The sequence below is a fragment of the Schistocerca americana genome, chromosome 2 (assembly GCF_021461395.2).
Source record: "Schistocerca americana isolate TAMUIC-IGC-003095 chromosome 2, iqSchAmer2.1, whole genome shotgun sequence".
Classification (NCBI taxonomy): Eukaryota; Metazoa; Arthropoda; class Insecta; order Orthoptera; family Acrididae; genus Schistocerca; species Schistocerca americana.
The window spans coordinates 1,128,394,383-1,128,466,471 of NC_060120.1; positions in this window are offsets into that span (position 1 = coordinate 1,128,394,383).

Consider the following 72,089-nt stretch of genomic DNA (forward strand, 5'->3'; position numbering starts at 1 on the left):
TGGTCAGTAGGAAGAGTCAGTCTTCTTGTCCTTAAGTCGGCATTGTGCCTTTTGTATTTAATTCCCATGCAACTTCTGTGTTTCATCGTCAATAAGAAGGTCCAAGGGATACAGTAAACCTGAAGTGAAGCATCGGAATCTACAACTAGTGTTACAGGTATCATTCAAAACATAGTCAGTAAGAAGTGTCGGTCTTCATGTACTTAGGTCGGCATTGTGCCTTTTGTATTTAATTCCGATGCAATTTCCGTGTTTCATCGGCAATAAGAAGGTCCAAGGGACACAGTAAACCTGGAGTGAAACATCGGAATCTATAACTAGTGACACAGGAATGTATCAAAACATAGTCAGTAAGAAGTGTCGTTCTTCATGTACTTAAGTCGACATTGCTCCTTTTGTATTTAATTCCGATGCAATTTCTGTGTTTCATCGTCAATAAGAAGGTCCAAGGGATACAGTAAACCCGAAGTGAAGCATCGGAATCTATAACTAGTGTCACAGGAATGATCAGTAGGAAGAGTCAGTCTTCTTGCCCTTAAGTCGGCATTGTGCCTTTTGTATTTAATTCCGATGCAGTTTCTGTGCTTCATCGTCAATAAGAAGGTCCAAGGGATACAGTAAACCTGGAGTGAAGCATGGAAATCTATAACTAGTGTCACAGGAGTGGGTCAAACATAGTCAGTTAGAAGTGTCAGTGTTCATGTACTTAAGTCGTCATTGAGCCTTTTGTATTCAATTCCGATTCAATTTCTGTGTTTCATCGTCAATAAGAAGGTCCAAGGGTTACAGTAAACCTGAAGTGAATCATCGGAATCTATAACTAGTGTCAGAGGAATGGTTCAAAACTGAGACAGTAGGAAGAGTCAGTCTTCTTGTCCTTAAGTCGGTATTGTGCGTTTCGTATTTAATTCCGATGCAATTTCTGTGTTTCATCGTCAAAAAGATGGTCCAAGGGATACAGTAAACCTGGAGTGAAGCATGGGAATCCATAACTAGTGTCACAGGAATGGTTCAAAACTTAGATAGTAGGAAGAGTCAGTCTTCTTGTACTTAACTCGGCATTGCGCGTTTTGTATTTAATTCCGATGCAATTTCTGTGTTTCATCGTCAATAGGAAGGTCCAAGGGATACAGCAAACCTGAAGTGAAGCATAGGAATCTATAACTAGTGGCACAGGAATGGTCAGTAGAAACAGTCAGTCTTCTTGTCCTTAAGTCGGCATTGTGCCTTTTGTATTTAATTCCGATGCAATTTCTGTGTTTCATCGTCAATAAGAACGTCCAAGGGATACAGTAACCCTGAAGTGAAGCATCGGAATCTATAACTAGTGTCTCAGGAACTGTTCTAAACATAGTCAGTAAGAAGTGTCGGTCTTCATGTACTTAAGTGGGCATTGTGCCTTTTGTATTTAATTCCGATGCAATTTCTGTGTTTCATCGTCAATAAGAAGGTCCAAGGGGTACAGTAAACCTGGAGTGAAGCATCGGAATCTATAACTAGTGTCTCAGGAATGGTCAGTAGGAAGAGTCAGTGTTCTTGTACTTTAATCGGCATTGTGCCTTTTGTATTTAATTCCGATGCAATTTCTGTGTTTCATCGTCAATAAGAAGGTCCAAGGGATACAGTTAACCTGAAGTGAAGCGTCGGAATCTATAACTAGTGTCACAGGAATGGTCAGTACGAAGAGTCAGTCTTCTTGTCCTTAAGTCGGCATTGTGCCTTTCGTATTTAATTCCGATGCAATTTCTGTGTTTCATCGTCAATAAGAAAGTCCAAGGGATACAGTAATCCTGAAGTGAAGCATCGGAATCTATAACTAGTGTTGCAGGAATGGTTCAAAACTTAGTCAGTAAGAAGTGTCGGTCTTCATGTACTTAAGTCGGCATTGTGCCATTGGTATGTAATTCCGATGCAATTTCTGTGTTTCATCGTCAACAAGAAGGTCCAAGGGATACAGTAAACCTGAAGTGAAGCATCGGAATCTGTAACTAGTGTCACAGGAATGGTTCAAAACATAGTCAGTAGGAAGTGTCGGTCTTCATGTACTTAAGTCGGCATTGTGCCTTTTGTATTTAATTCCGAAGCAATTTCAGTGTTTCATCGTCAATAAGAAGGTCCAAGTTATACAGTAAACCTTGCGTGAAGCATCGGAATCTATAACTAGTGTCACAGAAATGGTTCAAAACATAGTCAGTAAGAAGTGTCGGTCTTCATGTACTTAAGTCAGCATTGTGCCTTTTGTATTTAATTCCGATGCAATTTCTGTGTTTCATCGTCAATAAGAAGGTCCAAGGGATACAGTGAACCTGGAGTGAAGCATCGGAATCTATAACTAGAGTCACAGGAATGGTTCAAAACATAGTCAGTTTGAAGTGTTGGTCTTCATGTACTTAAGTCGGCATTGTGCCTTTTGTATTTAATTCCCATGCAACTTCTGTGTTTCATCGTCAAAAAGAAGGTCCAAGGGATACAGTAAGCCCGAAGTGAAGCATCGGAATCTATAACTAGTGTTACAGGAATGGTTCAAAACATAGTCAGTAAGAAGTGTCGGTCTTCATGTACTTAAGTCGGCATTGTGATTTTTGTATTTAATTTCGATGCAATTTCTGTGTTTCATCGTCAATAAGAAGGTCCAAGGGATACAGTAAACCTGAAGTGAATCATCGGGATCTATAACTAGTGTTGCAGGAATGGTTCAAAACTTAGTCAGTAGGAAGTGTCGGTCTTCATGTACTTAAGTCGGCATTGTGCCTTTTGTATTTAATTCCGATGCAATTTCTGTGTTTCATCGTCAATAAGAAGGTCCAAGGGATACAGTGAACCTGAAGTGAAGCATCGGAATCTATAACTAGTGTCACAGGAATGGTTCAAAACATAGTCAGTAAGAAGTGTCGGTCTCCATGTACTTAAGTCGGCATGGTGCCTTTTGTATTTAATTCCGATGCAATTTCTGTGTTTCATCGTCAATAAGAAGGTCCAAGGGATATAGTAAACCTGAAGTGAAGCATCGGAATCCAAAAATAGTGTCACAGGAATGGTCAGTAGGAAGAGTCAGTCTTCTTTTCCTTAAGTCGGCATTGTGCCTTTTGTATTTAATTCCCATGCAACTTCTGTGTTTCATCGTCAATAAGAAGGTCCAAGGGATACAGTAAACCTGAAGTGAAGCATCGGAATCTATAACTAGTGTTACAGGAATGTTTCAAATCATAGTAAGAAGTTTCGGTCTTCATGTACTTAAGTCGGCATTGTGCCTTTTGTATTTACTTCCTATGCAATTTCCGTGTTTCATCGGCAATAAGAAGGTCCAAGGGACACAGTAAACCTGGAGTGAAACATCGGAATCTATAACTAGTGTCACAGGAATGTATCAAAACATATTAAGTAAGAAGTGTCGTTCTTCATGTTCTTAAGTCGGCATTGCGCCTTTCGTATTTAATTCCGATGCAATTTCTGTGTTTCACCGCCAATAAGAAGGTCCAAGGGATACAGTAAACCTGAAGTGAAGCATTTGAATCTATAACGAGTGTTACAGGAATGGTTCGTAACATAGTCAGTAAGATGTGTCGGTCTACATGTACTTAAGTCGGCATTGTGCCTTTTGTATTTCATTCCGATGCCATTTCTGTGTTTCATCGTCAATAGGTAGGTCCAAGGCATACAGTAAACCTGGACTGAAACATGGAAATCAATAACTAGTGTCACAGGAATGGATCAAAACATAGTCAGTAAGAAGTGTCGGTCTTCATGTACTTAAGTCGGCATTGTGCATTTTGTATTTAATTACGATGCAATTTCTGTGTTTCATCGTCAATAAGATGGTCCAAGGGATACAGTAAACCTGAAGTGATGCATCGGAATCTATAACTAGTGTCACAGGAATGGACAGTAGGAAGAGTCAGTCTTCTTGTCCTTAAGTCGGCATTGTGCCCTTTGTATATATTTCCGATGCAATTTCAGTGTTTCATCGTCAATAAGAAGGTCCAAGGGATACAGTGAACCTGAAGTGAAGCATCGGAATCTATAACTAGTGTCACAGGAATGGTTCAAAACATAGTCAGTAAGAAGTGTCGGTCATCATGTACTTAAGTGGGCATGGTGCTTTTGTATTTAATACCGATGCAATTTCTGTGTTTCATCGTCAATAAGAAGGTCCAAGGGATATAGTAAACCTGAAGTGAAGCATCGGAATCTATAAATAGTGTCACAGGAATGGTCAGTAGGAAGAATCAGTCTTCTTGTCCTTAAGCCGGCATTGTGCCTTTTGTATTTAATTCCCATGCAACTTCTGTGTTTCATCGTCAATAAGAAGGTCCAAGGGATACAGTAAGCCCGAAGTGAAGCATCGGAATCTATAACTAGTGTTACAGGAATGGTTCAAAACATAGTCAGTAAGAAGTGTCGGTCTTCATGTACTTTAGTCGGCATTGTGCATTTTGTATTTAATTACGATGCAATTTCTGTGTTTCATCGTCAATAAGATAGTCCAAGGGATACAGTGAACCTGAAGTGAAGCATCGGAATCTATAACTAGAGTCACAGGAATGGTCAGTAGGAAGAGTCAGTCTTCTTGTCCTTAAGTCGGCATTGTGCCCTTTGTATTTAATTCCGATGCAATTTCAGTGTTTCATCGTCAATAAGAAGGTCCAAGGGATACAGTGAACCTGAAGTGAAGCATCGGAATCTATAACTCGTGTCACAGGAATGGTTCAAAACATAGTCAGTAAGAAGTGTCGGTCTTCATGTACTTAAGGCGGCATGGTGCCTTTTGTATTTAATTCCGATGCTATTTCTGTGTTTCATCGTCAATAAGAGGGTCCAAGGGATATAGCAAACCTGAAGTGAAGCATCGGAATCTATAAATAGTGTCACAGGAATGATCAGTAGGAAGAGTCAGTCTTCTTGTCCTTAAGTCGGCATTGTGCCTTTTGTATTTAATTCCCATGCAACTTCTGTGTTTCATCGTCAATAAGAAGGTCCAAGGGATACAGTAAACCTGAAGTGAAGCATCGGAATCTATAACTAGTGTTACAGGAATGGTTCAAAACATAGTCAGTAAGAAGTGTCGGTCTTCATGTACTTAAGTCGGCATTGTGCCTTTTGTATTTAATTCCGATGCAATTTCCGTGTTTCATCGGCAATAAGAAGGTCCAAGGGACACAGTAAACCTGGAGTGAAACATCGGAATCTATAACTAGTGTCACAGGAATGTATCAAAACATAGTCAGTAAGAAGTGTCGATCTTCATGTACTAAAGTCGGCATTGCGCCTTTTGTATTTAATTCCGATGCAATTTCTGTGTTTCATCGTCAATAAGAAGGTTCAAGGGATACAGTAAACCTGAAGTGAAGCATCGGAATCTATAACTAGTGTCACTGGAATGATCAGTAGGAAGAGTCAGTCTTCTTGCCCTTAAGTCGGCATTGTGCCTTTTGTATTTAATTCCGATGCAGTTTCTTTGTCTCATCGTCAATAAGAAGGTCCAAGGGATACAGTAAACCTGGAGTGAAGCATGGAAATCTATAACTAGTGTCACAGGAGTGGGTCAAAACATAGACAGTAAGAAGTGTCAGTCTTCATGTACTTAAGTCGGCATTGAGCCTTTTGTATTTAATTCCGATTCAATTTCTGTGTTTCATCGTAAATAAGAAGGTCCAAGGGATACAGTAAACCTGAAGTGAATCATCGGAATCTATAACTAGTGTCAGAGGAATGGTTCAAAACTGAGACAGTAGGAAGAGTCAGTCTTCTTGTACTTAAGCCAGCATTGTGCCTTTTGTATTTAATTCCGATGCAATTTCTGTGTTTCATCGTCAATAAGTAGGTCCAAGGCATACAGTAAACCTGGAAGGAAACATGGAAATCAATAACTAGTGTCACAGGAATGGATCAAAACATAGTTAGTAAGAAGTGTCGGTCTTCATGTACTTAAGTCAGCATTGTGCCTTTAGTATTTAATTCCGATGCAGTTTCTGTGTTTCATCGTCAATAAGAACGTCCAAGGGATACAGTAAACCTGGAGTGAATCATGGAAATCTATAACTAGTGTCACAGGAGTGGGTCAAATCATAGTAAGTAAGAAGTGTCAGTCTTCAAGTACTTATGTCGTCATTGAGCCTATTGTATTTAATTCCGATTCAATTTCTGTGTTTCATCGTCAATAAGAAGGTCCAAGGGATACAGTAAACCTGAAGTGAATCATCGGAATCTATAACTAGTGTCAGAGGAATGGTTCAAAACTGAGACAGTAGGAAGAGAGTCGACATTGTGCTTTTTGTTCTTAATTCCGATGCAATTTCTGTGTTTCACCGTCAATAAGAAGGTCCAAGGGATACAGTAAACCTGGTGTGAAGAATCGGAATCTATAACTAGTGTCACAGGAATGGTCAGTAGGAAGAGCCAGTCTTCTTGTCCTTAAGTCGGCATTGTGCCTTTTGTATGTAATTCCGAAGCAATTTCAGTGTATCACCGTCAATAAGAAGGTCCAAGTTATACAGTAAACCTTACGTGAAGCATCGGAATCTATAACTAGTGTCATAGGAATGGTTCAAAACATAGTCAGTAAGAAGTGTCGGTCTTCATGTACTTAAGTCAGCATTGTGCCTTTTGTATTTAATTCCGATGCAATGTCTGTGTTTCATCGTCAATAAGAAGGTCCAAGGGATACAGTGAACCTGGAGTGAAGCATCGGAATCTATAACTAGAGTCACAGGAATGGTTCAAAACATAGTCAATAAGAAGTGTCGGTCTTCATGTACTTAAGTCGGCATTGTGCCTTTTGTATTTAATTCCGATGCAATTTCTGTGTTACATCGTCAATAAGAAGGTCCAAGGGGTACAGGAAACCAGGAGTGAAGCATCGGAATCTATAACTAGTGTCACAGGAATGGTCAGTAGGAAGAGTCAGTGTTCTTGTCCTTAAGTCGGCATTGTGATTTTTGTATTTAATTCCGATGCAATTTCTGTGTTTCATCGTCAATACGAAGGTCCAAGGGATACAGTAAACCTGAAGTGAAGCATCGGAATCTATAACTAGTGTCACAAAAATGGTCAGTATGAAGAGTCAGTCTTCTTGTCCTTAGGTCGGCATTGTGCCTTTTGTATTTAATTCCGATGCATTTTCTGTGTTTCATCGTCAATAAGAAGGTCCAAGGGATACAGTAAACCTGAAGTGAAGCATCGGAATCTGTAACTAATGTTGCAGGAATGGTTCAAAACATAGTCAGTTTGAAGTGTTGGTCTTCATGTACTTCAGTCGGCATTGTGCCTTTTGTATTTAATTCCGATGCAATTTCTGTGTTTCATCGTCAATAAGAAGGTCCAAGGGATAATGTAAACCTGAAGTGAAGCATCGGAATCTATAACTAGTGTTGCAGGAATGGTTCAAAACTTAGTCAGTAGGATGTGTCGGCTTCATGTACTTAAGTCGGCATTGTGCCTTTTGTATTTAATTCCGATGCAATTTCTGTGTTTCATCGTCAATAAGTAGGTCCAAGGGATACAGTGAACCTGACGTGAAGCATCGGAATCTATAACTAATGTCACAGGAATGGTTCAAAACATAGTCAGTAAGAAGTGTCGGTCTTCATGTACTTAAGTCAGCATGGTGCCTTTTGTATTTAATTCAGATGCGATTTCTGTGTTTCATCGTCAATAAGAAGGTCCAAGGGATATAGTAAACCTGAAGTGAAGCATCGGAATCCAAAAATTGTGTCACAGGAATGGTCAGTAGGAAGAGTCAGTCTTCTTGTCCCTAGGTCGGCATTGTGCCTTTTGTATTTAATTCCCATGCAACTTCTGTGTTTCATCGTCAATAAGAAGGTCCAAGGGATACAGTAAACCTGAAGTGAAGTATCGGAGTCTATAACTAGTGTTACAGGAATGTTTCAAATCATAGTAAGAAGTGTCGGTCTTCATGTACTTAAGTCGGGATTGTGCCTTTTGTATTTATTTCCGATGCAATTTCCGTGTTTCATCGGCAATAAAAAGGTCCAAGGGACACAGTAAACCTGGAGTGAAACATCGGAATCTATAACTAGTGTCATAGGAATGGTTCAAAACATAGTCAGTAAGAAGTGTCGGTCTTCATGTACTTAAGTCAGCATTGTGCCTTTTGTATTTAATTCCGATGCAATGTCTGTGTTTCATCGTCAATAAGAAGGTCCAAGGGATACAGTGAACCTGGAGTGAAGCATCGGAATCTATAACTAGAGTCACAGGAATGGTTCAAAACATAGTCAATAAGAAGTGTCGGTCTTCATGTACTTAAGTCGGCATTGTGCCTTTTGTATTTAATTCCGATGCAATTTCTGTGTTACATCGTCAATAAGAAGGTCCAAGGGGTACAGTAAACCAGGAGTGAAGCATCGGAATCTATAACTAGTGTCACAGGAATAATCAGTAGGAAGAGTCAGTGTTCTTGTCCTTAAGTCGGCATTGTGATTTTTGTATTTCATTCCGATGCAATTTCTGTGTTTCATCGTCAATACGAAGGTCCAAGGGATACAGTAAACCTGAAGTGAAGCATCGGAATCTATAACTAGTGTCACAAAAATGGTCAGTATGAAGAGTCAGTCTTCTTGTCCTTAAGTCGGCATTGTGCCTTTTGTATTTAATTCCGATGCATTTTCTGTGTTTCATCGTCAATAAGAAGGTCCAAGGGATACAGTAAACCTGAAGTGAAGCATCGGAATCTGTAACTAATGTTGCAGGAATGGTTCAAAACATAGTCAGTTTGAAGTGTTGGTCTTCATGTACTTAAGTCGGCATTGTGCCTTTTGTATTTAATTCCGATGCAATTTCTGTGTTTCATCGTCAATAAGAAGGTCCAAGGGATAATGTAAACCTGAAGTGAAGCATCGGAATCTATAACTAGTGTTGCAGGAATGGTTCAAAACTTAGTCAGTAGGATGTGTCGGCTTCATGTACTTAAGTCGGCATTGTGCCTTTTGTATTTAATTCCGATGCAATTTCTGTGTTTCATCGTCAATAAGTAGGTCCAAGGGATACAGTGAACCTGACGTGAAGCATCGGAATCTATAACTAATGTCACAGGAATGGTTCAAAACATAGTCAGTAAGAAGTGTCGGTCTTCATGTACTTAAGTCAGCATGGTGCCTTTTGTATTTAATTCCGATGCGATTTCTGTGTTTCATCGTCAATAAGAAGGTCCAAGGGATATAGTAAACCTGAAGTGAAGCATCGGAATCCAAAAATTGTGTCACAGGAATGGTCAGTAGGAAGAGTCAGTCTTCTTGTCCTTAGGTCGGCATTGTGCTTTTTGTATTTAATTCCCATGCAACTTCTGTGTTTCATCGTCAATAAGAAGGTCCAAGGGATACAGTAAACCTGAAGTGAAGTATCGGAATCTATAACTAGTGTTACAGGAAAGTTTCAAATCATAGTAAGAAGTGTCGGTCTTCATGTACTTAAGTCGGGATTGTGCCTTTTGTATTTATTTCCGATGCAATTTCCGTGTTTCATCGGCAATAAAAAGGTCCAAGGGACACAGTAAACCTGGAGTGAAACATCGGAATCTATAACTAGTGTCACAGGAATGTATCAAAACATAGTCAGTAAGAAGTGTCGTTCTTCATGTACTTAAGTCGGCATTGCGCCTTTCGTATTTAATTCCGATGCAATTTCTGTGTTTCATCGTCAATAAGAAGGTCCAAGGGATACAGTAAACCTGAAGTGAAGCATCGGAATCTATAACTAGTGTCACAGGAATGATCAGTAGGAAGAGTCAGTCTTCTTGCCCTTAAGTCGGCATTGTGCTTTTTGTATTTAATTTCGATGCAATTTCTGTGTTTCATCGTCAATAAGAAGGTCCATGGGATACAGTAAACCTGAAGTGAAGCATCGGAATCTATAACGAGTGTTACAGGAATGGTTCATAACATAGTCAGTAAGAAGTGTCGGTTTTCATGTACTTAAGTCGGCATTGTGAATTTTGTATTTCTTTCCGATGCCATTTCTGTGTTTCATCGTCAATAAGTAGGTCCAAGGCATACAGTAAACCTGGAATGAAACATGGAAATCAATAACTAGTGTCACAGGAATGGATCAAAACATAGTTAGTAAGAAGTGTCGGTCTTCATGTACTTAAGTCGGCATTGTGCCTTTTGTATTTAATTCCGATGCAGTTTCTGTGTTTCATCGTCAATAAGAAGGTCCAAGGGATACTGTAAACCTGGAGTGAAGCATGGAAATCTATAACTAGTGTCACAGGAGTGGGTCAAAACATAGTAAGTAAGAAGTGTCAGTCTTCATGTACTTATGTCGGCATTGAGCCTTTTGTATTTAATTCCGATTCAATTTCTGTGTTTCATCGTCAATAAGAAGGTCCAAGGGATACAGTAAACCTGAAGTGAATCATCGGAATCTATAACTAGTGTCAGAGGAATGGTTCAAAACTGAGACAGTAGGAAGAGAGTCGACATTGTGCTTTTTGTATTTAATTCCGATGCAATTTCTGTGTTTCACCGTGAATAAGAAGGTCCAAGGGATACAGTAAACCTGGCGTGAAGAATCGGAATCTATAACTAGTGTCACAGGAATGGTCAGTAGGAAGAGTCAGTCTTCTTGTCCTTAAGTCGGCATTGTGCCTATTGTATTTAATTCCGATGCAATTTCTGTGTTTCATCGTCAATAGGAAGGTCCAAGGGATACAGTAAACCTGGAGTGAAGCATGGGAATCCATAACTAGTGTCACAGGAATGGTTCAAAACTTAGATAGTAGGAAGAGTCAGTCTTCTTGTACTTAACTCGGCATTGCGCATTTTGTATTTAATTCCGATGCAATCTCTGTGTTTCATCGTCAATAAGAAGGTCCAAGGGATACAGTAAACCTGAAGTGAAGCATCGGAATCTATAACTAGTGTCACAGGAATGGTCAGTATGAAGAGTCAGTCTTCTTCTCCTTAAGTCGGCATTATGCCTTTTGTATTTAATTCCGGTGCACTTTCTTTGTTTCATCGTCAATACGAAGGTCCAACGGATACAGTAAACCCGAAGTGAAGCATCGGAATCTATAACTAGTGTTGCAGGAATGGTTCAAAACATAGTCAGTATGAAGTGTTGGTCTTCATGTACTTAAGTCGGCATTGTGCCTTTTGTATTTAATTCCGATGCAATTTCTGTGTTTCATCGTCAATAAGAAGGTCCAAGGGATACAGTAAACCTGGAGGGAAGCATCGGAATCTATAACTAGTGCCACAGGAATGGTTCAAAACATAGTCAGTAAGAAGTGTCACTCTTCATGTACTTAAGTCGGCATTGTGCTTTTTGTATATAATTCCGATGCAATTTCTGTGTTTCATCGTCAATAAGAAGGTCCAAGGGATACAGTAAACCTGAAGTGATGCATCGGAATCTATAACTAGTGTCACAGGAATGGTCAGTAGGAAGAGTCTGACTTCTTGTCCTTAAGTTGGTATTGTGCCTTTTGTATTTCATTCCGATGCAATTTCTGTGTTTCATCGTCAATAAGAAGGACCAAGGGATACAGTAAACATGGAGTGAAGCATCGGAATCTATAACTATTGTTACAGGAATGGTTCAAAACATAGTCAGTAAGAAGTGTCGGTCTTCATGTACTTAAGTCGGCATTGTGCCTTTTGCATTTATTTCCGATGCAATTTCTGTGTTCCATCGTCAATAAGAAGGTCCAAGGGATACAGTAAACATGAAGTGAAGCATGGAAATCTATAACTAGTGTCACAGGAATGGTCAGTAGGAAGAGTCAGACTTTTTGTCCTTAAGTCGGCATTGTGCCTTTTGTATTTAATTCCGATGCAGGTTCTGTGTTTCATCGTCAAAAAGAAGGTCCAAGGTTTACAGTAAACCTGAAGTGAAGCATCGGAATCTATAACTATTGATACAGGAATGGTTCAAAACATAGTCAGTAAGAAGTGTCGGTCTTCATGTACTTAAGTCGGCATTGTGGCTTTTGTATTTAATTCCGATGCAATTTCTGTGTTTCATCGTCAATAAGAAGGACCAAGGGATACAGTAAACCTGAAGTGAAGCATCGGAATCTATAACTAGTGTCACAGGGATGGTCAGTAGGATGATTCAGTCTTCTTGTCCTTAAGTCGGCATTGTGCTTTTGTATTTAATTCCGATGCAATTTCTGTGTTTCATCGTCAATAAGAAGGTCCAAGGGATACAGTAAAAATGAAGTGAAGCATCGGAACCAATAACTAGTGTCACTGGAATGGTCAGTAGGAATAGTCAGTCTTCTTGACCTTAGGTCGACATAGTGCCTTTTGTATTTAATTCCGATGCAATTTCTGAGTTTCATCGTCAATAAGAAGGTCCAAGGGATACAGTAAACCTGAAGTGAAGCATCGGAATCTATAACTAGTGTCACAGGAATGGTTCAAAACATAGTCAGTAGGAAGTGTCGGTGGTTATGTACTTAAGTCGGCATTGTGCCTTTTGTATTTAATTCCGATGCAATTTCTGTGTTTCATCGTCAATAAGAAGGTCCAAGGGATACAGTAGACCTGGAGGGAAGCATCGGAATCTATAACTAGTGTCACAGGAATGGTTCAAAACATAGTCAGTAAGAAGTGTCGGTCATCATGTACTTAAGTCGGCATTGTGCCTTTTGTATTTATTTCCGATGCAATTTCTGTGTTTCATCGTCAAGAAGAAGGTCCAAGGGATACAGTAAACATGGAGTGAAGCATGGGAATCTATAACTAGTGTCGCAGGAATGGTCAGTAGGAAGAGTCAGACTTCTTGCCCTTAAGTCGGCATTGTGCCTTTTGTATTTAATTCCGATGCAGTTTCTGTGTTTCATCGTCAAAAAGAAGGTCCAAGGTATACAGTAAACCTGAAGTGAAGCATCGGAATCTATAACTAGTGTCACAGGAATGGTTCAAAGCAAAGTCAGTAAGAAGTGTCGGTCTTCATGTACTTAAGTCGGCATTGTGCCTTTTGTATTTAATTCCGATGCAATTTCTCTGTTTCATCGTCAATACGAAGGTCCAAGGGATACAGTAAGCCTGAAGTGAAGCATCGGAATCTGTAACTAGTGTTACAGGAATGGTCAGTAGTAAGAGTCTTTCTTCTTGTCCTTAAGACGGCATTGTGCCTTTTGTATTTAATTCCGATGCAATTTCTGTGTTTCATCGTCAATAAGAAGGTCCAAGGGATACAGTATACCTGAAGTGAAGCATCGGAATCTATAACTAGTGTCACAGGAATGGTTCAAGACATAGTCAGTAAGAAGTGTCGGTCTTCATGTACTTAAGTCGGCATTGTGCCTTTTGTATTTAGTTCCGATGCAATTTCTGTGTTTCATCGTCAATAAGAACGTCCAAGGGATACAGTAAACCTGAAGTGAAGCCTCGGAATCTATAACTAGTGTCACAGGAATGGTCAGTAGGAGGAGTCAGTCTTCTTGTCCTTAAGTCGGCATTGTGCCTTTTGTATTTAATGCCGATGCAATTACTGTGTTTCATCGTCAATAAGAAGGTCCAAGGATACAGAAAACCTGATGCGAAGCATCGGAATCTATAAGTAGTGTCACAGGAATGGTTCAAAACATAGTCAGTAAGAAGTGTCGTTCTTCATGTACTTAAGACGGCATTGTGCTTTTTGTATTTAATTCCGATGCAATTTCTGTGTTTCTTCGTCAATAAGAAGGTCCAAGGGATACAGTAAACCAGATGTGAAGCCTCGGAATCTATAACTAGTGTCACAGGAATGGTCAGTAGGAATAGTCAGTCTTCTTGCCCTTAAGTCGACATTGTGCCTTTTGTATTTAATTCCGAGCAATTTCTGTGTTTCATCGTCAATAAGAAGGTCCAAGGGGTACAGCAAACCTGAAGTGTAGCATAGGAATCTATAACTAGTGGCACAGGAATGGTCAGTAGAAAGAGTCAGTCTTCTTGTCCTTAGGTCGGCATTGTGCCTTTTGTATTTAATTCCGATGCAATTCCTGTGTTTCATCGTCAATAAGAAAGTCCAAGGGATACAGGAAAACTGAATTGAAGCATCAGAATCTATTACTAGTGTCACAGGAATGGGAGCTAAACATAGTCAGTAAGAAGTGTCGGTCTTCATGTACTTAAGTCGGCATTGTGCCTTTTGTATTTAATTCCGATGCAATTTCTGTGTTTCATCGTCAATAAGAAGGTCCAAGGGATACAGTAAACCTGAAGTGAAGCATCGGAATCTATAACTAGTGTCACAGGAATGGTCAGTATGAAGAGTCAGTCTTCTTGTCCTTAAGTCGGCGTTGTGCCTTTTGTATTTAATTCCGATGCATTTTCTGTGTTTCATCGTCAATAAGAAGGTACAAAGGATACAGTAAACCTGAAGTGAAGCATGGGAATCTATAACTAGTGTTGCAGGAATGGTTCAAAACATAGTCAGTATGAAGTGTTGGTCTTCATGTACTTAAGTCGGCATTGTGCCTTTTGTATTTAATTCCGATGCAATTTCTGTGTTTCATCGTTAATAAGAAGGTCCAAGGGATACAGTAAACCTGGAAGGAAGCATCGGAATCTATAACTAGTGTCACAGGAATGGTTCAAAACATAATCAGTAAGAAGTGTCGCTCTTCAAGTACTTAAGTCGGCATTGTGCTATTTGTATATAATTCCGATGCAATTTCTGTGTTTCATCGTCAATAAGAAGGTCCAAGGGACACAGTAAACCTGAAGTAAAGCATCGGAATCTATAACTAGTGTCACAGGAATGGTCAGTAGGAAGAGTCAGACTTCTTGTCCTTAAGTCGGTATTGTGCCTTTTTATTTAATTCCGATGCAATTTCTGTGTTTCATCGTCAATAAGAAGGTCCAAGGGATACAGTAAACCTGAAGTGAAGCATCGGAATCTATAACTATTGTTACAGGAATGGTTATAAACATAGTCAGTAAGAAGTGTCGCTCTTCATGTACTTATGTCGGCATTGTGCCTGTTGTATTTAATTCCGATGCAATTTCTGTGTTTCATCGTCAATAAGAAGGTCCAAGGGATACAGTGAACCTGGAGTGAAGCATCGGAATCTATAACTAGAGTCACAGGAATGGTTCAAAACATAGTCAGTAAGAAGTGTCGGTCTTCATGTACTTAAGTCGGCATTGTGCCTTTTGTATTTATTTCCGATGCAATTTCTGTGTTCCATCGTCAATAAGAAGGTCTAAGGGATACAGTAAACATGAAGTGAAGCATGGAAATCTATAACTAGTGTCACAGGAATGGTCCGTAGGAAGAGTCAGACTTCTTGTCCTTAAGTCGGAATTGTGCCTTTTGTATTTAATTCCGATGCAGTTTCTGTGTTTCATCGTCAAAAAGAAGGTCCAAGGTATACAGTAAACCTGAAGTGAAACATCGGAATCTATAACTATTGTTACAGGAATGGTTCAAAACATAGTCAGTAAGAAGTGTCGGTCTTCATGTACTTAAGTCGGGATTGTGCCTTTTGTATTTAATTCCGATGCAATTTCTGTGTTTCATCGTCAATAAGAAGGTCCAAGGGATACAGTAATTCTGAAGTGAAGCATCGGAATCTGTAACTAGTGTCACAGGAATAGTCAGTAGGAAGAGTCAGTCTTCTTGTCCTTAAGTCGGCATTGTGCCTTTTGTATTTAATTCCGATGCAATTTCTATGTTTTATCGTCAATAAGAAGATCCAAGGGATACAGTAAACCTGAAGTGAAGCATCGGAATTTATAACTAGTGTCACAGGAATGGTTCAAGACATAGTCAGTAAGAAGTGTCGGTCTTCATGTAGTTAAGTCGGCATTGTGGCTTTTGTATTTAATTCCGATGCAATTTCTGTGTTTCATCGTCAATAAGAAGGACCAAGGGATACAGTAAACCTGAAGTGAAGCATCGGAATCTATAACTAGTGTCACAGGGATGGTCAGTAGGAAGAGTCAGTCTTCTTGTCCTTAAGTCGGCATTGTGCTTTTGTATTTAATTCCGATGCAATATCTGTGTTTCATCGTCAATAAGAAGGTCCAAATGATACAGTAAAAATGAAGTGAAGCATCGGAACCAATAACTAGTGACACTGGAATGGTCAGTAGGAATAGTCAGTCTTCTTGTCCTTTGGTCGGCATAGTGCCTTTTGTATTTAATTCCGATGCAATTTCTGAGTTTCATCGTCAATAAGAATGTCCAAGGGATACAGTAAACCTGAAGTGAAAAATCGGAATCTATAACTAGTGTCACAATAATGGTCAGTACGAAGAGTCATTCTTCTTGTCCTTAAGTCGGCATTGTGCCTTTAGTATTTAATTCCGATGCAATTTCTGTGTTTCATCGTCAATAAGAAGGTCCAAGGGATACAGTAAACCTGAAGTGAAGCATCGGAATCTATAACTAGTGTCACAGGAATGGTTCAAGACATAGTCAGTGAGAAGAGTCGGACTTCAAGTACTTAAGTCGGCATTGTGGCTTTTGTATTTAATTCCGATGCAATTTCTGTGTTTCATCGTCAATAAGAAGGACCAAGGGATACAGTAAACCTGAAGTGAAGCATCGGAATCTATAACTAGTGTCACAGGGATGGTCAGTAGGAAGAGTCAGTCTTCTTGACCTTAAGTCGGCATTGTGCTTTTGTATTTAATTCCGATGCAATTTCTGTGTTTCATCGTCAATAAGAAGGTCCAAGGGATACAGTAGACTTGGAGGGAAGCATCGGAATCTATAACTAGTGTCACAGGAATGGTTAAAACATAGTCAGTAAGAAGATTCGCTCTTCATGTACTTAGGTCGGAATTATGCCTTTTGTATATAATTCCGATGCAATTTCTGTGTCTCATCGTCAATAAGAAGGTCCAAGGGATACAGTAAGCCTGAAGTGAAGCATCGGAATCTCTAACTAGTGTCACAGGAATGGTCAGTAGGAAGAGTCAGTCTTCTTGTCCTTAAGTCGGCATTGTGCCTTTTGTATTTAATTCCGATGCAATTTCTGTGTTTCATCGTCAATAAGAAGGTCCAAGGTATACAGTAAACCTCAAGTGAAGCATCGGAATCTATAACTAGTGTCACAGGTATGGTTCAAAACAAAGTCAGTAAGAAGTGTCGGTCTTCATGTACTTAAGTCGGCATTGTGCCTTTTGTATTTAATTGCGATGCAATTTCTGTGTTTCATCGTCAATACGAAGGTCCAAGGGATACAGTAAGCCTGAAGTGAAGCATCGGAATCTGAAACTAGTGTTACAGGAATGGTCAGTAGGAAGAGTCTTTCTTCTTGTCCTTAAGACGGCATTGTGCCTTTTGTATTTAATTCCGATGCAATTTCTGTGTTTCATCGTCAATAATAAGGTCCAAGGGATACAGTAAACCTGAAGTGTAGCATCGGAATCTATAACTAGTGTCACAGGAATGGTTCAAGACATAGTCAGTAAGAAGTGTCGGTCTTCATGTACTTAAGTCGGCATTGTGCCTTTTGTATTTAGTTCCGATGCAATTTCTGTGTTTCATCGTCAATAAGAAGGTCCAAGGGATACAGTAAACCTGAAGTGAAGCCTCGGAATCTATAACTAGTGTCACAGGAATGGTCAGTAGGAAGAGTCAGTCTTCTTGTCCTTAAGTCGGCATTGTGCTTTTGTATTTAATTCCGTTGCAATTTCTGTGTTTCATCGTCAATAAGAAGGTCCAAGGGATACAGTGAAAATGAAGTGATGCATCGGAACCTAAAACTAGTGTCACTGGAATGGTCAGTAGGAAGAGTCAGTCTTCGTGTCCTTAGGTCGGCATAGTGCCTTTTGAATTTAATTCCCATGCAATTTCTGTGTTTCATCGTCAATAAGAAGGTCCAAGGGATACAGTAAACCTGAAGTGAAGCATCGGAATCTATAACTAGAGTTACAGGAATGGTTTAAAACATAGTCAGTAAGAAGTGTCGGTCTTCATGTACTTAAGTCGGCATTGTGCCTTTTGTATTTAGTTCCGATGCAATTTCTGTGTTTCATCGTCAATAAGAAGGTCCAAGGGATACAGTAAACCTGATGTGAAGCCTCGGAATCTATAACTAGTGTCACAGGAATGGTCAGTAGGAAGAGTCAGTCTTCTTGCCCTTAAGTCGGCATTGTGCCTTTTGTATTTAATTCCGAGCAATTTCTGTGTTTCAGCGTCAATAAGGTCCAAGGGATACAGTAAACCTGAAGTGAAGCATCGGAATCTATAACTAGTGTCACAGGAATGGTCAGTAGGGAACAGTCAGTCATCTTGTCCTTAAGTCGGCATTGTGCCTTTTGTATTTAATTCCGATGCAATTTCTGTGTTTCATCGTCAATAAGAAGGTCCAATGGATACAGTAAACCTGAAGTGAAGCATCGGAATCTATAACTATTGTTACAGTCATGGTTCAAAACATAGTCAGTAAGAAGTGTCGGTCTTCATGTACTTAAGTCGGCATTGTGCCTTTTGTATTTAATTCCGATGCAATTTCTGTGTTTCATCGTCAATAAGAAGGTCCAAGGGATACAGTGAACCTGGAGTGAAGCATCGGAATCTATAACTAGTGTCACAGGAATGGTTCAAAACATAGTCAGTACGAAGTGTCGGTCTTCATGTACTTAAGTCGGCATTGTGCCTTTTGTATTTATTTCCGATGCAATTTCTGTGTTTCATCGTCAATAAGAACGTCCAAGGGATACAGTAAACATGAAGTGAAGCATGGGAATCTATAACTAGTGTCACAGGAATGGTCAGTAGGAAGAGTCAGTCTTCTTGTCCTTAAGTCGGCATTGTGCCTTTTGTATTTAATTCCGATGCAATTTCTGTGTTTCATCGTCAATAAGAAGGTCCAATGGATACAGTAAACCTGAAGTGAAGCATCGGAATCTATAACTATTGTTACAGGAATGGTTCAAAACATAGTCAGTAAGAAGTGTCGGTCTTCATGTACTTAAGTCGGCATTGTGCCTTTTGTATTTAATTCCGATGCCATTTCTGTGTTTCATCGTCAATAAGAAGGTCCAAGGGATACAGTGAACCCTGGAGTGAAGCATCGGAATCTATAACTAGTGTCACAGGAATGGTTCAAAACATAGTCAGTACGAAGTGTCGGTCTTCATGTACTTAAGTCGGCATTGTGCCTTTTGTATTTAATTCCGATGCAGTTTCTGTGTTTCATCGTCAAAAAGAAGGTCCAAGGTATACAGTAAACCTGAAGTGAAGCATCGGAATCTATAACTAGTGTCACAGGTATGGTTCAAAACAAAGTCAGTAAGAAGTGTCGGTCTTCATGTACTGAAGTCGGCATTGTGCCTTTTGTATTTAATTCCGATGCAATTTCTGTGTTTCATCGTCAATACGAAGGTCCAAGGGATACAGTAAGCCTGAAGTGAAGCATCGGAATCTGCAACTAGTGTTACAGGAATGGTCAGTAGGAAGAGTCTTTCTTCTTGTCCTTAAGACGGCATTGTGCCTTTTGTATTTAATTCCGATGCAATTTCTGTGTTTCATCGTCAATAATAAGGTCCAAGGGATACAGTAAACCTGAAGTGTAGCATCGGAATCTATAACTAGTGTCACAGGAATGGTTCAAGACATAGTCAGTAAGAAGTGTCGGTCTTCATGTACTTAAGTCGGCATTGTGCCTTTTGTATTTAGTTCCGATGCAATTTCTATGTTTCATCGTCAATAAGAAGGTCCAAGGGATACAGTAAACCTGAAGTGAAGCCTCGGAATCTATAACTAGTGTCACAGGAATGGTCAGTAGGAAGAGTCAGTCTTCTTGTCCTTAAGTCGGCATTGTGCTTTTGTATTTAATTCCGTTGCAATTTCTGTGTTTCATCGTCAATAAGAAGGTCCAAGGGATACAGTAAACCTGATGTGAAGCCTCGGAATCTATAACTAGTGTCACAGGAATGGTCAGTAGGAAGAGTCAGTCTTCTTGCCCTTAAGTCGGCATTGTGCCTTTTGTATTTAATTCCGAGCAATTTCTGTGTTTCATCGTCAATAAGAAGGTCCAAGGGATACAGTAAACCTGAAGTGAAGCATCGGAATCTATAACTAGTGTCACAGGAATGGTCAGTAGGGAACAGTCAGTCTTTTTGTCCTTAAGTGCGCATTGTGCCTTTTGTATTTAATTCCGATGCAATTTCTGTGTTTCATCGTCAATAAGAAGGTCGAATGGATACAGTAAACCTGAAGTGAAGCATCGGAATCTATAACTATTGTTACAGTCATGGTTCAAAACATAGTCAGTAAGAAGTGTCGGTCTTCATGTACTTAAGTCGGCATTGTGCCTTTTGTATTTAATTCCGATGCAGTTTCTGTGTTTCATCGTCAATAAGAAGGTCCAAGGGATTCAGTGAACCTGGAGTGAAGCATCGGAATCTATAACTAGTGTCACAGGAATGGTTCAAAACATAGTCAGTACGAAGTGTCGGTCTTCATGTACTTAAGTCGGCATTGTGCCTTTTGTATTTATTTCCGATGCAATTTCTGTGTTTCATCGTCAATAAGAACGTCCAAGGGATACAGTAAACATGAAGTGAAGCATGGGAATCTATAACTAGTGTCACAGGAATGGTCAGTAGGAAGAGTCAGTCTTCTTGTCCTTAAGTCGGCATTGTGCCTTTTGTATTTAATTCCGATGCAATTTCTGTGTTTCATCGTCAATAAGAAGGTCCAATGGATACAGTAAACCTGAAGTGAAGCATCGGAATCTATAACTATTGTTACAGGAATGGTTCAAAACATAGTCAGTAAGAAGTGTCGGTCTTCATGTACTTAAGTCGGCATTGTGCCTTTTGTATTTAATTCCGATGCCATTTCTGTGTTTCATCGTCAATAAGAAGGTCCAAGGGATACAGTGAACCCTGGAGTGAAGCATCGGAATCTATAACTAGTGTCACAGGAATGGTTCAAAGCATAGTCAGTACGAAGTGTCGGTCTTCATGTACTTAAGTCGGCATTGTGCCTTTTGTATTTAATTCCGATGCAGTTTCTGTGTTTCATCGTCAAAAAGAAGGTCCAAGGTATACAGTAAACCTGAAGTGAAGCATCGGAATCTATAACTAGTGTCACAGGTATGGTTCAAAACAAAGTCAGTAAGAAGTGTCGGTCTTCATGTACTGAAGTCGGCATTGTGCCTTTTGTATTTAATTCCGATGCAATTTCTGTGTTTCATCGTCAATACGAAGGTCCAAGGGATACAGTAAGCCTGAAGTGAAGCATCGGAATCTGCAACTAGTGTTACAGGAATGGTCAGTAGGAAGAGTCTTTCTTCTTGTCCTTAAGACGGCATTGTGCCTTTTGTATTTAATTCCGATGCAATTTCTGTGTTTCATCGTCAATAATAAGGTCCAAGGGATACAGTAAACCTGAAGTGTAGCATCGGAATCTATAACTAGTGTCACAGGAATGGTTCAAGACATAGTCAGTAAGAAGTGTCGGTCTTCATGTACTTAAGTCGGCATTGTGCCTTTTGTATTTAGTTCCGATGCAATTTCTGTGTTTCATCGTCAATAAGAAGGTCCAAGGGATACAGTAAACCTGAAGTGAAGCCTCGGAATCTATAACTAGTGTCACAGGAATGGTCAGTAGGAAGAGTCAGTCTTCTTGTCCTTAAGTCGGCATTGTGCTTTTGTATTTAATTCCGTTGCAATTTCAGTGTTTCATCGTCAATAAGAAGGTCCAAGGGATACAGTAAAATTGAAGTGATGCATCGGAACCTAAAACTAGTGTCACTGGAATGGTCAGTAGGAAGAGTCAGTCTTCGTGTCCTTAGGTCGGCATAGTGCCTTTTGAATTTAATTCCCATGCAATTTCTGTGTTTCATCGTCAATACGAAGGTCCAAGGGATACAGTAAACCTGAAGTGAAGCATCGGAATCTATAACTAGAGTTACAGGAATGGTTTAAAACATAGTCAGTAAGAAGTGTCGGTCTTCATGTACTTAAGTCGGCATTGTGCCTTTTGTATTTAGTTCCGATGCAATTTCTGTGTTTCATCGTCAATAAGAAGGTCCAAGGGATACAGTAAACCTGATGTGAAGCCTCGGAATCTATAACTAGTGTCACAGGAATGGTCAGTAGGAAGAGTCAGTCTTCTTGCCCTTAAGTGGGCATTGTGCCTTTTGTATTTAATTCCGAGCAATTTCTGTGTTTCATCGTCAATAAGAAGGTCCAAGGGATACAGTAAACCTGAAGTGAAGCATCGGAATCTATAACTAGTGTCACAGGAATGGTCAGTAGGGAACAGTCAGTCTTCTTGTCCTTAAGTCGGCATTGTGCCTTTTGTATTTAATTCCGATGCAATTTCTGTGTTTCATTGTCAATAAGAAGGTCCAAGGGATACAGTAAACCTGAAGTGAAGCATCGGAATCTATAACTAGAGTTACAGGAATGGTTTAAAACATAGTCAGTAAGAAGTGTCGGTCTTCATGTACTTAAGTCGGCATTGTGCCTTTTGTATTTAATTCCCATACAAAAATCTGTGTTTCATCGTCTATAAGAAGGTCCAAGGGATACAGTAAACCTGAAGTGAAGCATCGGAATCTATAACTAGTGTTGCAGGAATGGTTCAAAACATAGTCAGTAAGAAGTGTGGGTCTTCATGTACTTAAGTCGGCATTGTGACTTTTGTATTTAATTCCGATGCAATTTCTGTGTTTCATCGTAAATAAGAAGGTCCAAGGGATACAGTAAACCTGAAGTGAAGCATCGGAATCTATAACTAGTGTCACAGGAATGGTCAGTAGGAAGAGTCAGTCATCTTGTCCTTAAGTCGGCATTGTGCCTTTTGTATTTAATTCCGATGCAATTTCTGTGTTTCATTGTCAATAAGAAGGTCCAAGGGATACAGTAAACCTGAAGTGAAGCATCGGAATCTATAACTAGTGTCACAGCAATGGTTCAAAACGTAGTCAGTAAGAAGTGTCGGTCTTCATGTACTTAAGTCGGCATTGTGCCTTCTGTATTTAATTCCGATGCAATTTCTGTGTTTCATCGTCAATAAGATGGTCCAAGAGATACAGTAAACCTGAAGTGAAGCATTGGAATCTATAACTAGAGTCATAGGAGTGGTCAGTATGAAGAGTCAGTCTTCTTGTCCTTAAGTCAGCATTGTGCTTTTTGTATTTAATTCCAATTCAATTTCTGTGTTTCATCGTCAATAAGAAGGTCGAAGGGATACAGTATACCTGAAGTGAAGCATCGGAATCTATAACTAGTGTCACAGGAATGGTTCAAAACATAGTCAGTACGAAGTGTCGGTCTTCATGTACTTAAGTCGGCATTGTGCCTTTTGTATTTATTTCCGATGCAATTTCTGTGTTTCATCGTCAATAAGAACGTCCAAGGGATACAGTAAACATGAAGTGAAGCATGGGAATCTATAACTAGTGTCACAGGAATGGTCAGTAGGAAGGGTCAGTCTTCTTGTCCTTAAGTCGGCATTGTGCCTTTTGTATTTAATTCCGATGCAATTTCTGTGTTTCATCGTCAATAAGAAGGTCCAATGGATACAGTAAACCTGAAGTGAAGCATCGGAATCTATAACTATTGTTACAGGAATGGTTCAAAACATAGTCAGTAAGAAGTGTCGGTCTTCATGTACTTAAGTCGGCATTGTGCCTTTTGTATTTAATTCCGATGCCATTTCTGTGTTTCATCGTCAATAAGAAGGTCCAAGGGATACAGTGAACCCTGGAGTGAAGCATCGGAATCTATAACTAGTGTCACAGGAATGGTTCAAAACATAGTCATTACGAAGTGTCGGTCTTCATGTACTTAAGTCGGCATTGTGCCTTTTGTATTTAATTCCGATGCAGTTTCTGTGTTTCATCGTCAAAAAGAAGGTCCAAGGTATACAGTAAACCTGAAGTGAAGCATCGGAATCTATAACTAGTGTCACAGGTATGGTTCAAAACAAAGTCAGTAAGAAGTGTCGGTCTTCATGTACTGAAGTCGGCATTGTGCCTTTTGTATTTAATTCCGATGCAATTTCTGTGTTTCACCGTCAATACGAAGGTCCAAGGGATACAGTAAGCCTGAAGTGAAGCATCGGAATCTGCAACTAGTGTTACAGGAATGGTCAGTAGGAAGAGTCTTTCTTCTTGTCCTTAAGACGGCATTGTGCCTTTTGTATTTAATTCCGATGCAATTTCTGTGTTTCATCGTCAATAATAAGGTCCAAGGGATACAGTAAACCTGAAGTGTAGCATCGGAATCTATAACTAGTGTCACAGGAATGGTTCAAGACATAGTCAGTAAGAAGTGTCGGTCTTCATGTACTTAAGTCGGCATTGTGCCTTTTGTATTTAGTTCCGATGCAATTTCTGTGTTTCATCGTCAATAAGAAGGTCCAAGCGATACAGTAAACCTGAAGTGAAGCCTCGGAATCTATAACTAGTGTCACAGGAATGGTCAGTAGGAAGAGTCAGTCTTCTTGTCCTTAAGTCGGCATTGTGCTTTTGTATTTAATTCCGTTGCAATTTCAGTGTTTCATCGTCAATAAGAAGGTCCAAGGGATACAGTAAAATTGAAGTGATGCATCGGAACCTAAAACTAGTGTCACTGGAATGGTCAGTAGGAAGAGTCAGTCTTCGTGTCCTTAGGTCGGCATAGTGCCTTTTGAATTTAATTCCCATGCAATTTCTGTGTTTCATCGTCAATACGAAGGTCCAAGGGATACAGTAAACCTGAAGTGAAGCATCGGAATCTATAACTAGAGTTACAGGAATGGTTTAAAACATAGTCAGTAAGAAGTGTCGGTCTTCATGTACTTAAGTCGGCATTGTGCCTTTTGTATTCAGTTCCGATGCAATTTCTGTGTTTCATCGTCAATAAGAAGGTCCAAGGGATACAGTAAACCTGATGTGAAGCCTCGGAATCTATAACTAGTGTCACAGGAATGGTCAGTAGGAAGAGTCAGTCTTCTTGCCCTTAAGTCGGCATTGTGCCTTTTGTATTTAATTCCGAGCAATTTCTGTGTTTCATCGTCAATAAGAAGGTCCAAGGGATACAGTAAACCTGAAGTGAAGCATCGGAATCTATAACTAGTGTCACAGGAATGGTCAGTAGGGAACAGTCAGTCTTCTTGTCCTTAAGTCGGCATTGTGCCTTTTGTATTTAATTCCGATGCAATTTCTGTGTTTCATTGTCAATAAGAAGGTCCAAGGGATACAGTAAACCTGAAGTGAAGCATCGGAATCTATAACTAGAGTTACAGGAATGGTTTAAAACATAGTCAGTAAGAAGTGTCGGTCTTCATGTACTTAAGTCGGCATTGTGCCTTTTGTATTTAATTCCCATACAAAAATCTGTGTTTCATCGTCTATAAGAAGGTCCAAGGGATACAGTAAACCTGAAGTGAAGCATCGGAATCTATAACTAGTGTTGCAGGAATGGTTCAAAACATAGTCAGTAAGAAGTGTGGGTCTTCATGTACTTAAGTCGGCATTGTGACTTTTGTATTTAATTCCGATGCAATTTCTGTGTTTCATCGTAAATAAGAAGGTCCAAGGGATACAGTAAACCTGAAGTGAAGCATCGGAATCTATAACTAGTGTCACAGGAATGGTCAGTAGGAAGAGTCAGTCATCTTGTCCTTAAGTCGGCATTGTGCCTTTTGTATTTAATTCCGATGCAATTTCTGTGTTTCATTGTCAATAAGAAGGTCCAAGGGATACAGTAAACCTGAAGTGAAGCATCGGAATCTATAACCAGTGTTGCAGGAATGGTTCAAACCATAGTCAGTAAGAAGTGTCGGTCTTCATGTACTTAAATCGGCATTGTGCCTTTTGTATTTAATTCCGATGCAATTTCTGTGTTTCATCGTCAATGAGAAGGTCCATGGGTTACAGTGAACCTGGAGTGAAGCATCGGAATCTATAACTAGTGTCACAGGAATAGTTCAAAACGTAGTCAGTAAGAAGTGTCGGTCTTTATGTACTTAAGTCGGCATTGTGCCTTTTGTATTTATTGCCGATACAATTTCTGTGTATCGTCGTCAATAAGAAGGTCCAAGGGATACAGTAAACATGAAGTGAAGCATGGCAATCTATAACTTGTGTCACAGGAATGGTCAGTAGGAAGAGTCAGACTTCTTGTCCTTAAGTCGGCATTGTGGCTTTTAAATTTAATTCCGATGCAATTTCTGTGTTTCATCGTCAAAAAGAAGGTCCAAGGTATACAGTATACCTGAAGTGAAGCATCGGAATCTATAACTAGTGTCACAGGAATGGTTCAAAACATAGTCGATAAGAAGTGTCGGTCTTCATGTACTTAAGTCGCATTGTGCCTTTTGTATTTAATTCCGATCATATTTCTGTGTTTCTTCGTCAATACGAAAGTCCAAGGTATACAGTAAAAATGAAGTGAAGCATCGGAACCTATAACTAGTGTCACTGAAATGGTCAGTAGGAAGAGTCAGTCTTCTTGTCCTTAGGTCGGCGTAGTGCCTTTTGTATTTAATTCCCATGCAATTTCTGTGTTTCATCGTCAATAAGAAGGTCCAAGGGATACAGTAAACCTGAAGTGAAGCATCGGAATCTATAACTAGTGTTACAGGAATGGTTCAAAACATAGTCAGTAAGAAGTGTCGGTCTTCATGTACTTAAGTCGGCATTGTGTCTTTTGTATTTAATTCCGATGCAATATCTGTGTTTCATCGTCAATAAGAAGGTCCAAGGGATACAGTAAACCTGGAGTGAAGCATCGGAATCTATAACTAGTGGCACGGGAATGGTTCAAAACATAGTCAGTAAGATGTTTCGGTCTTCATGTACTTAAGTCGGCATTGTGCCTTTTGCATTTAATTCCGATGCAATTTCAGTGTTTCATCGTCAATAAGAAGGTCCAAGGGATACAGTAAACCTGAAGTGAAGCATCGGAATCTATAACTAGAGTCATAGGAGTGGTCAGTATGAAGAGTCAGTCTTCTTGTCCTTAAGTCAGCATTGTGCTTTTTGTATTTAATTCCAATTCAATTTCTGTGTTTCATCGTCAATAAGAAGGTCGAAGGGATACAGTATACCTGAAGTGAAGCATCGGAATCTATAACTAGTGTCACAGCAATGGTTCAAAACGTAGTCAGTAAGAAGTGTCGGTCTTCATGTACTTAAGTCGGCATTGTGCCTTCTGTATTTAATTCCGATGCAATTTCTGTGTTTCATCGTCAATAAGATGGTCCAAGAGATACAGTAAACCTCGTGTGAAGAATCGGAATCTATAACTAGTGTCACAGGAATGGTCAGAAGGAAGAGTCAGTCTTCTTGTCCTTAAGTCGGCATTGTGCCTTTTTTTTTTAATTCCGATGCAATTTCTGTGTTTTATCGTCAATAAGAGGGTCCAAGGGATACAGTAAACCTGGAGTGAAGCATCGGAATCTATAACTAGTGTTACAGGGATGGTTCAAAACATAGTAAGACGTGTCGGTCTTCATGTACTTAAGTCGGCATTGAGCCTTTTGTATTTAATTCCGATGCAATTTCTGTGTTTCATCGTCAATAAGAAGGTCCAAGGGATACAGTAAACATGAAGTGAAGCATGGGAATCTATAACTAGTGTCACAGGAATGGTCAGTAGGAAGAGTCAGACTTCTTGTCCTTAAGTCGGCATTGTGCCTTTTGTATTTAATTCCGATGCAATTTCTGTGTTTCATCGTCAAAAAGAAGGTCCAAGGTATACAGTAAACCTGAAGTGAAGCATCGGAATCTATAACTAGTGTCACAGGAATGGTTCAAAACATAGTCGGTAAGATGTGTTGGTCTTCATGTACTTAAGTCGGCATTGTGCCTTTTGTATTTAATTCCGATGCAATTTCTGTGTTTCATCGTCAATACGAAGGTCCAAGGGATACAGTAAAAATTAAGTGAAGCATCGGAACCTATAACTAGTGTCACTGGAAAGGACAGTAGGAAGATTCAGTCTTCTTGTCCTTAGGTCGGCATAGTTCCTTTTGTATTTTTTTCCCATGCAATTTCTGTGTTTCATCGTCAATAAGAAGTTCCAAGGGATACAGTAAACCTGGAGTGAAGCAACGGAAACTATAACTAGTGTCACAGGAATGGTTCAAATCTTAGACATTAGGAAGAGTAGTCCCCTTGTACTTAAGTCGGAATTTTGCTTTTGTATTTAATTCCGATGCAATTCCTGCGTTTCATCGTCAATAATACGGTCCAAGGGATACAGTAAACCTGAAGTGAAGCATCGGAATCTATAACTAGTGTCACAGGAATTGTTCAAAACTTAGACAGTAGGAAGAGTCAGTCTTCTTGTACTGAAGTCGGCATTGTGCCTTTTGCATTTATTTCCGATGCAATTACTGTGTTTCATCGTCAATAAGAAGGTCCAAGGGATACAGTAAACCTGGAGTGAAGCATCGGAATCTATAACTAATGTCACAGGAATGGTTCAAAAATTAGACAGTAGGAAGAGTCAGTCTTCTTGTCCTTAAGTCGGCATTGTGCCTTTTGTATTTAATTCCGATGCAATTTCTGTGTTTCATCGTCAATAAGAAGGTCCAAGGGATACAGTAAACCTGGAGTGAAGCAACGGAAACTATAACTAGTGTCACAGGAATGGTTCAAATCTTAGACATTAGGAAGAGTCAGTCTTCTTGTCCTTAAGTCCTCATTGTGCCTTTTGTTTTTAATTCCGATGAAATTCCTGTGTTTCTTCGTCAATAAGATGGTCCAAGGGATACAGTAAACCTGAAGTGAAGCATCGGAATCTATAACTAGTGTAACAGGAATGGTTCAAAACATAGTCAGTAAGAAGTGTCGTTCTTCATGTACTCAAGTCGGCATTGTGCTTTTTGCAATTAGTTCCCATGCAATTTCTGTGTTTCTTCGTGAATAACAAGTTCCAAGGGATACAGTAAACCTGATGTGAAGCATCGGAATCTATAACTAGTGTCACAGGAATGGTCAGTAGGAAGAGTCAGTCTTCTTGCCCTTAAGTCGGCATTGTGCCTTTTGTATTTAATTCCGATGCAACTTCTGTGTTTCATCGTCAATAAGAAGGTCCAAGGGATACAGTAAAAATGAAGTGATGCATCGGAACCTAAATCTAGTGTCACTGGAATGGTCAGTAGGAAGAGTCAGTCTTCGAGTCCTTAGGTTGGCATAGTGCCTTTTGAATTTAATTCCCATGCAATTTCTGTGTTTCATCGTCAATAAGAAGGTCCAAGGGATACAGTAAACCTGAAGTGAAGCATCGGAATCTATAACTAGAGTTACAGGAATGGTTTAAAACATAGTCAGTAAGAAGTGTCGGTCTTCATGTACTTAAGTCGGCATTGTGCCTTTTGTATTTAATTCCAATGCAGTTTCTGTGTTTCATCGTCAAAAAGAAGGTCCAAGGTATACAGTAAACCTCAAGTGAAGCATCGGAATCTATAACTAGTGTCACAGGTATGGTTCAAAACAAAGTCAGTAAGAAGTGTCGGTCTTCATGTACTTAAGTCGGCATTGTGCCTCTTGTATTTAATTGCGATGCAATTTCTGTGTTTCATCGTCAATACGAAGGTCCAAGGGATACAGTAAGCCTGAAGTGAAGCATCGGAATCTGAAACTAGTGTTACAGGAATGGTCAGTAGGAACAGTCTTTCTTCTTGTCCTTAAGACGGCATTGTGCCTTTTGTATTTAATTCCGATGCAATTTCTGTGTTTCATCGTCAATAATAAGGTCCAAAGGATACAGTAAACCTGAAGTGTAGCATCGGAATCTATAACTAGTGTCACAGGAATGGTTCAAGACATAGTCAGTAAGAAGTGTCGGTCTTCATGTACTTAAGTCGGCATTGTGCCTTTTGTATTTAGTTCCGATGCAATTTCTGTGTTTCATCGTCAATAAGAAGGTCCAAGGGATACAGTGAACCTGGAGTGAAGCATCGGAATCTATAACTAGTGTCACAGGAATGGTCAGTAGGGAACAGTCAGTCTTCTTGTCCTTAAGTCGGCATGGTGCTTTTGTATTTAATTCCGTTGCAATTTCTGTGTTTCATCGTCAATAAGAAGGTCCAAGGGATACAGTAAAAATGAAGTGATGCATCGGAACCTAAAACTAGTGTCACTGGAATGGTCAGTAGGAAGAGTCAGTCTTCGTGTCCTTAGGTCGGCATAGTGCCTTTTGAATTTAATTCACATGCAATTTCTGTGTTTCATCGTCAATAAGAAGGTCCAAGGGATACAGTAAACCTGAAGTGAAGCATCGGAATCTATAACTAGAGTTACAGGAATGGTTTAAAACATAGTCAGTAAGAAGTGTCGGTCTTCATGTACTTAAGTCGGCATTGTGCCTTTTGTATTTAGTTCCGATGCAATTTCTGTGTTTCATCGTCAATAAGAAGGTCCAAGGGATACAGTAAACCTGATGTGAAGCCTCGGAATCTATAACTAGTGTCACAGGAATGGTCAGTAGGAAGAGTCAGTCTTCTTGCCCTTAAGTCGGCATTGTGCCTTTTGTATTTAATTCCGAGCAATTTCTGTGTTTCATCGTCAATAAGAAGGTCCAAGGGATACAGTAAACCTGAAGTGAAGCATCGGAATCTATAACTAGTGTCACAGGAATGGTCAGTAGGGAACAGTCAGTCTTCTTGTCCTTAAGTCGGCATTGTGCGTTTTGTATTTAATTCCGATGCAATTTCTGTGTTTCATTGTCAATAAGAAGGTCCAATGGATACAGTAAACCTGAAGTGAAGCATCGGAATCTATAACTATTGTTACAGTCATGGTTCAAAACATAGTCAGTAAGAAGTGTCGGTCTTCATGTACTTAAGTCGGCATTGTGCCTTTTGTATTTAATTCCGATGCAATTTCTGTGTTTCATCGTCAATAAGAAGGTCCAAGGGATACAGTGAACCTGGAGTGAAGCATCGGAATCTATAACTAGTGTCACAGGAATGGTTCAAATCATAGTCAGTACGAAGTGTCGGTCTTCATGTACTTAAGTCGGCATTGTGCCTTTTGTATTTATTTCCGATGCAATTTCTGTGTTTCATCGTCAATAAGAACGTCCAAGGGATACAGTAAACATGAAGTGAAGCATGGGAATATATAACTAGTGTCACAGGAATGGTCAGTAGGAAGAGTCAGTCTTCTTGTCCTTAAGTCGGCATTGTGCCTTTTGTATTTAATTCCGATGCAATTTCTGTGTTTCATCGTCAATAAGAGGGTCCAATGGATACAGTAAACCTGAAGTGAAGCATCGGAATCTATAACTATTGTTACAGGAATGGTTCAAAACATAGTCAGTAAGAAGTGTCGGTCTTCATGTACTTAAGTCGGCATTGTGCCTTTTGTATTTAATTCCGATGCCATTTCTGTGTTTCATCGTCAATAAGAAGGACCAAGGGATACAGTGAACCCTGGAGTGAAGCATCGGAATCTATAACTAGTGTCACAGGAATGGTTCAAAACATAGTCAGTACGAAGTGTCGGTCTTCATGTACTTAAGTCGGCATTGTGCCTTTTGTATTTAATTCCGATGCAGTTTCTGTGTTTCATCGTCAAAAAGAAGGTCCAAGGTATACAGTAAACCTGAAGTGAAGCATCGGAATCTATAACTAGTGTCATAGGTATGGTTCAAAACAAAGTCAGTAAGAAGTGTCGGTCTTCATGTACTGAAGTCGGCATTGTGCCTTTTGTATTTAATTCCGATGCAATTTCTGTGTTTCATCGTCAATACGAAGGTCCAAGGGATACAGTAAGCCTGAAGTGAAGCATCGGAATCTGCAACTAGTGTTACAGGAATGGTCAGTAGGAAGAGTCTTTCTTCTTGTCCTTAAGACGGCATTGTGCCTTTTGTATTTAATTCCGATGCAATTTCTGTGTTTCATCGTCAATAATAAGGTCCAAGGGATACAGTAAACCTGAAGTGTAGCATCGGAATCTATAACTAGTGTCACAGGAATGGTTCAAGACATAGTCAGTAAGAAGTGTCGGTCTTCATGTACTTAAGTCGGCATTGTGCCTTTTGTATTTAGTTCCGATGCAATTTCTGTGTTTCATCGTCAATAAGAAGGTCCAAGGGATACAGTAAACCTGAAGTGAAGCCTCGGAATCTATAACTAGTGACACAGGAATGGTCAGTAGGAAGAGTCAGTCTTCTTGTCCTTAAGTCGGCATTGTGCTTTTGTATTTAATTCCGTTGCAATTTCTGTGTTTCATCGTCAATAAGAAGGTCCAAGGGATACAGTAAACCTGATGTGAAGCCTCGGAATCTATAACTAGTGTCACAGGAATGGTCAGTAGGAAGAGTCAGTCTTCTTGCCCTTAAGTCGGCATTGTGCCTTTTGTATTTAATTCCGAGCAATTTCTGTGTTTCATCGTCAATAAGAAGGTCCAAGGGATACAGTAAACCTGAAGTGAAGCATCGGAATCTATAACTAGTGTCACAGGAATGGTCAGTAGGGAACAGTCAGTCTTCTTGTCCTTAAGTCGGCATTGTGCCTTTTGTATTTAATTCCGATGCAATTTCTGTGTTTCATCGTCAATAAGAAGGTCCAATGGATACAGTAAACCTGAAGTGAAGCATCGGAATCTATAACTATTGTTACAGTCATGGTTCAAAACATAGTCAGTAAGAAGTGTCGGTCTTCATGTACTTAAGTCGGCATTGTGCCTTTTGTATTTAATTCCGATGGAATTTCTGTGTTTCATCGTCAATAAGAAGGTCCAAGGGATACAGTGAACCTGGAGTGAAGCATCGGAATCTATAACTAGTGTCACAGGAATGGTTCAAAACATAGTCAGTACGAAGTGTCGGTCTTCATGTACTTAAGTCGGCATTGTGCCTTTTGTATTTATTTCCGATGCAATTTCTGTGTTTCATCGTCAATAAGAACGTCCAAGGGATACAGTAAACATGAAGTGAAGCATGGGAATCTATAACTAGTCTCACAGGAATGGTCAGTAGGAAGAGTCAGTCTTCTTGTCCTTAAGTCGGCATTGTGCCTTTTGTATTTAATTCCGATGCAATTTCTGTGTTTCATCGTCAATAAGAAGGTCCAATGGATACAGTAAACCTGAAGTGAAGCATCGGAATCTATAACTATTGTTACAGGAATGGTTCAAAACATAGTCAGTAAGAAGTGTCGGTCTTCATGTACTTAAGTCGGCATTGTGCCTTTTGTATTTAATTCCGATGCCATTTCTGTGTTTCATCGTCAATAAGAAGGTCCAAGGGATACAGTGAACCCTGGAGTGAAGCATCGGAATCTATAACTAGTGTCACAGGAATGGTTCAAAACATAGTCAGTACGAAGTGTCGGTCTTCATGTACTTAAGTCGGCATTGTGCCTTTTGTATTTAATTCCGATGCAGTTTCTGTGTGTCATCGTCAAAAAGAAGGTCCAAGGTATACAGTAAACCTGAAGTGAAGCATCGGAATCTATAACTAGTGTCACAGGTATGGTTCAAAACAAAGTCAGTAAGAAGTGTCGGTCTTCATGTACTGAAGTCGGCATTGTGCCTTTTGTATTTAATTCCGATGCAATTTCTGTGTTTCATCGTCAATACGAAGGTCCAAGGGATACAGTAAGCCTGAAGTGAAGCATCGGAATCTGCAACTAGTGTTACAGGAATGGTCAGTAGGAAGAGTCTTTCTTCTTGTCCTTAAGACGGCATTGTGCCTTTTGTATTTAATTCCGATGCAATTTCTGTGTTTCATCGTCAATAATAAGGTCCAAGGGATACAGTAAACCTGAAGTGTAGCATCGGAATCTATAACTAGTGTCACAGGAATGGTTCAAGACATAGTCAGTAAGAAGTGTCGGTCTTCATGTACTTAAGTCGGCATTGTGCCTTTTGTATTTAGTTCCGATGCAATTTCTGTGTTTCATCGTCAATAAGAAGGTCCAAGGGATACAGTAAACCTGAAGTGAAGCCTCGGAATCTATAACTAGTGTCACAGGAATGGTCAGTAGGAAGAGTCAGTCTTCTTGTCCTTAAGTCGGCATTGTGCTTTTGTATTTAATTCCGTTGCAATTTCTGTGTTTCATCGTCAATAAGAAGGTCCAAGGGATACAGTAAAATTGAAGTGATGCATCGGAACCTAAAACTAGTGTCACTGGAATGGTCAGTAGGAAGAGTCAGTCTTCGTGTCCTTAGGTCGGCATAGTGCCTTTTGAATTTAATTCCCATGCAATTTCTGTGTTTCATCGTCAATACGAAGGTCCAAGGGATACAGTAAACCTGAAGTGAAGCATCGGGATCTATAACTAGAGTTACAGGAATGGTTTAAAACATAGTCAGTAAGAAGTGTCGGTCTTCATGTACTTAAGTCGGCATTGTGCCTTTTGTATTTAGTTCCGATGCAATTTCTGTGTTTCATCGTCAATAAGAAGGTCCAAGGGATACAGTAAACCTGATGTGAAGCCTCGGAATCTATAACTAGTGTCACAGGAATGGTCAGTAGGAAGAGTCAGTCTTCTTGCCCTTAAGTCGGCATTGTGCCTTTTGTATTTAATTCCGAGCAATTTCTGTGTTTCATCGTCAATAAGAAGGTCCAAGGGATACAGTAAACCTGAAGTGAAGCATCGGAATCTATAACTAGTGTCACAGGAATGGTCAGTAGCGAACAGTCAGTCTTCTTGTCCTTAAGTCGGCATTGTGCCTTTTGTATTTAATTCCGATGCAATTTCTGTGTTTCATTGTCAATAAGAAGGTCCAAGGGATACAGTAAACCTGAAGTGAAGCATCGGAATCTATAACTAGAGTTACAGGAATGGTTTAAAACATAGTCAGTAAGAAGTGTCGGTCTTCATGTACTTAAGTCGGCATTGTGCCTTTTGTATTTAATTCCCATACAATTTCTGTGTTTCATCGTCTATAAGAAGGTCCAAGGGATACAGTAAACCTGAAGTGAAGCATCGGAATCTATAACTAGTGTTGCAGGAATGGTTCAAAACATAGTCAGTAAGAAGTGTGGGTCTTCATGTACTTAAGTCGGCATTGTGACTTTTGTATTTAATTCCGATGCAATTTCTTTGTTTCATCGTAAATAAGAAGGTCCAAGGGATACAGTAAACCTGAAGTGAAGCATCGGAATCTATAACTAGTGTCACAGGAATGGTCAGTAGGAAGAGTCAGTCATCTTGTCCTTAAGTCGGCATTGTGCCTTTTGTATTTAATTCCGATGCAATTTCTGTGTTTCATTGTCAATAAGAAGGTCCAAGGGATACAGTAAACCTGAAGTGAAGCATCGGAATCTATAACCAGTGTTGCAGGAATGGTTCAAACCACAGTCAGTAAGAAGTGTCGGTCTTCATGTACTTAAATCGGCATTGTGCCTTTTGTATTTAATTCCGATGCAATTTCTGTGTTTCATCGTCAATGAGAAGGTCCATGGGTTACAGTGAACCTGGAGTGAAGCATCGGAATCTATAACTAGTGTCACAGGAATAGTTCAAAACATAGTCAGTAAGAAGTGTCGGTCTTTATGTACTTAAGTCGGCATTGTGCCTTTTGTATTTATTGCCGATACAATTTCTGTGTATCATCGTCAATAAGAAGGTCCAAGGGATACAGTAAACATGAAGTGAAGCATGGCAATCTATAACTTGTGTCACAGGAATGGTCAGTAGGAAGAGTCAGACTTCTTGTCCTTAAGTCGGCATTGTGGCTTTTAAATGTAATTCCGATGCAATTTCTGTGTTTCATCGTCAAAAAGAGGGTCCAAGGTATACAGTAAACCTGAAGTGAAGCATCGGAATCTATAACTAGTGTCACAGGAATGGTTCAAAACATAGTCGGTAAGAAGTGTCGGTCTTCATGTACTTAAGTCGCATTGTGCCTTTTGTATTTAATTCCGATCCAATTTCTGTGTTTCTTCGTCAATACGAAAGTCCAAGGTATACAGTAAAAATGAAGTGAAGCATCGGAACCTATAACTAGTGTCACTGAAATGGTCAGTAGGAAGAGTCAGTCTTCTTGTCCTTAGGTCGGCGTAGTGCCTTTTGTATTTAATTCCCATGCAATTTCTGTGTTTCATCGTCAATAAGAAGGTCCAAGGGTTACAGTAAACCTGAAGTGAAGCATCGGAATCTATAACTAGTGTCACAGGAATGGTTCAAACATAGTCAGTAAGAAGTGTCGGTCTTCATGTACTTAAGTCGGCATTGTGTCTTTTGTATTTAATTCCGATGCAATATCTGTGTTTCATCGTCAATAAGAAGGTCCAAGGGATACAGTAAACCTGGAGTGAAGCATCGGAATCTATAACTAGTGGCACGGGAATGGTTCAAAACATAGTCAGTAAGATGTTTCGGTCTTCATGTACTTAAGTCGGCATTGTGCCTTTTGCATTTAATTCCGATGCAATTTCAGTGTTTCATCGTCAATAAGAAGGTCCAAGGGATACAGTAAACCTGAAGTGAAGCATCGGAATCTATAACTAGAGTCATAGGAGTGGTCAGTATGAAGAGTCAGTCTTCTTGTCCTTAAGTCAGCATTGTGCTTTTTGTATTTAATTCCAATTCAATTTCTGTGTTTCATCGTCAATAAGAAGGTCGAAGGGATACAGTATACCTGAAGTGAAGCATCGGAATCTATAACTAGTGTCACAGCAATGGTTCAAAACGTAGTCAGTAAGAAGTGTCGGTCTTCATGTACTTAAGTCGGCATTGTGCCTTCTGTATTTAATTCCGATGCAATTTCTGTGTTTCATCGTCAATAAGATGGTCCAAGAGATACAGTAAACCTCGTGTGAAGAATCGGAATCTATAACTAGTGTCACAGGAATGGTCAGAAGGAAGAGTCAGTCTTCTTGTCCTTAAGTCGGCATTGCGCCTTTTGTATTTAATTCCGATGCAATTTCTGTGTTTTATCGTCAATAAGAGGGTCCAAGGGATACAGTAAACCTGGAGTGAAGCATCGGAATCTATAACTAGTGTTACAGGGATGGTTCAAAACATAGTAAGACGTGTCGGTCTTCATGTACTTAAGTCGGCATTGAGCCTTTTGTATTTAATTCCGATGCAATTTCTGTGTTTCATCGTCAATAAGAAGGTCCAAGGGATACAGTAAACATGAAGTGAAGCATGGGAATCTATAACTAGTGTCACAGGAATGGTCAGTAGGAAGAGTCAGACTTCTTGTCCTTAAGTCGGCATTGTGCCTTTTGTATTTAATTCCGATGCAATTTCTGTGTTTCATCGTCAAAAAGAAGGTCCAAGGTATACAGTAAACCTGAAGTGAAGCATCGGAATCTATAACTAGTGTCACAGGAATGGTTCAAAACATAGTCGGTAAGATGTGTTGGTCTTCATGTACTTAAGTCGGCATTGTGCCTTTTGTATTTAATTCCGATGCAATTTCTGTGTTTCATCGTCAATACGAAGGTCCAAGGGATACAGTAAAAATTAAGTGAAGCATCGGAACCTATAACTAGTGTCACTGGAAAGGACAGTAGGAAGATTCAGTCTTCTTGTCCTTAGGTCGGCATAGTTCCTTTTGTATTTTTTTCCCATGCAATTTCTGTGTTTCATCGTCAATAAGAAGTTCCAAGGGATACAGTAAACCTGGAGTGAAGCATCGGAATCTATAACTAGTGTCACAGGAATGGTTCAAAACTTAGACATTAGGAAGAGTCAGTCCCCTTGTACTTAAGTCGGAATTTTGCTTTTGTATTTAATTCCGATGCAATTTCTGCGTTTCATCGTCAATAATACGGTCCAAGGGATACAGTAAACCTGAAGTGAAGCATCGGAATCTATAACTAGTGTCACAGGAATTGTTCAAAACTTAGACAGTAGGAAGAGTCAGTCTTCTTGTACTGAAGTCGGCATTGTGCCTTTTGCATTTATTTCCGATGCAATTACTGAGTTTCATCGTCAATAAGAAGGTCCAAGGGATACAGTAAACCTGGAGTGAAGCATCGGAATCTATAACTAATGTCACAGGAATGGTTCAAAAATTAGACAGTAGGAAGAGTCAGTCTTCTTGTCCTTAAGTCGGCATTGTGCCTTTTGTATTTAATTCCGATGCAATTTCTGTGTTTCATCGTCAATAAGAAGGTCCAAGGGATACAGTAAACCTGAAGTGAAGCATCGGAATCTATAACTAGTGTTACAGGAATGGTTCAAAACATAGTCAGTAAGAAGTGTCGGTCTTCATGTACATAAGTCGGCATTGCGACTTTTGTATTTAATTCCAATGCAATGTCTGTGTTTCATCGTCAATAAGAAGGTCCAAGGGATACAGTAACCTGAAGTGAAGCATCGGAATCTATAACTAGTGTCTCAGGAGTGGTTCAAGATTTAGACAGTAGGAAGAGTCAGTCATCTTGTACTTAAGTCGGCTTTGTGCCTTTTGTATTTAATTCCGATGCAATTTCTGTGTTTCATCGTCAATAAGAAGGTCCAAGGATACAGTAAACCTGAAGTGAAGCATCGGAATCTATAACTAGTGTAACAGGAATGGTTCAAAACATAGTCAGTAAGAAGTGTCGTTCTTCATGTACTCAAGTCGGCATTGTGCTTTTTGCAATTAATTCCCATGCAATTTCTGTGTTTCTTCGTGAATAACAAGTTCCAAGGGATACAGTAAACCTGATGTGAAGCATCGGAATCTATAACTAGTGTCACAGGAATGGTCAGTAGGAAGAGTCAGTCTTCTTGCCCTTAAGTCGGCATTGTGCCTTTTGTATTTAATTCCGATGCAACTTCTGTGTTTCATCGTCAATAAGAAGGTCCAAGGGATACAGTAAACTTGGAGTGAAGCATCGGAATCTATAACTAGTGTCACAGGAATGGTTCAAATCGTAGTCAGTGAGAAGTGTCGGTCTTCATGTACATAAGTCGGCATTGTGCCTATTGTATTTAATTCCGATGCAATTTCTGTGTTTCATCTTCAATAAGAAGGTCCAAGGGATACAGTAAACGTGAAGTGAGGCATCGGAATCTATAACTAGTGTCACAGGAATGGTCAGTAGGAAGAGTCAGTCTTCTTGTCCTTAAGTCGGCATTGTGCCTTTTGTATTTAATTCCGATTCAATTTCTGTGTTTCAACGTCAATAAGAAGGTCCAAGGGATACAGTAAACCTGAAGTGAAGCATCGGAATCTACAACTAGTGTCACAGGAATGGTTCAAAACATAGTCAGTAGGATGTGTCGGTCTTCATGTACTTATGTCGGCATTATGCCCGTTGTATTTAATTCCGATGCAATTTCTGTGTTTCATCGTCAATAAGATGGTCCAAGGGATACAGTAAACCTGGTGTGAAGAATCGGAATCTATAACTAGTGTCACAGGAATGGTCAGTAGGAAGAGTCAGTGTTCTTGTCCTTAAGTCGGCATTGTGCCTTTTGTATTTAATTCCGATGCAATTTCTGTGTTTCATCGTCAATAAGAAGGTCCAAGGGATACAGTAAACCTGAAGTGAAGCATCGGAATCTATAACTAGTGTTATAGGAATGGTTCAAAGCATAGTAAGAAGTGTCGGTGTTCATGTACTTATGTCGGCATTGATCCTTTTGTATTTAATTCCGATGCAATTTCTGTGTTTCATCGTCAATAAGAAGGTCCAAGGGATACAGTAAACCTGAAGTGAAGCATCGGAATCTATAACTAGTGTCACAGGAATGGTTCAAAACGTAGACATTAGGAAGAGTCAGTGTTCTTGTACTTAAGTCGGCATTGTGCCTTTGTATTTAATTCCGATGCAATTTCTGTGTTTCTTCGTCAATAAGAAGGTCCAAGGGATACAGTAAACCTGGAGTGAAGCGTCGGAATCTATAACTAGTGTCACAGGAATGGTTCAAAACTTAGACAGTAGGAAGAGTCAGTCTTCTTGTACTTAAGTCGGCTTTGTGCCTTTTGTATTTAATTCCGATGCAATTTCTGTGTTTCATCGTCAATAAGAAGGTCCAAGGGAAACAGTAAACCTGAAGTGAAGCATCGGAATCTATAACTAGTGTCACAGGAATTGTTCAAAACTTAGACAGTAGGAAGAGTCAGTCTTCTTGTACTGAAGTCGGCATTGTGCCTTTTGCATTTATTTCCGATGCAATTACTGTGTTTCATCGTCAATAAGAAGGTCCAAGGGATACAGTAAACCTGGATTGAAGCATCGGAATCTATAACTAATGTCACAGGAATGGTTCAAAAATTAGACAGTAGGAAGAGTCAGTCTTCTTGTCCTTAAGTCGGCATTGTGCCTTTTGTATTTAATTCCGATGCAATTTCTGTGTTTCATCGTCAATAAGAAGGTCCAAGGGATACAGTAAACCTGGAGTGAAACAACGGAAACTATAACTAGTGTCACAGGAGTGGTTCAAATCTTAGACATTAGGAAGAGTCAGTCTTCTTGTCCTTAAGTCCTCATTGTGCCTATTGTTTTTAATTCCGATGAAATTCCTGTGTTTCTTCGTCAATAAGATGGTCCAAGGGATACAGTAAACCTGAAGTGAAGCATCGGAATCTATAACTAGTGTTACAGGAATGGTTCAAAACATAGTCAGTAAGAAGTGTCGGTCTTCATGTACATAAGTCGGCATTGCGACTTTTGTATTTAATTCCAATGCAATGTCTGTGTTTCATCGTCAATAAGAAGGTCCAAGGGATACAGTAAACATGGAGTGAAGCATCGGAATCTATAACTAGTGTCTCTGGAATGGTTCAAAACAAAGTCAGTAAGAAGTGTCGGTCTTCATGTACTTAAGTCAGCATTGTGCCTTTTGTATTTAATTCCGATGCAATTTCTGTGTTTCATCGTCAATAAGAAGGCCCAAGGATACAGTAAACCTGAAGTGAAGCATCGGAATCTATAACTAGTGTAACAGGAATGGTTCAAAACATAGTCAGTAAGAAGTGTCGTTCTTCATGTACTCAAGTCGGCATTGTGCTTTTTGCAATTAATTCCCATGCAATTTCTGTGTTTCTTCGTGAATAACAAGTTCCAAGCGATACAGTAAACCTGATGTGAAGCATCGGAATCTATAACTAGTGTCACAGGAATGGTCAGTAGGAAGAGTCAGTCTTCTTGCCCTTAAGTCGGCATTGTGCCTTTTGTATTTAATTCCGATGCAACTTCTGTGTTTCATCGTCAATAAGAAGGTCCAAGGGATACAGTAAACTTGGAGTGAAGCATCGGAATCTATAACTAGTGTCACAGGAATGGTTCAAAACTTAGTCAGTAGGAAGAGTCAGTCTTCTTGTACTTAAGTCGGCATTGTGCCTTTTGTATTTAATTCCGATGCAATTTCTGTGTTTCATCGTCAATAAGATGGTCCAAGGGATACAGTAACCTGAAGTGAAGCATCGGAATCTATAACTAGTGTCTCAGGAATGGTTCAAGACTTAGACAGTAGGAAGAGTCAGTCATCTTGTACTTAAGTCGGCTTTGTGCCTTTTGTATTTAATTCCGATGCAATTTCTGTGTTTCATCGTCAATAAGAAGGTCCAAGGGAAACAGTAAACCTGAAGTGAAGCATCGGAATCTATAACTAGTGTCACAGGAATTGTTCAAAACTTAGACAGTAGGAAGAGTCAGTCTTCTTGTACTGAAGTCGGCATTGTGCCTTTTGCATTTATTTCCGATGCAATTACTGTGTTTCATCGTCAATAAGAAGGTCCAAGGGATACAGTAAACCTGGAGTGAAGCATCGGAATCTATAACTAATGTCACAGGAATGGTTCAAAACTTAGACAGTAGGAAGAGTCAGTCTTCTTGTCCTTAAGTCGGCATTGTGCCTTTTGTATTTAATTCCGATGCAATTTCTGTGTTTCATCGTCAATAAGAAGGTCCAAGGTATACAGTAAACCTGGAGTGAAGCAACGGAATCTATAACTAGTGTCACAGGAATGGTTCAAATCTTAGACATTAGGAAGAGTCAGTCTTCTTGTCCTTAAGTCCTCATTGTGACTTTTGTATTTAATTCCAATGCAATGTCTGTGTTTCATCGTCAATAAGAAGGTCCAAGGGATACAGTAAACCTGGAGTGAAGCATCGGAATCTATAACTAGTGTCACAGGAATGGTTCAAAACATAGTCAGTAAGAAGTGTCGTTCTTCATGTACTCAAGTCGGCATTGTGCTTTTTGCAATTAATTCCGACGCAATTTCTGTGTTGCTTCGTGAATAACAAGTTCCAAGGGATACAGTAAACCTGATGTGAAGCATCGGATTCTATAACTAGTGTCACAGGAATGGTCAGTAGGAAGAGTCAGTCATCTTGCCATTAAGTCGGCATTGTGCCTTTTGTATTTAATTCCGATGCAACTTCTGTGTTTCATCGTCAACAAGAAGGTCCAAGGGATACAGTAAACTTGGAGTGAAGCATCGGAATCTATAACTAGTGTCACAGGAATGGTTCAAATCGTAGTCAGTAAGAAGTGTCGGTCTTCATGTACATAAGTCGGCATTGTGCCTTTTGTATTTAATTCCGATGCAATTTCTGTGTTTCATCGTCAATAAGAAGGTCCAAGGGATACAGTAAACGTGAAGTGAGGCATCGGAATCTATAACTAGTGTCACAGGAATGGTCAGTAGGAAGAGTCAGTCTTCTTGTCCTTAAGTCGGCATTGTGCCTTTTGTATTTAATTCCGATTCAATTTCTGTGTTTCAACGTCAATAAGAAGGTCCAAGGGATACAGTAAACCTGAAGTGAAGCATCGGAATCTACAACTAGTGTCACAGGAATGGTTCAAAACATAGTCAGTAGGATGTGTCGATCTTCATGTACTTAAGTCGGCATTGTGCCCGTTGTATTTAATTCCGATGCAATTTCTGTGTTTCATCGTCAATAAGATGGTCCAAGGGATACAGTAAACCTGGTGTGAAGAATCGGAATCTATAACTAGTGTCACAGGAATGGTCAGTAGGAAGAGTCAGTGTTCTTGTCCTTAAGTCGACATTGTGCCTTTTGTATTTAATTCCGATGCAATTTCTGTGTTTCATCGTCAATAAGAAGGTCCAAGGGAAACAGTAAACCTGAAGTGAAGCATCGGAATCTATAACTAGTGTCACAGGAATGGCTCAAAACTTAGACAGTAGGAAGAGTCAGTCATCTTGTACTTAAGTCGGCTTTGTGCCTTTTGTATTTAATTCCGATGCAATTTCTGTGTTTCATCGTCAATAAGAAGGTCCAAGGGAAACAGTAAACCTGAAGTGAAGCATCGGAATCTATAACTAGTGTCACAGGAATGGTTCAAAACTTAAACGTTAGGAAGAGTCAGTCCCCTTGTACTTAAGTCGGAATTTTCCTTTTGCATTTAATTCCGATGCAATTTCTGTGTTTCATCGTCAATAAGACGGTCCAAGGGATACAGTAAACCTGGAGTGAAGCATCGGAATCCATAACTAGTGTCACAGCAATGGTTCAAAACTTAGACAGTGGGAAGTGTCAGTCTTCTTGTACTTAAGTCGGCATTGTGCCTTTTGTATTTAATTCCGACGCAATTTCTGTGTTTCATCGTCAATTAGAAGGTCCAAGGGATACAGTAAACCTGAAGTGATGCATCGGAATCTATAACTAGTGTCACAGGAATTGTTCAAAACTTAGACAGTAGGAAGAGTCAGTCTTCTTGTCCTTAAGTCGGCATTGTGCCTTTTGTATTTAATTCCGATACAATTTCTGTGTTTCATCGTCAATAAGAAGGTCCAAGGGATACAGTAAATCTGAAGTGAAGCATCGGAATCTATAACTAGTATCACAGGAATGGTTCCAAACTTAGTCAGTTAGAAGTGTCGTTCTTCATGTACTCAAGTCAGCATTGTGCATTTTGTATTTAATTCCGATGCAATTTCTGTGCTTCATCGTCAACAAGAAGTTCCAAGGGATACAGTAAATCTGATGTGAAGCATCGGAATCTATAACTAATGTCACAGGAATGGTTCAAAAATTAGACAGTAGGAAGAGTCAGTCTTCTTGTACTGAAGTCGGCATTGTGCCATTTGCATTTATTTCCGATGCAATTACTGTGTTTCATCGTCAATACGAAGGTCCAAGGGATACAGTAAACCTGGAGTGAAGCATCGGAATCTATAACTAGTGTCACAGGAATGGTTCGAAACTTAGACCGTAGGAAGAGTCAGTCTTCTTGTCCTTAAGTCGGCATTGTGCCTTTTGTATTTAATTCCGATGCAATTTCTGTGTTTCATCGTCAATAAGAAGGTCCAAGGGATACAGTAAATCTGAAGTGAAGCATCGGAATCTATAACTAGTATCACAGGAATGGTTCCAAACTTAGTCAGTTAGAAGTGTCGTTCTTCATGTACTCAAGTCAGCATTGTGCATTTTGTATTTAATTCCGATGCAATTTCTGTGTTTCATCGTCAACAAGAAGTTCCAAGGGATACAGTAAATCTGATGTGAAGCATCGGAATCTATAACTAGTGTCACAGGAATGGTCAGTAGGAAGAGTCAGTCTTCTTGCCCTTAAGTCGGCATTGTGCCTTTTGTATTTAATTCCGATGCAATTTCTGTGTTTCATCGTCAATAGGAAGTTCCAAGGGATACACTAAACCTGGAGTGAAGCATCGGAATCTATAACTAGTGTCACAGGAATGGTTCAAAACTTAGACAGTAGGAAGAGTCAGTCTTCTTGTACTTAAGTCGGCATTGTGCCTTTTGTATTTAATTCCGATGCAATTTCTGTGTTTCATCGTCAATAAGATGGTCCAAGGGATACAGTAACCTGAAGTGAAGCATCGGAATCTATAACTAGTGTCTCAAGAACGGTTCAAAACTTAGACAGTAGGAAGAGTCAGTCATCTTGTACTTAAGTCGGCTTTGTGCCATTTGTATTTAATTCCGGTGCAATTTCTGTGTTTCATCGTCAATAAGAAGGTCCAAGGGAAACAGTAAACCTGAAGTGAAGCATCGGAATCTATAACTAGTGTCACAGGAATGGTTCAAAACTTAAACATTAGGAAGAGTCAGTCCCCTTGTACTTAAGTCGGAATTTTCCTTTTGTTTTAATTCCGATGCGATTTCTGTGTTTCATCGTCAATAAGACGGTCCAAGAGATACAGTAAACCTGGAGTGAAGCATCGGAATCCATAACTAGTGTCACAGGAATGGTTCAAAACTTAGACAGTAATAAGAGTCAGTCTTCTTGTACTTAAGTCGGCATTGTGCATTTTGTATTTAATTCCGATGCAATTTCTGTGTTTCATCGTCAATTAGAAGGTCCAAGGGATACAGTAAACCTGAAGTGAAGCATCGGAATCTATAACTAGTGTCACAGGAATTGTTCAAAACTTAGACAGTAGGAAGAGTCAGTCTTCTTGTACTGAAGTCGGCATTGTGCCTTTTGCATTTATTTCCGATGCAATTACTGTGTTTCATCGTCAATAAGAAGGTCCAAGGGATACAGTAAACCTGAAGTGAAGCATCGGAATCTATAACTAGTGTTACAGGAATGGTTCAAAACATAGTCAGTAAGAAGTGTCGGTCTTCATGTACTTAAGTCGGCATTGTGCCTTTCGTATTTAATTCCGATGCAATTCCTGTGTTTCATCGTCAATAAGAAGGTCCAAGGGATACAGTCAACCTGGAGTGAAGCAACGGAATCTATAACTAGTGGCACAGGAATGGTTCTAATCATAGTCAGTAAGATGTGTCGGTCTTCATGTACTCAAGTCGGCATTGTGCCTTTTGCATTTAATTCCGATGCAATTTCTGTGTTTCATCGTCAATAAGAAGGTCCAAGGGATACAGTAAACCTGAAGTGAAGCATCGGAATCTATAACTAGTGTTACAGGAATGGTTCAAAACATAGTCTGTAAGAAGTGTCGGTATTCATGTACATAAGTCGGCATTGTGACTTTTGTATTTTAATTCCAATGCAATGTCTGTGTTTCATCGTCAATAAGAAGGTCCAAGGGATACAGTAAACCTGGAGTGAAGCATCGGAATCCATAACTAGTGTCTCTGGAATGGTTCAAAACAAAGTCAGTAAGAAGTGTCGGTCTTCATGTACTTAAGACGGCATTGTGCCTTTTGTATTTAATTCCGATGCAATTCCGTGTTGCATCGTCAATAAGAAGGTCCAAGGATACAGAAAACCTGAAGTGAAGCATCGGAATCTATAACTAGTATCACAGGAATGGTTCAAAACATAGTCAGTAAGAAGTGTCGTTCTTCATGTACTCAAGTCAGCATTGTGCATTTTGTATTTAATTCCGATGCAATTTCTGTGTTTCATCGTCAACAAGAAGTTCCAAGGGATACAGTAAATCTGATGTGAAGCATCGGAATCTATAACTAGTGTCACAGGAATGGTCAGTAGGAAGAGTCAGTCTTCTTGCCCTTAAGTCGGCATTGTGCCTTTTGTATTTAATTCCGATGCAATTTCTTTGTTTCATCGTCAATAAGAAGGTCCAAGGGATACACTAAACCTGGAGTGAAGCATGGGAATCTATAACTAGTGTCACAGGAATGGTTCAAAACATAGTCAGTAAGGAGTCTCGGTCTTCATGTACTTAAGTCGGTATTGTGCCTTTTGAATGTAATTCCGATGCAATTTCTGTGTTTCATCGTCAATAAGAAGGTCCAAGGGATACAGTAAACCTGAAGTGAAGCGTCGGAATCTATAACTAGTGTCACAGGAATGGTTCAAAACATAGTCAGTAAGAAATGTCCTTCTTCATGTACTTAAGTCGGCATTGTGCCTTTTGTATTTAATTCCGATGCAATTTCTGTGTTTCATTGTCAATAAGAAGGTCCATGGGATACAGTAAACCTGAAGTGAAGCATCGGAATGTATAACTAGTGTCACAGGAACGGTTCAAAACCTAGACAGCAGGAAGAGTCAGTCTTCTTGTACTTAAGTCGGCATTGTGCCTTTTGTATTTAATTCCGATGCAATTTCTGTGCTTCATCGTCAATAAGAAGGTCCAAGGGATACAGTAAACCTGAAGTGAAGCATCGGAATCTATAACTAGTGTCACAGGAATGGTTCAAAACATAGACAGTAGGAAGAGTCAGTCTTCTTGTATTTAAGAGGGCATTGTGCCTTTTTGTATTTGATTCCGATGCAATTTCTGTATTTCATCGTCAATACGAAGGTCCAAGGGATACAGTAAACCTGAAGTGAAGCATCGGAATCTATAACTAGTGTCACAGGAATAGTTCAAAACAGAGACAGTAGGAAGAGTCAGTCTTCTTGTACTTAAGTCGGCATTGTGCCTTTTGTATTTAATTCCGATGGAATTTCTGTGTTTCATCGTCAATTAGAAGGTTCAAGGGATACAGTAAACCTGGAGTGAAGCATCGGAATCTATAACTAGTGTCACAGGAATGGTTCAAATCGTAGTCAGTAAGAAGTGTCGGTCTTCATGTAAATAAGTCGGCATTGTGCCTTTTGTATTTAATTCCGATGCAATTTCTGTGTTTCATCGTCACTACGATGGTCCAAGGGATACAGTAACCTGAAGTGAAGCGTCGGAATCTATAACTAGTGTCTCAGGAATGGTTCAAAACTTAGACAGTGGGAAAAACCAGTCATCTTGTACTTAAGTCGGCTTTGTGCCTTTTGTATTTAATTCCGATGCAATTTCTGTGTTTCATCGTCAATAAGAAGGTCCAAGGGAAACAGTAAACCTGAAGTGAAGCATCGGAAACTATAACTAGTGTCACAGGAATGGTTCAATTCTTAGACATTAGGAAGAGTCAGTCCCCTTGTACTTATGCCGGAATTTTGCTTTTGTATTTAATTCCGATGCAATTTCTGTGTTTCATCGTCAATAAGACGGTCCAAGGGATACAGTAAACCTGGAGTGAAGCATCGGAATCTATAACTAGTGTCACAGGAATGGTTCAAAACTTAGACAGTAGGAAGAGTCAGTCTTCTTGTCCTTAAGTCGGCATTGTGCCTTTTGTATTTAATTCCGATACAATTTCTGTGTTTCATCGTCAATAAGAAGGTCCAAGGGATACAGTAAACCTGAAGTAAGGTATCGGAATCTATAACTAGTGTCACAGGAAAGGTTCAAAACATAGACAGTAAGAAGAGCCAGTCTCATTGTACTTGAGTCGTCGTAGTTCCTTTTGTATTTAATTCCGATGCAATTTCTGTGTTTCATCGTCAATAAGAAGGTCCAAGGGATACAGTAAACCTGATGTGAAGCATCGGAATCTATAACTTATGTCACAGGAATGGTTCAAAGCATAAACGGTAAGAAGTGTCAGTTTTCTTGCAATTAAGTCGGCATTGTGCCTTTTGTATTTAATTCCGATGCAACTTCTGTGTTTCATCGTCAACAAGAAGGTCCAAGGGATACAGTAAACTTGGAGTGAAGCATCGGAATCTATAACTAGTGTCACAGGAATGGTTCAAATCGTAGTCAGTAAGAAGTGTCGGTCTTCATGTACATAAGTCGGCATTGTGCCCTTTGTATTTAATTCCGATGCAATTTCTGTGTTTCATCGTCAATAAGAAGGTCCAAGGGATACAGTAAACGTGAAGTGAGGCATCGGAATCTATAACTAGTGTCACAGGAATGGACAGTAGGAAGAGTCAGTCTTCTTGTCCTTAAGTCGGCATTGTGCCTTTTGTATTTAATTCCGATTCAATTTCTGTGTTTCAACGTCAATAAGAAGGTCCAAGGGATACAGTAAACCTGAAGTGAAGCATCGGAATCTACAACTAGTGTCACAGGAATGGTTCAAAACATAGTCAGTAGGATGTGTCGATCTTCATGTACTTAAGTCGGCATTGTGCCCGTTGTATTTAATTCCGATGCAATTTCTGTGTTTCATCGTCAATAAGATGGTCCAAGGAATACAGTAAACCTGGTGTGAAGAATCGGAATCTATAACTAGTGTCACAGGAATGGTCAGTAGGAAGAGTCAGTGTTCTTGTCCTTAAGTCGACATTGTGCCTTTTGTATTTAATTCCGATGCAATTTCTGTGTTTCATCGTCAATAAGAAGGTCCAAGGGAAACAGTAAACCTGAAGTGAAGCATCGGAATCTATAACTAGTGTCACAGGAATGGTTCAAAACTTAGACAGTAGGAAGAGTCAGTCATCTTGTACTTAAGTCGGCTTTGTGCCTTTTGTATTTAATTCCGATGCAATTTCTGTGTTTCATCGTCAATAAGAAGGTCCAAGGGAAACAGTAAACCTGAAGTGAAGCATCGGAATCTATAACTAGTGTCACAGGAATGGTTCAAAACTTAAACATTAGGAAGAGTCAGTCCCCTTGTACTTAAGTTGGAATTTTCCTTTTGCATTTAATTCCGATGCAATTTCTGTGTTTCATCGTCAATAAGACGGTCCAAGGGATACAGTAAACCTGGAGTGAAGCATCGGAATCCATAACTAGTGTCACAGCAATGGTTCAAAACTTAGACAGTGGGAAGTGTCAGTCTTCTTGTACTTAAGTCGGCATTGTGCCTTTTGTATTTAATTCCGACGCAATTTCTGTGTTTCATCGTCAATTAGAAGGTCCAAGGGATACAGTAAACCTGAAGTGATGCATCGGAATCTATAACTAGTGTCACAGGAATTGTTCAAAACTTAGACAGTAGGAAGAGTCAGTCTTCTTGTACTGAAGTCGGCATTGTGCCATTTGCACTTATTTCCGATGCAATTACTGTGTTTCATCGTCAATACGAAGGTCCAAGGGATACAGTAAACCTGGAGTGAAGCATCGGAATCTATAACTAGTGTCACAGGAATGGTTCGAAACTTAGACCGTAGGAAGAGTCAGTCTTCTTGTCCTTAAGTCGGCATTGTGCCTTTTGTATTTAATTCCGATGCAATTTCTGTGTTTCATCGTCAATAAGAAGGTCCAAGGGATACAGTAAATCTGAAGTGAAGCATCGGAATCTATAACTAGTATCACAGGAATGGTTCCAAACTTAGTCAGTTAGAAGTGTCGTTCTTCATGTACTCAAGTCAGCATTGTGCATTTTGTATTTAATTCCGATGCAATTTCTGTGTTTCATCGTCAACAAGAAGTTCCAAGGGATACAGTAAATCTGATGTAAAGCATCGGAATCTATAACTAGTGTCACAGGAATGGTCAGTAGGAAGAGTCAGTCTTCTTGCCCTTAAGTCGGCATTGTGCCTTTTGTATTTAATTCCGATGCAATTTCTGTGTTTCATCGTCAATAGGAAGTTCCAAGGGATACACTAAACCTGGAGTGAAGCATCGGAGTCTATAACTAGTGTCACAGGAATGGTTCAAAACTTAGACAGTAGGAAGAGTCAGTCTTCTTGTACTTAAGTCGGCATTGTGCCTTTTGTATTTAATTCCGATGCAATTTCTGTGTTTCATCGTCAATAAGATGGTCCAAGGGATACAGTAACCTGAAGTGAAGCATCGGAATCTATAACTAGTGTCTCAAGAATGGTTCAAAACTTAGACAGTAGGAAGAGTCAGTCATCTTGTACTTAAGTCGGCTTTGTGCCATTTGTATTTAATTCCGGTGCAATTTCTGTGTTTCATCGTCAATAAGAAGGTCCAAGGGAAACAGTAAACCTGGAGTGAAGCATCGGAATCCATAACTAGTGTCACAGGAATGGTTCAAAACTTAGACAGTAATAAGAATCAGTCTTCTTGTACTTAAGTCGGCATTGTGCATTTTGTATTTAATTCCGATGCAATTTCTGTGTTTCATCGTCAATTAGAAGGTCCAAGGGATACAGTAAACCTGAAGTGAAGCATCGGAATCTGTAACTAGTGTCACAGGAATTGTTCAAAACTTAGACAGTAGGAAGAGTCAGTCTTCTTGTACTGAAGTCGGCATTGTGCCTTTTGCATTTATTTCCGATGCAATTACTGTGTTTCATCGTCAATAAGAAGGTCCAAGGGATACAGTAAACCTGAAGTGAAGCATCGGAATCTATAACTAGTGTTACAGGAATGGTTCAAAACATAGTCAGTAAGAAGTGTCGGTCTTCATGTACTTAAGTCGGCATTGTGCCTTTCGTATTTAATTCCGATGCAATTCCTGTGTTTCATCGTCAATAAGAAGGTCCAAGGGATACAGTCAACCTGGAGTGAAGCAACGCAATCTATAACTAGTGGCACAGGAATGGTTCTAATCATAGTCAGTAAGATGTGTCGGTCTTCATGTACTCAAGTCGGCATTGTGCCTTTTGCATTTAATTCCGATGCAATTTCTGTGTTTCATCGTCAATAAGAAGGTCCAAGGGATACAGTAAACCTGAAGTGAAGCATCGGAATCTATAACTAGTGTTACAGGAATGGTTCAAAACATAGTCTGTAAGAAGTGTCGGTATTCATGTACATAAGTCGGCATTGTGACTTTTGTATTTTAATTCCAATGCAATGTCTGTGTTTCATCGTCAATAAGAAGGTCCAAGGGATACAGTAAACCTGGAGTGAAGCATCGGAATCCATAACTAGTGTCTCTGGAATGGTTCAAAACAAAGTCAGTAAGAAGTGTCGGTCTTCATGTACTTAAGACGGCATTGTGCCTTTTGTATTTAATTCCGATGCAATTCCGTGTTGCATCGTCAATAAGAAGGTCCAAGGATACAGAAAACCTGAAGTGAAGCATCGGAATCTATAACTAGTATCACAGGAATGGTTCAAAACATAGTCAGTAAGAAGTGTCGTTCTTCATGTACTCAAGTCAGCATTGTGCATTTTGTATTTAATTCCGATGCAATTTCTGTGTTTCATCGTCAACAAGAAGTTCCAAGGGATACAGTAAATCTGATGTGAAGCATCGGAATCTATAACTAGTGTCACAGGAATGGTCAGTAGGAAGAGTCAGTCTTCTTGCCCTTAAGTCGGCATTGTGCCTTTTGTATTTAATTCCGATGCAATTTCTTTGTTTCATCGTCAATAAGAAGGTCCAAGGGATACACTAAACCTGGAGTGAAGCATGGGAATCTATAACTAGTGTCACAGGAATGGTTCAAAACATAGTCAGTAAGGAGTCTCGGTCTTCATGTACTTAAGTCGGTATTGTGCCTTTTGAATGTAATTCCGATGCAATTTCTGTGTTTCATCGTCAATAAGAAGGTCCAAGGGATACAGTAAACCTGAAGTGAAGCGTCGGAATCTATAACTAGTGTCACAGGAATGGTTCAAAACATAGTCAGTAAGAAATGTCCTTCTTCATGTACTTAAGTCGGCATTGTGCCTTTTGTATTTAATTCCGATGCAATTTCTGTGTTTCATTGTCAATAAGAAGGTCCATGGGATACAGTAAACCTGAAGTGAAGCATCGGAATGTATAACTAGTGTCACAGGAACGGTTCAAAACCTAGACAGCAGGAAGAGTCAGTCTTCTTGTACTTAAGTCGGCATTGTGCCTTTTGTATTTAATTCCGATGCAATTTCTGTGCTTCATCGTCAATAAGAAGGTCCAAGGGATACAGTAAACCTGAAGTGAAGCATCGGAATCTATAACTAGTGTCACAGGAATGGTTCAAAACATAGACAGTAGGAAGAGTCAGTCTTCTTGTACTTAAGAGGGCATTGTGCCTTTTTGTATTTGATTCCGATGCAATTTCTGTATTTCATCGTCAATACGAAGGTCCAAGGGATACAGTAAACCTGAAGTGAAGCATCGGAATCTATAACTAGTGTCACAGGAATAGTTCAAAACAGAGACAGTAGGAAGAGTCAGTCTTCTTGTACTTAAGTCGGCATTGTGCCTTTTGTATTTAATTCCGATGGAATTTCTGTGTTTCATCGTCAATTAGAAGGACCAAGGGATACAGTAAACCTGGAGTGAAGCATCGGAATCTATAACTAGTGTCACAGGAATGGTTCAAATCGTAGTCAGTAAGAAGTGTCGGTCTTCATGTAAATAAGTCGGCATTGTGCCTTTTGTATTTAATTCCGATGCAATTTCTGTGTTTCATCGTCACTACGATGGTCCAAGGGATACAGTAACCTGAAGTGAAGCGTCGTAATCTATAACTAGTGTCTCAGGAATGGTTCAAAACTTAGACAGTGGGAAAAACCAGTCATCTTGTACTTAAGTCGGCTTTGTGCCTTTTGTATTTAATTCCGATGCAATTTCTGTGTTTCATCGTCAATAAGAAGGTCCAAGGGAAACAGTAAACCTGAAGTGAAGCATCGGAAACTATAACTAGTGTCACAGGAATGGTTCAATACTTAGACATTAGGAAGAGTCAGTCCCCTTGTACTTATGCCGGAATTTTGCTTTTGTATTTAATTCCGATGCAATTTCTGTGTTTCATCGTCAATAAGACGGTCCAAGGGATACAGTAAACCTGGAGTGAAGCATCGGAATCTATAACTAGTGTCACAGGAATGGTTCAAAACTTAGACAGTAGGAAGAGTCAGTCTTCTTGTCCTTAAGTCGGCATTGTGCCTTTTGTATTTAATTCCGATACAATTTCTGTGTTTCATCGTCAATAAGAAGGTCCAAGGGATACAGTAAACCTGAAGTAAGGTATCGGAATCTATAACTAGTGTCACAGGAAAGGTTCAAAACATAGACAGTAAGAAGAGCCAGTCTCATTGTACTTGAGTCGTCGTTGTTCCTTTTGTATTTAATTCCGATGCAATTTCTGTGTTTCATCGTCAATAAGAAGGTCCAAGGGATACAGTAAACCTGATGTGAAGCATCGGAATCTATAACTTATGTCACAGGAATGGTTCAAAGCATAAACGGTAAGAAGTGTCAGTTTTCTTGCAATTAAGTCGGCATTGTGCCTTTTGTATTTAATTCCGAAGCAATTTCTGTGTTTCATCGTCAATAAGAAAGTCAGAGGGATACAGTAAACCTGAAAAGAAGCATCGGAATCTATAACTAGTGTCACAGGAATGGTTCAAATCATAGACTGTGAGGAGAGTCAGTTTTCTTGTACTTAAGTCGGCATTGTGCCTTTTGTATTTAAATTCGATGCAATTTCTGTGTTTCATCGTCAATAAAAAGGTCCAAGGGATACAGTAAACCTGAAGTAAAGCATCGGACTCTATAAGTGGTGTCACAGGAATGGTTCAAAACATAGACAGTAGGAAGAGTCAGTCTTCTTGTGCTTAAGTCGGCATTGTGCCTCTTGTATTTCATTCCGATGCAATTTCTGTGTTTCATCGTCAATAAGAAGGTCCAAGCGATAATGTAAACTTGGAGTGAAGCATCGGAATCTATAACTAGTGTCACAGGAATGGTTCTAAACGTAGACAGTAAGAAGTGTCGGTCTTCATGTACTTAAGTCGGCATTGTGCAGTTTGTATTTAATTCCGATGCAATTTCTGTGTTTCATCGTCAATAAGAAGGTCCAAGGGATACAGTAAAGCTGAAGTGAAGCATCGGAATCTATAGCTAGTGTCAAAGGAATGGTTCAAAACATAGTCAGTAAGAAGTGTCGGTCTTCATGTACTTAAGTCGGCATTGTGCCTTTTGTATTTAATTCCGATGCAATTTCTATTTTTCATCGTCAATAAGAAGGTCCAAGGGATACAGTAAACCTGAAGTGAAGCATCGGAATATATAAGTAGTGTCACAGGAATGGTCAGTAGGAAGAGTCAGTCTTCTTGACCTTAAGTCGGCATTGTGCCTTTTGTATTTAATTCCGATGCAAATTCTGTGTTTCATCGTCAATAAGAAGGTCCAAGGGATACAGTAAACCTGGTGTGAAGAATCGGAATCTATAACTAGTGTCACAGGAATGGTCAGTAGGAAGAGTCAGTCTTCTTGTCCATAAGTCGGCATTGTGCCGTTTGTATTTAATTCCGATGCAATTTCTGTGTTTCAACGTCAATAAGAAGGTCCAAGGGATACAGTAAACCTGACGTGAAGCATCGGAATCTATAACTAGTGTTACAGGAATGGTTCAAAGCATAGTCAGTAAGAAGTGTCGGTCTTCATGTACTTAAGTCGGCATTGAGCATTTTGTATTTAATTCCCATGCAATTTCTGTGTTTCATCGTCAATAAGAAGGTCCAAGGGATACAGTAAACATGAAGTGAAGCATCGGAATCTTTAACTAGTGTCACAGGAATGGTTCAAATCTTAGACATTAGGAAGAGTCAGTCTTCTTGTCCTTAAGTCCTCATTGTGCCTTTTGTATTTAAATTCGATGCAATTTCTGTGTTTCATCGTCAATAAAAAGGTCCAAGGGATACAGTAAACCTGAAGTAAAGCATCGGACTCTATAAGTGGTGTCACAGGAATGGTTCAAAACATAGACAGTAGGAAGAGTCAGTCTTCTTGTGCTTAAGTCGGCATTGTGCCTTTTGTATTTCATTCCGATGCAATTTCTGTGTTTCATCGTCAATAAGAAGGTCCAAGCGATAATGTAAACCTGGAGTGAAGCATCGGAAACTATAACTAGTGTCACAGGAATGGTTGTTAACGTAGACAGTAAGAAGTGTCGGTCTTCATGTACTTAAGTCGGCATTGTGCATTTCGTATTTAATTCCGATGCAATTTCTGTGATTCATCGTCAATAAGAAGGTCCAAGGGATACAGTAAACCTGGTGTGAAGAATCGTAATCTATAACTAGTTTCGCAGGAATGGTCAGTAGGAAGAGTCAGTCTTCTTGTCCATAAGTCGGCATTGTGCCGTTTGTATTTAATTCCGATGCAATTTCTGTGTTTCATCGTCAATAAGAAGGTCAGAGGGATACAGTAAACCTGAACTGAAGCATCGGAATCTATAACTAGTGTTACAGGAATGGTTCAAAACATAGTCTGTAAGAAGTGTCGGTCTTCATGTACTTAAGTCGGCATTGAGCATTTTGTATTTAATTCCCATGCAATTTCTGTGTTTCATCGTCAATAAGAAGGTCCAAGGGATACAGTAAACCTGAAGTGAAGCATCGGTATCTATAACTAGTGTCGCAGGAAAGGTTCAAATCTTAGACATTAGGAGAGTCAGTCTTCTTGTACTTAAGTCGGCATTGTGCCTTTTGAATTTAATTCCGATGCAATTTCTGTGTTTCATCGTCAATAAGAAGGTCCAAGGGATACAGTAAACCTGGTGTGAAGAATCGTAATCTATAACTAGTTTCGCAAGAATGGTCAGTAGGAAGAGTCAGTCTTCTTGTCCATAAGACGGCATTGTGCCGTTTGTATTTAATTCCGATGCAATTTCTGTGTTTCATCGTCAATAAGAAGGTCAGAGGGATACAGTAAACCGGAAGTGAAGCATCGGAATCTATAACTAGTGTTACAGGAATGGTTCAAAACATAGTCAGTAAGTAGTGTCGGTCTTCATGTACTTAAGTCGGCATTGAGCATTTTGTATTTAATTCCCATGCAATTTCTGTGTTTCATCGTCAATAAGAAGGTCCAAGGGATACAGTAAACCTGAAGTGAAGCATCGGTATCTGTAACTAGTGTCGCAGGAAAGGTTCAAATCTTAGACATTAGGAGAGTCAGTCTTCTTGTACTTAAGTCGGCATTGTGCCTTTTGAATTTAATTCCGATGCAATTTCTGTGTTTCATCGTCAATAAGAAGGTCCAAGGGATACAGTAAACCTGATGTGAGAATCGTAATCTATAACTAGTTTCGCAGGAATGGTCAGTAGGAAGAGTCAGTCTTCTTGTCCATAAGACGGCATTGTGCCGTTTGTATTTAATTCCGATGCAATTTCTGTGTTTCATCGTCAATAAGAAGGTCAGAGGGATACAGTAAACCTGAAGTGAAGCATCGGAATCTATAACTAGTGTTACAGGAATGGTTCAAAACATAGTCAGTAAGAAGTGTCGGTCTTCATGTACTTAAGTCGGCATTGAGCATTTTGTATTTAATTCCCATGCAATTTCTGTGTTTCATCGTCAATAAGAAGGTCCAAGGGATGCAGTAAACCTGAAGTGAAGCATCGGTATCTATAACTAGTGTCACAGGAAAGGTTCAAATCTTAGACATTAGGAGAGTCAGTCTTCTTGTACATAAGTCGGCATTGTGCCTTTTGTATGTATTTCCGATGCAATCTCTGTGTTTCATCGTCAATAAGAACGTCCAAGGGATACAGTAAACCTGGAGTGATGCATCGGAATCTATAACTAGTGTCACAGGAAATGTTCAAAACTTAGACAGTAGGAAGAGTCAGTCTAATTGTACTTAAGTCGGCATTGTGCCTTTTGAATTTAATTCCGATGCAATTTCTGTGTTTCAACGTCAATAAGAAGGTCCAAGGGATACAGTAAACCTGAAGTGAAGCATCGGAATCTATAACTAGTGTTACTGGAATGGTTCAAAGCATAGTCAGTAAGAAGTGTCGGTCTTCATGTACTTAAGTCGGCATTGAGCATTTTGTATTTAATTTCCATGCAATTTCTGTGTTTCATCGTCAATAAGAAGGTCCAAGGGATACAGTAAACATGAAGTGAAGCATCGGAATCTTTAACTAGTGTCACAGGAATGGTTCAAATCTTAGACATTAGGAAGAGTCAGTCTTCTTGTCCTTAAGTCCTCATTGTGCCTTTTGTATTTAATTCCGATGAAATTTCTGTGTTTCATCGTCAATAAGAAGGTCCAAGGGATACTGTAAACCTGAAGTAAAGTATCGGAATCTATAACTAGTGTCACAGGAAAGGTTCAAAGCATAAACTGTAAGAAGTGTCAGTTTTCTTATAATTAAGTCGGCATTGTGCCTTTTGTATTTAACTCCGATGCAATTTCTGTGTTTCATGGTCAATAAGAATGTCAGAGGGATACAGTAAACCTGAAAAGAAGCATCGGAATCTATAACTAGTGTCACAGGAATCGTTCAAATCATAGACTGTAAGGAGGGTCAGTTTTCTTGTACTTAAGTCGGCATTGTGCCATTTGTATTTAATTCCGATGCAATTTCTGTGTTTCATCGTTAATAAGAAGGTCCAAGGGATACAGTAAACCTGAAGTAAAGCATCGGAATCTATACCTAGTGTCACAGGAATGGTTCAAAACATAGACAGTAGGAAGAGTCAGTCATCTTGTGCTTAAGTCGGCTTTGTGCCTTTTGTATTTAATTCCGATGCAATTTCTGTGTTTCATCGTCAATAAGAAGGTCCAATCGATACAGTAAACCTGGAGTGAAGCATCGGAAACTATAACTAGTGTCACAGGAATGGTTGTTAACGTAGACAGTAAGAAGTGTCGGTTTTCATGTACTTAAGTCGGCATTGTGCATTTCGTATTTAATTCCGATGCAATTTCTGTGTTTCATCGTCAATAAGAAGGTCCAAGGGATACAGTAAACCTGGTGTGAAGAATCGTAATCTATAACTAGTTTCGCAGGAATGGTCAGTAGGAAGAGTCAGTCGTCTTGTCCATAAGTCGGCATTGTGCCGTTTGTATTTAATTCCGATGCAATTTCTGTGTTTCATCGTCAATAAGAAGGTCAGAGGGATACAGTAAACCTGAAGTGAAGCATCGGAATCTATAACTAGTGTTACAGGAATGGTTCAAAACATAGTCTGTAAGAAGTGTCGGTCTTCATGTACTGAAGTCGGCATTGAGCATTTTGTATTTAATTCCCATGCAATTTCTGTGTTTCATCGTCAATAAGAAGGTCCAAGGGATACAGTAAACCTGAAGTGAAGCATCGGTATCTATAACTAGTGTCGCAGGAAAGGTTCAAATCTTAGACATTAGGAGAGTCAGTCTTTATTGTACTTAAGTCGGCATTGTGCCTTTTGAATTTAATTCCGATGCAATTTCTGTGTTTCATCGTCAATAAGAAGGTCCAAGGGATACAGTAAACCTGGTGTGAAGAATCGTAATCTATAACTAGTTTCGCAGGAATGGTCAGTAGGAAGAGTCAGTCTTCTTGTCCATAAGTCGGCATTGTGCCGTTTGTATTTAATTCCGATGAAATTTCTGTGTTTCATCGTCAATAAGAAGGTCAGAGGGATACAGTAAACCTGAAGTGAAGCATCGGAATCTATAACTAGTGTTACAGGAATGGTTCAAAACATAGTCAGTAAGAAGTGTCGGTCTTCATGTACCTAAGTCGGCATTGAGCATTTTGTATTTAATTCCCATGCAATTTCTGTGTTTCATCGTCAATAAGAAGGTCCAAGGGATACAGTAAACCTGAAGTGAAGCATCGGAATCTATAACTAATGTCACAGGAATGGTTCAAAGCATAAACAGTAAGAAGTGTCAATTTTCTTATACTTAAGTCGGCATTGTGCCTTTTGTATTTAATTCCGATGCAATTTCTGTGTTTCATCGTCAATAAGAAGGTCCAAGGTATACAGTAAACCTGGTGTGAAGAATAGGAATATATAACTAGTGTCACAGGAATGGTCAGTAGGAAGAGTCAGTCTTCTTGTCGTTAAGTCGGCATTGTGCCGTTTGTATTTAATTCCAATGCAATTTCAGTGTTTCATCGTCAGTAAGAAGGTCCAAGGGATACAGTAAACCTGAAGTGAAGCATCGGAATCTATAACTAGTGTTACAGGAATGGTTCAAACATAGTAAGCAAGAAGTGTCGGTCTTCATGTACTTAAGTCGGCATTGAGCCTTTGTATTTAATTCCGATGCAATATCTGTGTTTCATCGTCAATAAGAAGGTCCAAGGGATACAGTAAACCTGAAGTGAAGCATCGGAATCTTTAACTAGTGTCACAGGAATGGTTCAAAACTTAGGTATTAGGAAGTCTCAGCCTTCTTGCACTTAAGTCGGCATTGTGCCTTTTGTATTTAATTCCGATGCAATTTCTGTGTTTCATCGCCAATAAGAAGGTCCAAGGGGTACAGTAAACCTGAAGTGAAGCATCGGAATCTATAACTAGTGTTACAGGAATGGTTCAAATCATAGTCAGTAAGAAGTGTCGGTCTTCATGTACTTAAGTCGGCATTGTGCCTTTTGTATTTAACTCCGATGCAATTTCTGTGTTTCATCGTCAATAAGAAGGTCCAAGCGATACAGTAAACCTGGAGTGAAGCATCGCAAACTATAACTAGTGTCACAGGAATGGTCAGTAGTAAGAGTCAGTCTTCTTGTCCACAAGTCGGCATTGTGCCGTTTGTATTTAATTCCGATGCCATTTCTGTGTTTCAACGTCAATAAGAAGATCCAAGGGATACAGTAAACCTGAAGTAAAGCATCGCAATCTATAGCTAGTGTTACAGGAATGGTTCAAAGCATAGTCAGTAAGAAGTGTCGGTCTTCATGTACTTAAGTCGGCATTGAGCATTTTGTATTTAATTCCCATGCAATTTCTGTGTTTCATCGTCAATAAGAACGTCCAAGGGATACAGTAAACCTGAAGTGAAGCATCGGAATTTTTAATTAGTGTCACAGGAATGGTTCACATCTTAGACATTAGGAAGAGTCAGTCTTCTTGTCCTTAAGTCGGCATTGTGCCTTTTGAATTTAATTCCGATGCAATTTCTGTGTTTCATCGTCAATAAGAAGGTCCAAGGGATACAGTAAACCTGAAGTGAAGCATCGGAATCTATAACTAATGTCACAGGAATGGTTCAAAGCATAAACAGTAAGAAGTGTCAATTTTCTTATACTTAAGTCGGCATTGTGCCTTTTGTATTTAATTCCGATGTAATTTCTGTGTATCATCGTCAATTTGAAGGTCCAAGGGATACAGTAAACCTGGAGTGAAGCATCGGAATCTATAACTAGTGTCACAGGAATGGTTCAAAACATAGACAGTAGAAAGAGTCAGTCTACTTGTACTTAAGTCGGCATTGTGCCTTTTGAATTTAATTCCGATGCAATTTCTGTGTTTCATCGTCAATAAGAAGGTCCAAGGTATACAGTAAACCTGGTGTGAAGAATCGGAATATATAACTAGTGTCACAGGAATGGTCAGTAGGAAGAGTCAGTCTTCTTGTCCTTAAGTCGGCATTGTGCCGTTTGTATTTAATTCCGATGCAATTTCAGTGTGTCATGGTCAGTAAGAAGGTCCAAGGGATACAGTAAACCTGAAGTGAAGCATCGGAATCTATAACTAGTGTTACAGGAATGGTTCAAACATAGTAAGCAAGAAGTGTCGGTCTTCATGTACTTAAGTCGGCATTGAGCCTTTGTATTTAATTCCGATGCAATATCTGTGTTTCATCGTCAATAAGAAGGTCCAAGGGATACAGTAAACCTGAAGTGAAGCATCGGAATATTTAACTAGTGTCACAGGAATGGTTCAAAACTTAGGTATTAGGAAGAGTCAGTCTTCTTGCACTTAAGTCGGCATTGTGCCTTTTGTATTTAATTCCGATGCAATTTCTGTGTTTCATCGTCAATAAGAAGGTCCAAGGGATACACTAAACCTAAAGTGAAGCATCGGAATCTATAACTAGTGTTACAGGAATGGTTCAAATCATAGTCAGTAAGAAGTGTCGGTCTTCATGTACTTAAGTCGGCATTGTGCCTTTTGTATTTAACTCCGATGCAATTTCTGTGTTTCATCGTCAATAAGAAGGTCCAAGCGATACAGTAAACCTGGAGTGAAGCATCGCAATCTATAACTAGTGTCACAGGAGTGGTTCTAAACGTAGACAGTAAGAAGTGTCGGTCTTCATGTACTTAAGTCGGCATTGTGCATTTTGTATTTCATTCCGATGCAATTTCTGTGTTTCATCGTCAATAAGAAGGTCCAAGGGATACAGTAAAGCTGAAGTGAAGCATCGGCATCTATAGCTAGTGTCACAGGAATGGTTCAAAACATAGTCAGTAAGAAGTGTCGGTCTTCATGTACTTAAGTCGGCATTGTGCCTTTTGTATTTAATTCCGATGCAATTTCTGTGTTTCATCGTCAATAAGAAGGTCCAAGGGGTACAGTAAACCTGAAGTGAAGCATCGGAATCTATAAGTAGTGTCACAGGAGTGGTCAGTAGGAAGAGTCAGTCTTCTTGACCTTAAGTCGGCATTGTGCCTTTTGTATTTAAATCCGATGCCAATTCTGTGTTTCATCGTCAATAAGAAGGTCCAAGGGATACAGTAAACCTGGCGTGAAGAATCGGAATCTATAACTAGTGTCACAGGAATGGTCAGTAGTAAGAGTCAGTCTTCTTGTCCACAAGTCGGCATTGTGCCGTTTGTATTTAATTCCGATGCCATTTCTGTGGTTCAACGTCAATAAGAAGGTCCAAGGGATACAGTAAACCTGAAGTAAAGCATCGCAATCTATAACTAGTGTTACAGGAATGGTTCAAAGCATAGTCAGTAAGAAGTGTCGGTCTTCATGTACCTAAGTCGGCATTGAGCATTTTGTATTTAATTCCCATGCAATTTCTGTGTTTCATCGTCAATAAGAAGGTCCAAGGGATACAGTAAACCTGAAGTGAAGCATCGGAATCTTTAACTAGTGTCACAGGAATGGTTCACATCTTAGACATTAGGAAGAGTCAGTCTTCTTGTCCTTAAGTCGGCATTGTGGATTTTGTATTTAATTACGATGCAATTTCTGTGTTTCATCGTCAATAAGAAGGTCCAAGGGATACAGTAAACCTGAAGTAAAGCATCGGACTCTATAAGTGGTGTCACAGGAGTGGTTCAAGCATAGACAGTAGGAAGAGTCAGTCTTCTTGTGCTTAAGTCGGCATTGTGCCTTTTGTATTTAATTCCGATGCAATTTCTATGTTCCATCGTCAATAAGAAGGTCCAAGGGATACAGTAAAGCTGAAGTGAAGCATCGGAATCTATAGCTAGTATCAAAGGAATGGTTCAAAACATAGTCAGTAAGAAGTGTCGGTCTTCATGTACTTAAGTCGGCATTGTGCCTTTTGTATTTAATTCCGATGCAATTTCTATTTTTCATCGTCAATAAGAAGGTCCAAGGGATACAGTAAACCTGAAGTGAAGCATCGGAATATATAAGTAGTGTCACAGGAATGGTCAGTAGGAAGAGTCAGTCTTCTTGACCTTAAGTCGGCATTGTGCCTTTTGTATTTAATTCCGATGCAAATTCTGTGTTTCATCGTCAATAAGAAGGTCCAAGGGATACAATAAACCTGGTGTGAAGAATCGGAATCTATAACTAGTGTCACAGGAATGGTCAGTAGGAAGAGTCAGTCTTCTTGTCCATAAGTCGGCATTGTGCCGTTTGTATTTAATTCCGATGCAATTTCTGTGTTTCAACGTCAATAAGAAGGTCCAAGGGATACAGTAAACATGAAGTGAAGCATCGGAATCTTTAACTAGTGTCACAGGAATGGTTCAAATCTTAGACATTAGGAAAAGTCAGTCTTCTTGTCCTTAAGTCCTCATTGTGCCTTTTGTATTTAATTCCGATGAAATTTCTGTGTTTCATCGTCAATAAGAAGGTCCTGAAGTAAAGTATTGGAATCTATAACTAGTGTCACAGGAAAGGTTCAAAGCATAAACTGTAAGAAGTGTCAGTTTTCTTATAATTAAGTCGGCATTGTGCCTTTTGTATTTAATTCCGATGCAATTTCTGTGTTTCATCGTCAATAAGAATGTCAGAGGGATACAGTAAACCGGAAAAGAAGCATCGGAATCTATAACTAGTGTCACAGGAATGGTTCAAATCATAGACTGTAAGGAGGGTCAGTTTTCTTGTACTTAAGTCGGCATTGTGCCATTTGAATTTAATTCCGATGCAATTTCTGTGTTTCATCGTCATTAAGAAGGTCCAATCGATACAGTAAACCTGGAGTGAAGCATCGGAATCTATAACTAGTGTCACAGGAATGGTTGTAAACGTAGACAGTAAGAAGTGTCGGTCTTCATGTACTTAAGTCGGCATTGTGCATTTCGTATTTAATTCCGATGCAAATTCTGAGTTTCATCGTCAATAATAAGGTCCAAGGGATACAGTAAACCTGGTGTGAAGAATCGTAATCTATAACTAGTTTCGCAGGAATGGTCAGTAGGAAGAGTCAGTCTTCTTGTCCATAAGTCGGCATTGTGCCGTTTGTATTTAATTCCGATGCAATTTCTGTGTTTCATCGTCAATAAGAAGGTCAGAGGGATACAGTAAACCTGAAGTGAAGCATCGGAATCTATAACTAGTGTTACAGGAATGGTTCAAAACATAGTCAGTAAGAAGTGTAGGTCTTCATGTACTTAAGTCGGCATTGAGCATTTTGTATTTAATTCCCATGCAATTTCTGTGTTTCATCGTCAATAAGAAGGTCCAAGGGATACAGTAAACCTGAAGTGAAGCATCGGTATCTATAACTAGTGTCACAGGAAAGGTTCAAATCTTAGACATTAGGAGAGTCAGTCGTCTTGTACTTAAGTCGGCATAGTGCCTTTTGTATGTATTTCCGATGCAATCTCTGTGTTTCATCGTCAATAAGAAGGTCCAAGGGATACAGTACACCTGGAGTGAAGCATCGGAATCTATAACTAGTGTCACAGGAATGGTTCAAAACTTAGACAGTAGGAAGAGTCAGTCTACTTGTACTTAAGTCGGCATTGTGCCTCTGAATTTAATTCCGATGCAATTTCTGTGTTTCATCGTCAATAAGAAGGTCCAAGGGATACAGTAAAGCTGAAGTGAAGCATCGGAATCTATAGCTAGTGTCACAGGAATGGTTCAAAACATAGTCAGTAAGAAGTGTCGGTGTTCATGTACTTAAGTCGGCGTTGTGCCTTTTGTATTTAATTCCGATGCAATTTCTGTGTGTCATCGTCAATAAGAAGGTCCAAGGGATACAGTATACCTGAAGTGAAGCATCGGAATCTATAAGTAGTGTCACAGGAGTGGTCAGTAGGAAGAGTCAGTCTTCATGACCTTAAGTCGGCATTGTGCCTTTTGTATTTAATTCCGATGCAAATTCTGTGTTTCATCGTCAATAAGAAGGTCCAAGGGATACAGTAAACCTGGTGTGAAGAATCGGAATCTATAACTAGTGTCACAGGAATGGTCAGTAGTAAGAGTCAGTCTTCTTGTTCATAAGTCGGCATTGTGCCGTTTGTATTTAATTCCGATGCAATTTCTGTGTTTCAACGTCAATAAGAAGGTCCAAGGGATACAGTAAACCTGAAGTGAAGCATCGCAATCTATAACTAGTGTTACAGGAATGGTTCAAAAAATAGTCAGTAAGAAGTGTCGGTCTTCATGTACTTAAGTCGGCATTGAGCATTTTGTATTTAATTCCCATGCAATTTCTGTGTTTCATCGTCAATTAGAAGGTCCAAGGGATACAGTAAACCTGAAGTGAAGCATCGGACTCTTCAACTAGTGTCACAGGAATGGTTCACATCTTAGACATTAGGAAGAGTCAGTCTTCTTGTCCTTAAGTCGGCATTGTGCCTTTTGTATTTAATTCCGATGCAATTTCTGTGTTTCCTCGACAATAAGAAGGTCCAAGGGATACAGTAAACCTGAAGTGAAGCATCGGAATCTTTAACTAGTGTCACAGGAATGGTTCACATCTTAGACATTAGGAAGAGTCAGTCTTCTTGTCCTTAAGTCGGCATTGTGCCTTTTGTAATTAATTCCGATGCAATTTCTGTGTTTCATCGTCAATAAGAAGGTCCAATTGATACAGTCAACCTGGAGTGAAACATCGGAATCTATAACTAGTGTCACAGGAATGGTTCAAAACTTAGACAGTAGGAAGAGTCAGTCTTCTTGTACTTAAGTCGGCATTGTGCCTTTTGTATTTAATTCCGATGCCACTTCTGTATTTCATCGTCAATAAGAAGGTCCAAGGGATACAGTAAACCTGAAGTGAAGCATCGGAATCTATAACTAGTGCCACAGGAATGGTTCAAAACTTAGACAGTAGGAAGAGTCAGTCTTCTTGTACTTACGTCGGCATTGTGCCTTTTGTATTTAATTCCGATGCAATATCTGTGTTTCATCGTCAATAAGAACGTCCATGGGATACAGTAAACCTGGAGGGAAGCATCGGAATCTACAACTAGTGCCACAGGAATGGATCAAAGCATAAACAGTAAGAAGTGTCAGTTTTCTTATAATTAAGTCGGCATTGTGCCTTTTGTATTTAATTCCGATGCAATTTCTGTGTTTCATCGTCAATAAGAAAGTCAGAGGGATACAGTAAACCTGAAATGAAGCATCGGAACCTATAACTAGTGTCACACGATTGGTTCAAATCATAGACAGTAAGGAGAGTCAGTTTTCTTGTACTTAAGTCGGCATTGTGCGTTTTGTATTTAATTCCGTTGCAATTTCTGTGTTTCATCGTCAATAAGAAGGTCAGAGGGATACAGTTAACCTGAAGTGAAGCATCGGAAACTATTACTAGTGTCACATGAATGGTTCAAACCATAGACAGTAAGAAGAGTCAGTTTTCTTGTACATATGTCGGCATTGCGCCTTTTCTATTTAAATCCGATGCAATTTTTTGTGTTTCATCGTCAATACGAAGGTCCAAGGGATACAGTAAACCTGAAGTAAAGCATCGGAATCTATAACTAGTGTCACAGGAATGCTTCAAACCTTAGACATTAGGAAGAGTCAGTCCTCTTGTACTTAAGTCGGCATTGTGCTTTTGTATTTAATTCCGATGCAATTTCTGTGTTTCGTCGTCAATTAGAAGGTCCAAGGGATACAGTAAACCAGAAGTGAAGCATCGGAATCTATAACTAGTGTCACAGGAATGGTCAGTAGGAAGAGTCAGTCTTCTTGTCCTTAAGTCGGCATTGTGCCTTTTGTATTTAATTCCGATGCAATTTCTGTGTTTCATCGTCAATAAGAAGGTCCCAGGGATACAGTAAACCTGAAGTGAAGCATCGGAATCTATAACTAGTGTCAGAGGAATGGTTCAAAACTTAGAAAGTAGGAAGAGTCGGTCTTCTTGTACTTAGTCGGTATTGTGCCTTTTGTATTTGACCCCGATGCAATTGCTGTGTTTCTTCGTCAATAAGAAGGTCCAAGGGATACAGTAAACCTGGTGTGAAGAATCGGAATCTATAACTAGTGTCACAGGAATGGTCTGTAGGAAGAGTCAGTCTTCTTGTACTTAAGGCTGCATTGTGCCTCTTGTATTTAATTCCGATGCAATTTCTGTGTTTCATCGCCAATAAGAAGGTCAGAGGGATACAGTAAGCCTGAAGTGAAGCATCGGAATCTGTAACTAGTGTCACAGGAATTGTTCAAAACTTAGACATTAGGATGAGTCAGTCCCCGTGTACTTAAGTCGGCATTTTGCTTTTGTATTTAATTCCGATGCAATTTCTGTGTTACATCGTCCATAAGAAGGTCCAAGGGATACAGTAAACCTGGAGTGAAGCATCGGAATCTATAACTAGTGTCACAGGAATGGTTCAAAACTTAGACAGTAGGAAGAGTCAGTCTTCTTGTACTTATATCGGCATTGTGCCTTTTGTATTTAATTCCGATGCCATTTCTGTGTTTCATCGTCAATAAGAAGGTCCAAAGGATACAGTAAACCTGAAGTGAAGCATCGGAGTCTATAACTAGTGTCACAGGAATGGTTCAAATCTTAGACAGTAGGAAGAGTCAGTCTTCTTGTACTTACGTCGGCATTGTGCCTTTTGTATTTAATTCCCATGCAATTTCTGTGTTTCATCGTCAATAAGAAGGTCCATGGGATACAGTAAACCTGGAGGGAAGCATCGGAATCTATAACTAGTGTCACAGGAATGGTTCAAAACTTAGACAGTAGGAAGAGTCAGTCTTCTTGTACTTAAGTTGGCATTGTGGCTTTTGTATTTCATTTCGATGCAATTTCTGTGTGTCATCGTCAATAAGAAGGTCCAAGGGATACAGAAAACCTGAAGTGAAGTATCGGAATCTATAACTAGTGTCACAGGAAAGGTTCAAAACATAGACAGTAAGAAAAGCCCGTCTCCTTGTACTAGAGTCGTCACTGTGCCTCTTGTATTTAATTCCGATGCAATTCCTGTGTTTCATCGTCAATAAGAAGGTCAGAGTGATACAGTAAACCTGAAGTGAAGCATCGTAATCTATAACTAATGTCACAGGAATGGTTCAAAGCATAAACCGTAAGAAGTGTCAGTTTTCTTATAATTAAGTCGGCATTGTGCCTTTTGTATTTAATTCCGATGCAATTTCTGTGTTTCATCGTTAATAAGAAAGTCAGAGGGATACAGTAAACCTGAAGTGAAGCATCGGAACCTATAACTAGTGTCACACGAATGGTTCAAATCATAGACAGTAAGGAGAGTAAGTTTTCTTGTACTTACGTCGGCATTGTGCATTTCGTATTCAATACCGATGCAATATCAGTGTTTCATCGTCAATAAGAATGTCAGAGGGATACAGTAAACCTAAAGTGAAGCATCGGAACCTATATCTAGTGTCACAGGAGTGGTTCAAAACATAGACAGTAAGAACAGTCAGTTATCTTGTACTTAAGTCGGCATTGTGCTTTTGTATTTAATTCCGATGCAATTTCTGTGTTTCATCGTCAATAAGAAGGTCCAAGGGATACAGTAAACCTGAAGTGAAGCATCGGATATATAACTAGTGTCACAAGAATGGTCAGTAGGAAGAGTCAGTGTTCTTGTCCTTAAGTCGGCATTGTGCCTTTTGTATTTTATTCCGATGCAATTTATGTGTTTCATCGTCAATAAGAAGGTCCAAGGGATACAGTAAACGTGAAGTGAAGCATTGGAATGTATTACTAGTGTCACAGGAATGGTTCAAAACATAGTCAGTAGGTAGTGTCGGTCTTCATGTACATAAGTCGGCATTGTGCCTTTTGTATTTAATTCCGATGCAATTTCTGTGATTCATCGTCAATAAGAAGGTCCAAGGGATACAGTAAACCTGAAGTGAAGCATCGGAATCTGTAACTAGTGTCAGAGGAATGGTTAAGAACTTAGACAGTAGGAAGAGTCAGTCCTTTTGTACTTAAGTCGGCATTGTGCCTTTTGTATTTAATTCCGATGCAATTTCTGTGTTTCATCGTCAATACGAAGGTCCAAGGGATACAGTAAACCTGAAGTGAAGCATCGGAATCTATAACTAGTGTTACAGGAATGGTTGAAATCATAGTCAGTAAGAAGTGTCGGTCTTCATGTACTTAAGTCGGCATTGAGCATTTTGTATTTAATTCCGATGCAATTTCTGTGTTTCATCGACTATAAGAAGGGCCAAGGGATACAGTAAACCTGAAGTGAAGCATCGGAATCTATAACTAGTGTCACAGGAATGGTTCAAAACATAGACAGTAAGAAGAGCCAGTCTCCTTGTGCTTGAGTCGTCATTGTGCCTTTTGTATTTAATTCCGATGCAATTCCTGTGTTTCATCGTCAATACGAAGGTCAGAGGGATACAGTAAACCTGAAGTGAAACATCGGAATCCATAAGTAATGTCACAGGAATGGTTCAAAGCATAAACAGTAAGAAGTGTCAGTTTTCTTATAAATAAGTTGGCATTGTGCCTTTTGTATTTAATTCCGATGCTATTTCTGGGTTTCATCATCAATAAGAAAATCAGAGGGATACAGTAAACCTGAAAAGAAGCATCGGAATCTATAACTAGTGTCATAGGAATGGTTCAAACATAGACAGTAGGAAGAGTCAGTTTTCTTGTATATAAGTCGGCATTGTGCGTTTTCTATTTAATTCCGATGCAATTTCTGTGTTTCATCGTCAATAAGAAGGTCCAAGGGATACAATAAACCTGAAGTGAAGCATCGGAATCTATAACTAGTGTCACAGGAATGGTTCAGAACATGGTCAGTAAGAGGTGTCGGTCTTCATGTACTTAAGTCGGCATTGTGCCTTTTGTATTTAATTCCGATGCAATTTCTGTGTTTCATCGTCAATAAGATGGTCCAAGGGATACAGTAACCCTGAAGTGAAGCATCGGAATCTATAACTAGTGTCACAGGAATGGTCAGTAGGAAGAGTCAGTCTTCTTGTCCTTGAGTCGGCATTGTGCCTTTTGTATTTAATTCCGATGCAATTTCTGTGTTTCATCGTCAATAAGAAGGTCCAAGGGTACAGTAGACCTGACGTGAAGCATCGGAATCTATAACTAGTGTCACAGGAATGGTTCAAAACATAGTCAGTAGGAAATGTCGATCTTCATGTACTTATGTCGGCATTGTGCCTTTTGTATTTAATTATGATGCAATTTCTGTGTTTCATCGTCAATAAGAAGGTCCAAGGGATTCAGTTAACCTGGTGTGAAGAATCGGAATCTATAACTAGTGTCACAGGAATGGTCAGTAGGACGAGTCAGTCCTCTTGTCCTTAAGTCGGCATTGTGCCTTTTGTATTTAATTCCGATGCAATTTCTGTGTTTCATCGTCAATAAGAAGGTCCAAGGGATACAGTAAACCTGAAGTGAAGCATCGGAATCTATAACTAGTGTCACAGGAATGGTTCAAAACTTAGACAGTAGGAAGAGTCAGTTCTCTTGTACTTAATCGGCTTTTTGCCTTTTGTATTTAATTCCGATGAAATTTCTGTGTTTCATCGTCAATAAGAAGGTCCAAGGGATACAGTAAACCTGAATTGAAGCATCGGAATCTGTAACTAGTGTCACAGGAATGGTTCAAATCTTAGACATTAGGAAGAGTCAGTCCCCTTGTACTTAAGTCGGCATTTTGTTTTTGTATTTATTTCCGATGCATTTTCTGTGTTTCATCGTCAATAAGAAGGTCCAAGGGATACAGTAAACCTGGAGAGAAGCATCGTAATCTATAACTAGTGTCACAGGAATGGTTCAAAACTTAGACAGTTGGAAGAGTCAGTCTTCTTGTACTTAAGTCGGCATTGTGCCTTTTGTATTTAATTCCGATGCAATTTCTGTGTTTCATCGTCAATAAGGAGGTCCAAGGTATACAGTAAACCTGGAGTGAGGCATCGGAATCTATAACTAGTGTCACAGGAATGGTTCAAATCTTAGACAGTAGGATGAGTCAGTCTTCTTGTACTTCTGTCGGCATTGTGTCTATTGTATTTAATTCCGATGCAATTTCTGTGTTTCATCGACAATAAGAAGGTCCAAGGGATGCAGTAAACCTGAAGTGAAGTATTGGATTCTATAACTAATGTCACAGGAATTGTTCAAAGCATAAACAGTAAGAAGTGTCAGTTTTCTTATAATTAAGTCGGCATTGTGACTTTTGAATTTAATTACGATGCAATTTCTGAGTTTCATCGCCAATAAGAAAGTCGGAGGGATACAGTAAACTTGGAAAGAAGCATCGGAATCAATAACTAGTGTCACAGGAATGGTTGAAATCATAGACAGTAAAGAGAGTCAGTTTTCTGGTACTTACGTCGGCATTTTGCCTTTCGTATTTAATACCGATGCAATTTATGTGTTTCATCGTCAATAAGAAAGTCAGAGGGATACAGTAGACCTGAAGTGAAGCATCGGAATCTATAACTACTGTCACAGGAATGGTTCAAAACATAGACAGTAAGAAAAGTCAGTTCTCTTGTACTTAAGTCGGCATTGTGCCTTTTGTATTTAATTCCGATGCAATTTCTGTGTTTCATCGTCCATAAGAAGGTCCCGAGGGATACAGTAAACCTGAAGTAAAGCATCAGACTCTATAACTAGTGTCACAGGAATGGTTCAAAATATAGACAGTAGAAACAGTCAGTTTTCTTGTACTTAAGTCGGCATTGTGCCTTTTGAATTTAATTCCGATGCAATTTCTGTGTTTCATCGTCAATTAGAAGGTCAGAGGGATACAGTAAACCTGAAGTGAAGCATCGGAAACTATAACTAGTGTCACATGAATGGTTCAAAACATAGACAGTAAGAAGAGTCAGTTTTCTTGTATTTAAGTCGGCATTGTGCTTTTTCTATTTAAATCCGATGCAATTTCTGTGTTTCATCGTCAATGCGAAGGTGAGAGCGGTACAGTAAACCTGAAGTGAGGCATCGGAATCTATAACTAGTGTCACAGGAATGGTTCTAATCATAGACAGTATGAAGTGACAGTTTTCTTGTACTTAGTTCGGCATTGTGCGTTTTGCATTTAATTCCGATGCAATTTCTGTGTTTCGTCGTCGATAAGAAGGTCCAAGGGCTACAGTAAACCTGAAGTGAAGCATCGGAATCTATAACTAGTGTCACAGGAATGGTCAGTAGGAAGAGTCAGTGTTCTTGTCCTTAAGTCGGCATTGTGCCTTTTGTATTTAATTCCGATGCAATTTATGTGTTTCATCGTCAATAAGAAGGTCCATGGGATACATTAAACGTGAAGTGAAGCATTGGAATGTATAACTAGTGTCACAGGAATGGTCAGTAGGAAGAGTCAGTGTTCTTGTCCTTAAGTCGGCATTGTGCCTTTTGTACTTAAATCCGATGCAATTTATGTGTTTCATCGTCAATAAGAAGGTCCAAGGGATACAGTAAACGTGAAGTGAAGCATTGGAATGTATAACTAGTGTCACAGGAATGGTTCAAAACAT